Consider the following 72,089-nt stretch of genomic DNA (forward strand, 5'->3'; position numbering starts at 1 on the left):
GAGGGTATTTATATGGCATTATGTTATAATTTGTAAGGGAAGAGAAATTATAATTGAGAATAAGGATTGAGATTCTCATTTAGTGATTCGGTTGATTCTTAGACTCCCGATTGGATTGTATCTGGCTTGAATCCTGCATATAACCGATTAACTACCAGATGTTCTATGATGATTGTATTATGATAATTGGTTGGTTGCCGGTAGTTCTAAGGCAATAATATGATCCGTTTCTGTAATCTTGCTATGTTTTCTTGTTGCTTTCTTTGTGTTACTCTTTCTGCATAAGTCGGTCAATTCTCTTTTGAGGGTTTCACCGGTTATGGATGCATCAAGAGAGAAGGAGAGAGATAGATATAAGTGAGATATACAAAAGTGGAGGGGAGAGTTGGAGTGAGGGAGAGAAGGAAAGGTATTCAAAGAGAGGGAGGGAAGGAGAGGCATTAAAATATAGAGAAAGAGAGAGAGGAAGAGGGGAGATAGTGATAAGTTGAGAGGGGGGAAATATATAGAGGTGGAGAGGGAAGGATAGAGATAGAGATAGGTGAGGTATAAAAAAGTGGAGGGGGGAGTTCGAGTGAGGGGGAGAAGGAGAGGTATTCAAAGAGAGGGAGGGAAGAAGAGTTATTCAAATAGAGGTCAGGTATATAAAGATAAGTAGTTAGAGAGATAGTATGGAGATAGAAGGAGGGAGGGAGGGAGAGAAAGGGAGAGAGAGAGTGAGGTGAGATAAATACTAGTATGGAGGGAAGGAGGTAGAGAGTTAGGGGAGATAAAAGTAGAGAGGGATGGAAAGAGAGGTAGTTAGAGAGAGGGAGAGGAGAGATAAAGAGAGTAGGAGGGAAGATAGATGGATAGATAGAGAGGAGATAAATACATAAAGGGAGAGGGGAGATTGAGATTATAGATAGATGGGTAAGTATAGAGGTGGAGGAAAGGAGGGAGGGATGTCATGAATAGAGAGAGGGTGAGACAAAGATTTATTTAGAGAAATAAAGGTAGGTAGGAAAGGGGGAGATGTATGTATAACAAGAGGGAAAGGGGAGCTAGATATAAGTAGATATATAAGGGGAGAGAGAGGAGGGAAGAACATCTATGTAGAGAAATAAAGGGACTGTGAGAGAGAGAGAGAGAGAGAGAGAGAGAGAGAGAGAGAGAGAGAGAGAGAGAGAGAGAGAGAGAGAGAGAGAGAGAGAGAGAGAGAGAGAGAGAGAGAGAGAGAGAGAGAGAGAGAGAGAGAGAGAGAGAGAGAGAGAGAGAGAGAGAGAGAGGTATAAATCTTGGGGGAGACAAAGAGAGTGAGATAAAGAGAAATAGAGAGGGGGGAGTTAGAGAGAGAGATATATATGTAGAAAAAAATAGGTAGGGAGGGAGGGATGTAGAGGTATGTAGAGAGAGGGAGATGGGAGATAGAGATTAGTACAAAGGGAAAGGTTGAGAGTGAGATAAGTAGAGAGGAAGCATGAGAGGGTGAGATGACAAGAAAATGAGAGAGAGAGAGAGGTATGTAGAGAAGTAAAAGGAGTAAGGGGAGGAATGTAGGAAGAGGGAGAGAGGAGATAGAGATGAATAGAGGGAAAAAGAGAGATAGGTGGGGAGGGGGGAGAGAGGTGAGATAGAGATGAGAGAATGTACATGAAGTAGGTAGAGAAGAGAGACGAGATACAAACTATAAGGGTGAGAGACATAGGTTTAAAGATTGGGGAGAGATGAGAGAATGATATAGAAAGATAGGGGAGAGAGAGACTAGGGAGAGTGATAGGAAGAGAGATAGGTCTAGAGATTGAAGGAGACAAAGAGAATGAAATAGAGATATAAAGAGAATGATAATAGTAGCTTAGTGATTATTGAAATTTGACTAAGTGTAAGAAATTATAAGATCTAGAGCTTAGCCTGGGAGACAAAGAGCATGAGATAGAGAGATAGCAAGATAATGATGATAGACACCTACTGTTACTAAAATTTGACTACGTTTGAAAAATTATAAGATCTCCTAAAATCTAGAATCTGCATTATGACTCCTAGAGATCTGAAACCTTTCAAACATCCTGCCAATATATACATAAAATATAACAAAGTATAAGAAAGATAACTTAATAATTAAATATTATATGCTATGTATAATCGTGATGACAAAACTAAAGGAATGCTAAAGGAATTGCCGTCTAATTCCATGTTCCTTATCCAACTTAATGTAAGCATAACACGATCATGTTTTTCTTGCTAAACATAACAAGATCATGTTTTTATTTTTAAAAACACGATCACATTTTTATTTTTTAAAATCATTATTGCTTTTTATTTTAAAGAACATGACTGCGTTTTTAATTTAAAGAACCCATATGCGTTTTTCCTTGTACTTAAGCCTGGGAGCCTTATTTCCCTCCTTTTTACATGTTTTCTTCTTCCAATATGGTTTCTCAACTTCATCTTCATCAGGTTTACATGTTATCAAGTGGGTATTTGTAAAATTGCCACCACAATTTCACCCATCTTTTGAACTTTCTAACCATATATTTTTTTTAGATTTGGACAACATTAACATATTAATTCTTAATTTCTTTTACTGCTGTCTCTAGAGTTCTTAGAGACATATATGTGTACCAATTTTTTAATAAATTTTTAAATACTTGTACAAATTTGAAGCAAATTATATATTGTTCTACACTTCATTATTTACACTTAATTTTTTTTTCCGATTATTTTGGTGCAAGTTATGTGACGCACACTGTAAATAGGTACCTAATTTTTAGGATGCATCCACTTCTAGAAATCTTAAAAAAAATACTCAACAAAAAATTAAAAAAAAAACACACACAACTTCTAGTTCTCACTCTTAACTATGTTTCTACCAAAGGGTTTTTCAAAATACTAAATGCAATTATAACTTTTTTGATGCGCATGTCAGATACTATGTTATGTTTTGCTGGAAAAACAAGAACACATATGTGTGCGTGAAAGATTAGACCCCCTTAATCTTATTAAATTTTGAAAAACTTTAGTAGTTTTGAAACTATATTCAAAGTACTACAACTTTTTTTCTTTGGGTATCTTTAAATTTTGAGTGGACGAGTTTCAAATTGCTCCTCCAAGTTTAGTTCTAGCTGGTTTCAGAAAAAAAAGTGGCCACTTATACTCCTCCCCTTTTTGTCACTTTTTTGTTCACGATTTTGGTGCACTTACCCTCATCCAATTTAACATACAATTCCATAAAAACCCTTCTTCATCCATTTATTCCATTTCCTCTATTTCCTCCTTTGTAAAAATACAATTTTTAATTGGATATTACTCCCACTTCACTTCCATAATCGATTTCCACATCATTTTTTTTTTGTATTCTTCCACTTCACTTATTGATGTTTAAACCTTAAATCCCACAAACATGTAATTGAAGACCTTTTTTCTCAAGTTATTTTAAAAATAAAGAAAATATATATGTGGCTATGTGGAGGCCAATTTTTTTTTGATACTCATCATGCTTCACTTAACCAATAAATCACCACATCTTGTCCTCATGTTCAATTGCATATTGTTAAATTTTACGAGAAGCGAGAATCAAACCATGATTTTATGTCATTCATAGATCACATGCAACTCCAAGAAATAGATGATCAAAGATCAAAATAGTCGAATGAAGAGATCTAAAATGAGGGTAAATAGAGACAAAGAAGAGAATTTTGAGGAAAGTCTCACTGAGCTATCATTGGACTAGTGAAGGTGAGAGTATAGTGCTTATTATATAGAAAAATAATATATCATATACCTCCAAGAGGTGCATTAACTCCCACTCCCCATAAAAAGTGAGAGTTTTTAACTACTTGGTAAATACCAAAACATTTGGCATAACCTCCTTACATGAAAACAAAAAAGGAGTTATAAAGGTGGCACATAAAGCCAAAATAGGGCAAGAAAACCAACTACCCCATAACCCACTTAGGAAATGACAAGATAGTGATTATGTGAGGTGGCATAACAAGCCAAAAGAGGGTGTGTAACTTAACTACCCATGAGTAGGTGGGAGTTACACATGTAGTTGAAGTATTACACCATGTGTCCCCCATATTAACCACTCCTAATAACTTAAGCAAGCTTAAATAATATGTGTAGTAAACTTAATACCCCCTAACATAAGGAAAATAAAAAACTTACACTAATACCCCCCTTAAGTATAGCTTAGGTGGGTGAAAAGATGGGTCCCAACAAATAAGGCCATTTTAGGTACCCATGAACATAGATAACTCCCCCAAAAGAAGAAGCCCCCCATAAGATAAATATCCCCCCTAAATAGAGAGAGAAATTCCCGCCCCCTCCCAAAGTAGAGAGAAAATGAAGGACTAAGAAGGCCATCCTGAAGTAGATACCTATCGCATCCCTAGCAAAGCTCACAAATGAAGGAACTTGCTTTTAATGAAGGGTTTGGTGAAGATGTTTGTAGTCTGCTCTAATGTAGAATACTACTTAAGATTGATGATACCTTCTCTAATTAGCTTCCAAATGTAGTGCATATGTATCTCAATGTGTTTTTTCCTCTAGTGACGAACTAGATTTCTTGACATTCATATAACACTTTCATTATCACAAAAGATGACTATAGGATTTTTGACTAGAATACCTAACTTAGTGAAAATATTATGAAGTTAAATAGTCTTAGTGGTAGAATCGACTGCCCCTTGATACTCAACCTTTGTTGATGAAAGAGAAATTATAGACTGCTTCATGCTTGACCAACAAACTAGACCAGAACCAAGTGAGAAGCAATATCCTAAAGTAGACTTGTAATCCTGAGAATTAACTACCCAATTTGAATCTATATATCTCACCAAGTCAATATCCATTCTTGTTGTATATTGAATTCCATAATTATGAGTACCTTAAATGCAGTGGAGGATCTACTTAGCTACTTTCTAATGCAATTCATGTGGCTCATGCATGAATCAAGAGACCATTCCCACAACATATATGAAATGTTAGGTCTCCTATGAGTCAAGTAGATGAGACTCCCAACAAGTTGTCAGTATAAAGTGCCATCAACCAAGGGTGAAAGCACTTAGCCTCAAGTTTTACCCTTGACAAAAATGGAGTCAATGTAGGCTTATAGTTACCCATGAAAAATCTAGAGAGCATATCAAGTGCATACTTGGTTGTCCAAGGAAGATACATGAAGATGACCGAGTGATCTCAATCCCCAAGAGGTAATGAAAAAGACCCAAGTTTGACATAAAAAATCTATCATGTAGACTGGTTTTAACTACCTTGATGGTAGATGAATGACTCCATGCGATAAAAAAGTCATCAACATAGGAAAACAAAAATGTGAGTGTGTCATCTTGCTATAAAATGTATATGTTCAAATCATAATGGAATCAAGTGAAACCAATTGTTAGAAGGAAAGTCCATCTTGGCATATCAAGCTTGAGGAGCCTGTTTGAGGCCATAGAGAGACTTTCGAAGTCAACACACAAGTGAGGGATCCTGAACAAATCCATGTGGCTACTTTATGTAGATTTCCTTCTAAAGGTCACCATGAAGAAAGGAACTCTTCACATTGATTTGATGAACTTCCCAATGATGGGTTGCAGCTATAGCAAGGACGTCAAATGGAATTCATCCTAGAAACTAGTGCAAAAGTCTTAGAGTAGTAAATCTCAGAAAACCCAGGAGAATCCTTTTGCTACCAAGTAAGCCTTATACTTATCAACTGACCCATCTACTACAAATTTTGTTCGATAGATCCACTTGCATCGAACAAGTTATCTTCCCTTAGGAAGAGGGACTAAATCCCACGTGTGATTCCTTTCCAAGGAATTGAACTCTTCTTGCATTACAACATCCCACTTAGGAACACCCGAAGCTTCTCAAAAAGATTGTGGATCAGAAGCTAAAGCAATGAAGAGATTTGGTTCTTGGTGAAATTGTGACCTTGTTCTTCTTAGATTTGATGGATCACCTGACCAATCACCTGTTGACTCAAATATTTGTCAAGCTCAAAGAGCCATTGAGGTTTGAGAGTCTGGGGGAGAATCATCAACCTTTGAATTATGGCTATGAGAGGAATATGAATCCTCATCATTGTTGTTGCCATTAGAAGTGTAAGAAGAAGAATCCTCATCAAGATTAGGAGGATTAAGATTCTTTGAAGAAATATCACCATGAAGCAAAGTCTCCAATGTGATGGTGGATGGACAAGTGGTATGAGAATAATTGGAAGAAATCTCCTCCAAACAAACACTCCTCTCAATGAATAACTCATGAGAGGTTGGATGGAGAAATTTGTACCCTTTGACATCATTTGGATACCCAAAAAATATGCAATGCTTTCTTTTCATATCCATAGCCTTACATTTCTTTTCTTGAATGTGGGCCCATGCAAGAGAGCCAAACACTTCAAAGTGCTTAACTGTGGGTTTTCAACCAGTCCAAGATTGGAACGAAGTTACCCCCTTCATCTAGCTTTTCTGAGGAACTCTATTCTGGATGTAACACACATAGTTGATGGCCTCTACCCAATACTCGGGTGCCATAGACTTGGAGTGAATCATACAATTGACCATCTCCTTCAAGGAACCATTCTTGCATTCTACGACACTATTCTATTCAAGATTATACGAAACCGTGCACTGTATGCTATACCTTATAAAGCATAAAATTGTTCAAATTGATTGTTAACATATTCACCCCTATTATCTGTACACGAATTCTTGATGAACTTCGTAGATTGTTTCTTTGCAAAAGATTTGAAATCTAGAAAATTCTCAAAGACCTTAAAATTTTATTTGAGAAAGTAAGCTCATGTATATCTAGAAAAGTCATCAATAAATGTCAAGACATATCTGGCCCTGCTGAAAGATGATTGTGAAAATGGTCCTACCAAGTCACTATTTAACAACTCCAATAGTTGTGTAGCTCTCCATGATTTGAATTTATCATACTTATCCTCAATATGACTACCAATAATGCATCTATGGAAAAATCCATCAAAAAATTGAATAGAAGGCAACACTGAAACATTGTCTTGATGATTGAGCTGTTGCAGGTAATGGTAGTTCAAGTGGCCAAATCGTTAATGCCACAAACAACTCACCTCATCCGCATGAGTGAGTATGATTGTCGAAGGAGATTTAAGAAAAAAATGAGAAAACTGATATAGTCTAGATTGATGGTCCATTGTTTTCCCATAGAAACAATACACCCATTATGCATTTAATTGATTACCACTATTTCTGTTGTGAGCTCAACTCGCTTGCCAAAACTCTAGTGTGAGTGATCTAATAAAAAGATAGGAGATTAGTTGATAAATATGGAACACAAAGGAAATCCTCAAAATTTCCTTCACTCACATCAATAGATCCTCTCCCATGCACTTTAATATGAGTGTCATCACCCATTAGTACGAAAGGTATAAAACATGGCTCGAAAGAGGTAAATTCATCTTTTGAAGAAGCCATGTGGTGTGAAGCACTTGAGTCAATGATCCAAGAATTTGATTATGAAGAAACAACAACTAGGGTCTTACCCTTGAACTTTTCCTCTTACTTCTATCTATGTCCTTAGAAGATCCTTCTGATGCAATTTGACTAAATCAAGTACCTTGATATTGTTCTTTTCTAGAAGATGTGAAAGGTGATCAATTTGTTTCTCTAAACACTTATGTTCATCATGGCCAGACCTCTTATGATAAGAACACTTGACCTTCTCCTTCTTAGGTTGTTCAACTTTTGATGAAGCGGCTTGATTATCTGCTATTGAAGTAGCAAATTTTTTATCTTTCTTCTTCTCTCCTTGGCAGTTTTGTTTCTTATCTTGCTTACTAGACTCTTTCTATTTTTTTTTGTGCTTTGATTTTAATTTAAGGCATGTGACTTAGAGGGTTTTATTGTACCCATTTGAACCAATTTGTCCCACTCCCTAGTGAGTACTACTACAAATTCATCTAGAGAAGACATTTTGAGTGTGGTACCTAGGGAGCATTTTGTAGCATAAAATGTAGAAACAAACACTAAATAGTTAGGACCGAGCTTCTAGAAAGAATGTACTCAAAATTGCTTGTCATCTTTCTTAATTTCACATTGTTCGAACTATAATCTTACAAATTTGAGTTTTATGAAGAAGTCTTGTATAGTGTCAAAATGGGTTGGACTCAACCCCATGAGTTCATTCTCCAACCGATTACCTCTTAACTCATCCTTCTTATCAAGGAAGTAAAGTGGTCCACACTCCATTTGGTATAGTGGTAGATTCAATGTGAAAAAGAAGGTTAGGGGAGACTAACATACATAGAGTACCAAAGGCTTCATCACATTTGATAAACCATTTTATCTTTTTTGCGGTATCCTAAGGTTTAGTTTCGAGTCCCATTGTAACACGATGATATCTGGATGTCTTTTCAGATATATTATCATCTTAGATTTTCATTCAAAATAATTATATGATGTTAAAAGAAGAATTGAGATGCATCCATGATAGTAGAAAAGAAGATCACAAAGGATCAAGAAAAGTGCAAGAAAGAAGACACACAAGACACACCCCCTTTCTATTAGTATAAAAAATCACCCCCAAATATTACGAAGGTTGATACTTTATAATTAGTGCATTTACATGGTATTTTAATAGATTACAATAATTTCTAGGGCTCTAATGGCAAAAAATTGTAATTTTTGATATAAATAACTATGATTCAAAACATGAAAAAAAATCCTTATAGCTATGTAATATTCTTTAATACCTTTCCAATACTTATTCATTTTTGAAAAAGAGAGTTTCGAGGTGAAAGCTATGACATGTTGAAGAGAAAAAGATACATCTGAATTACCCTGCAATATTTGATAGACAGTGACAAAATTTTTCAATGAAAACTATGTTTATGAAAAGTACTCATTTCCAACTTTGTGTTAAGTACTTAGTTTTAAAAATCCGACACTTGAGGAAAAATTTATGCAATTTTATAAAAAAGTTATTGAATCCGCTGGCCAAAATGGCTCACACCTGTTTCAAACTCAATTTCTACAAAAAATATTGACTTTAAGCAGAAAATAAGAGCTACCCAAATGTTTTTTTGATGCTGGGAAGCAATCCTAGAAATCGATTTTCTAGCGAAAGAGTAGAAGATAGATTTTTTGTGGTCATTCTTTTATCCTCTCCAAATATGATGACCACAAAGAATTTATGAAAACATTAGATGAATATGATTATGGGAAAGTATCTCTAACGTATTCTTAGTAAAGAAATGATGGATAAAAATAGAGAGGATAAACTATAAGATTACCATCCATGATGATTAAGAAGAGTTCTCAAAAGCTTTAAATATATATATTTTTTTGGTATTCTAGCCTATAACAATCATCTCTCAAAAGCTTTAAATATATAATTTCTTTCTATACTAACCTATAAATATGGGCCTGGTCAGTGTTATGAGTGACTGAAGGAAAACATGACTTATGTATAACTGCACAATAAGTTTTACTATTTTTATCAAGATAAAAAATATAGTATAAGGAATTAGGCATGAACACATGAGAATAACTCTGGCTAATTTAGATATGAGAACATTAGTACGATTGCTCTAATCCACTAGAGGTGTTGATGTCTTAATTTAGACAATGCATTTACTAATAGCAAACTTCGGAAACCTAAACACACATGAATCATTTACCTTTGATTTGTTAGCTTTCCTATTGGAAACCAAAGACAAGTCAATCCCTCCATCAATTTACTGGAACGGTTTAATCACTATTTTCCTTATGCAATTTTCAAGCAATTCATCGTTGATCTTAATTTTAAGATCAATACTTTGGCGTGCAGTGAATGGATAAGAAAGAAAATACATATTAAACTTTGGATGGTACAGAAAAATGAATATATGACTTTTTTCATCAGACCTATATAGATTGAGCATTGCCCATTCATCATGAAAGTCATGACTTATAAATAATGGCTCGGACAAAAGTCTTTGAGCACAATTCATTAGAATTGAAACCAAATGGGAAGTAATCCATTTATTATTGATCTGCCCTATCTTGCAACGAATCAGTTATCCAGTTTCATCATCTGTCTAAGGTTAAGAGGGCTCATTACGGAAGAAGAGCCCTCAAAAAACTCGTCGACAATAATTCTGTTGGCCTTCTCAGAGGGGTGGTAATTGTCCCAGAACAAATATGAATCTCTGTTTCTACACAGATTTGAAGCCGCAGTGCAGAGGCCGACTCCATTGTATCTTCCTTGTCCGCAACATGCATTAGTTGTATCCACAAATCCTGACATTATAAACACAGTAAGATTTAGAATACCAGGCATTGTAGATGATAATGATATAAATATATTAACAATATGGTTTCATGCAGTTGTTTAGTGAATGATTCAAGGTTTACTTAAATTAATAGAGAATTAAAAAATTGGTACCGTCTATTCAGATGCTCTATGACATAGATGGGTATTCCTATCCAACATTCATAGATGATGCCCATCATCCATAAATTACAAAACTACTGTTTGCCACAAATTTGAGGAGTGTTTTCTAAAGAAAAACAGAAAAGCTGCCGTAAGTAAAATAGTAATAATGTTGGCATTACCGTATGCTGCAGGATTGTTGAACAAGCCCATATTCATAGAGTATTTATCTGCGAAGGTGAAAACCTGAGCAGAAGCCTCAGTGTTGAGTCGATTTACAACAGATCTAACCTGTGAATTAAAAAGCGAAGCAGCCCGCTGAATTTCTGCAGCGCATTCACCATTGCGAGATCTGGTGGCCTTCACTCCAGGAGCACACCCCAATGGCCCTGTTGATGTTACCAGCACCCTTCTGCCTCCCAAGTTGTACAATTGCTGCATAAAAAAAAGTAAGAAAATACATTTCATCAATGTTTCCAAATATACCCAGCAAATCAATTGCAGAAACATAAAATCTGCAAAAGTAGATACAGAGGCTATAACTGAAGAGAGGTTGTAATTTCGATTTTATTTTAAACACTTCAAAGAATGGGCGTGTTAGTAACTTCGAGATTAGGCCCAGAAATTTACCCTGAGAATTTTCTCATATTCTGAGACTATCAACCGAGTGTAATCTGGTAACCTATACTGAATGGATCTGAGTGAGACAGGAGTGAGGTAGTAGTTATTGACGTAATCATTTCCTCCAAGAGTAATCGATATAAGACCCTGTGCAACAAGTCTCTCAGTTTCATTAACTCCAAGGATCTGCGCCACCCTGTTTTTATATTGAACAAAATTCTGCAACTGTCGTGGCATTCTGATAATATTAGCCTGCAAACAAAAGTAATCGTGATTCATTGTCCCTGGTAGAAGCATAAAAACATAAAATGATTCATTAGAATGTAATAAAACGTATTCATACGAATTGCACTCCCGTGTCGTTTAGGATCCCAACGCCTGCAGAAGCAAAATTAGCACCCCTGAGGAATGCGTCCCCATTAAGCGCAGGACTCAAGTACGGTAGAACAGATTCTGCTCCCAGCTTCATGCCTGCAATTCACGCGGTAGCAAATTTAATCTAACAGGGATTAAAAAAAATAGTGAAATCTTTTAATTTAAATAATTTAACAACATGAAATCTGCCTAGAAAATTAAAAAAACTGCAGTATAGAATTTTGGAGAGCTTATTAATATTTACTTATAAAATCCGCTATATTGAGTCCATTTGAGAATCGGCCGGTGGGTCTTCCAGTGGGATAATCTATTCCATAAGGATAGCTGTTGGCTCTTGCAGTAGTGGCTATGTAATTGTTGTTGCCACTGTCCACCAGTGAATCTCCAAACACGAAGTATGCAGGCGCTGCTTTTACATCCAAAAAGCAACCTGATAACATGACAAGCAATCCAAGTAATGACCCAACAAGCACTGCCATTGTCTTCTCACTTCTCACAATGTAATTGATTTACACAGATGAGAGATATGGGCATGAAATGACAGTAGCCATTGCTGAATTTATAGTCCTCTGCTGGTCCTCCATACTGTATTTAATATTTATTTAACGCGCTTACGCATCTCTTTCTTTAAAGTGATCCAACGCGCTCACCTACACGCGCATAAGCTATAACTCATAACACCAAAAAATTTAAATTCATTTTTTCTTCATTTAGTACTTACAGTTGACGGGTATTATTTACAGAAACGCTCTTTATGGAGAATGCCCCTTAGGAATTTCAACTTGTATAAGGAACCGTGTGGGCTGTGGACTGACACAGCATTTATTCATGACTCTCCCACCATAAATATGCAGTGAACTTATTACCATTTTGACTTCCAAACTGCGGCACTTTAATTGAACCCAGCACAGTTGACATTTGAATGTGCAATCCATTGATAAGTTAAACAAGTTTGACTGCGACCAAGTCAATTTGGGTGCTTGTACAATTACTTCTTTATTTGTTTATTTATTTCTTCTTTTGGGTGATGGATCATGGGTTTGATGATAAATGTAAAAAATAGATAGTACCAGAAATAATGCACTTTCTAATAAGTCAACAACAAAAAGCTACATATTCTCTTTTAACAAGGGCCATGTAGTGGAGTCTTTTAACAAGGGCCATGTAGTGGAGTATGTATTATTGTAGTAGTAATATGTGTGTTGTGGTTGGTTGGCATTCATTTTATATTGTATCACTACTATTACAATGGAAGGAAATGAACATTATGAACAATCACATGTCTTGAGTCTTGCTTTTAGGTGAGGCCTCTTTAGTCGGTTGTTAGTTTTATGTTTTCTTGATATGAACAATACATGTGAAAAATAATATTGTGTTTAATTAATATACATATTAAATATATAATTCATCTAAATATTATAATATTATGCTAGAAATATTTTAATATAAGACATTTTATGCTATATGAGATTTTATTTTATAATATTAAGCTATTAAAGATTATATATAACAATAAAGATACATTACATTATACGTCTTAAGTGTAAAGTAATTCTAACTGAATAATAAACTCATTTTAAGTATTAAATTCCTAAAATAAGAAATACTTTTACTTTTGATTGCAATTTATGTATACAATTCAAATTCTAAATATTATTATTGTTTCTACTATATTATCTTTATATCTATATTATTTTTATATTGTATATTATATAATTTTATGCTATATGTGATTTTATTTTATAATATTAAGCTATTAAAGATTATATATAACAATAAAGATACATTACATTATACGTCTTAAGTGTAAAGTAATTCTAACTGAATAATAAACTCATTTTAAGTATTAAATTTCTAAAATAAGAAATACTTTTACTTTTGATTGCAATTTATGTATACAATTCAAATTCTAAATATTATTATTGTTTTTACTATATTATCTTTATATCTATATTATTTTTATATTGTATATTATATAATATTATAAATATATAATATAACATAATACAATATTCAAAGAATTTGAGGTGTCATGTATAGTTCTCAACCCCCCAAAGGAGAAGAAGTGTGTGACAAGGCATTAAAGAACTCTATTTTTGTGTCGTTGATTCTTTCAAAATTCATTGTCATCTCAATTTGATCTCATCATTGTGCCCTTAATAATTCTATTGATGATATTAATTCTTATGGTGCATAGAAATTAACCACCAACTCAACTACAAATATTTATGTAAGATAAACATTAATAAGTAATATTTATTTAACTAGCTAATGATGATCCCTAAGTTAACTTAAGCAATAGTAAATAATATTTATACTAACACCGCCCCTTAAGTGCAACTTAGGGAGAAAGATTATTATGCAAAATTCAATATGCATCTCTTACAAATAGAGAAAAGGAGAAAATCTCATGGGACAAAACTCCTCTTGCTTTTTTTGGAGAAATATATCAATTAATTCATCATGGAACAAAACTTAGCTAGTAGATTGATTCATCATTCAAGTGATATTTATTATAAGTATGCCACAATGATCTCTCCTATATCTATCTTTATCAGACTTGATATAGAGGAAGTTATGGTATTAATCACAACCCAAAGTTATGTGACATGATTTATTTTTTGCTGCCTTCAATGACTGCCCAAAGTGTAGACATATACATCAGGCTTCTAATATGTATTGATTAATCCATTTATGATATATGAGGTAGAGTACCTATAAAATTAGGATATTTACATCACAATTAGAAACTAGTACTACCTTCCTTCAATAAGTAACAAAAACTTGTGTTTCTTTTAAATTCATCTCCATAATGGATCCTCTCTAGTGGATCTTCACTTAAATTTTTACCTTTAATTTCCTATCAACATATCCATTGATTTCTTATGGATGCAAATGCTAGTTATTAAATATAAATCATTAATATTGATATCAAAATCATTTTTTTTTGTAATTCTTTGGTTGCATATATAGATATATTTTTGAAATTTATGTATACTTTTTTCTATTTTCCACATATGTAAGATATAAAATTTTATGTCTAGTAAAAACTTTATATTCCTTATAAAATAGAAAACAAATAATAATTTAACAAAATATTAAAAAAAAAATCTTACTTGAAAGTTGCTATCTTCCAAAAATTTCATCTTATGGTGACTTTATTAATTATTAAAATAACGCCTCATTCCTTGCTGGCTATCATCTAATATTGCATAGGGGAGAGGGACCAATAGTCATATGGGCTAACTTTGTCAACATGTAGCTATTACATGAAATATCGTGACACCTCTATTTTTTAGAAATGTAAAATGGATCTGTCTACAACTAAGGTTTGGAGGTGTGACTCATCATGCAACTCATCAAAATAGCATGTCTAGTGCAAATTTTTCTATAAATGATTTTTAAAAGGTCCGATGAAAACTTAATCTAAAAATCCCTAGTAGCTGAATAAAAAGTATCATTTGTTGATAGTATAATTTCATATTTCTATTTAAATATAACTTATATTAAACTTAAATAGACCAAATACATATTAGTAATCATTAATTTTTGTTATCTCTAACTTTTATATCCAACACAAATGGACCAATAGTTGAATACAAAAAACTATTTGTTATGAAAAAAGCTCATTTTTGTATAAAATACAACTTATATCCAACACATAGTTGGACCAATTATTGAACACATATTGTGCTCACCTTTTATATTTAGATACTTTAATGCATACACATTGTACATGCTGGAATAATATTTTTTGCTATGATAACAATACTTATTTAAATGAGCATCTTATTTTATAAGTGACATACTTATAATGGTTAGTTATAAAATATTATTATGATAACAATAATTATTTAAATGAGAATCTTATTTTATAAGTGACATACTTATAATGGCTAGTTATAATATTTTACTTGAAACGAAAAAAATAAATATTTGATTTGTTCTGATTAGATAAAATCGAGAGAGGCTCAAACCATTACATAACCATTACATAGGTGAGAAAGTGAGGAAAAAACTATGGGACTCACGTGAGAGCCTAAAACCCAAATACCAACTGCCAAAGAGGAAAAAAACCTAGCAGGAACCCAAAACCAGACACCACAAAACCCAAAGACAGATGAGACTGAGACAAATAGAGCAAAAAACACGTAGAACCGCCCCCACCAAAGGAATGAATTGATGCCCTACTTGGTGGGGGGCTTCTCAATCTTCCAGTCCTGATTCATAGCCTTCATCTTATTGGAAAAGGAGAGTCTCTTGTTAGATCCTTTACCAGACAAAATAGCGGGGGATTCCATTGTCGCTTTCACCCTAGACATTGATGCCTCTAAACCAATAGTAGGAGAAGAATGCAAATGTCACTTCTTCCTAGCTTGCCTCTTGTTGACGTCCTCTTGGATGGCCTGTAGAGTTGCCAAATTCTTTTTGAACATTTCATTGTTCTGAACAATCACATCCTCGAGTTTTCTTTTAAGGGACACTTGGCTGCTATGAAGCACTTCAATACCCTTCATCGATTCCTTCCTATCCTCTTTTTGGTCAATCTTCTTACAGAGGTCCTTCGGTTCCTCCTCCATTCCTTCCCATTTATCAAGCTTCTTGACCAAATCATTAGCTGCTTCCCAAATGAGCTTTGGTTTTTGTCCTACACTGCCCAACTAGAAGCTTTAAAGTTTGTTTTGGTGAAAGGCTTCCAATCTATCAAATTTCTATCTATTTCATTTGTTAATTATGTAATGATGTTTTTTTATATAACATTTATAAGAATTTCAATTATGAAGTCATTTTTACTAACATTTATTTATTTCGCCGAGAGGCGATCTACAATGGGATCAATGCTGTCCGTAAACAAAAATGCTTTTTAAAAAAAATTGACATGCTGACTTGGCAGTATATTAATGATGCTGGCAGAAAATTGGATAGAACTATTACACATATCACCTAAAAAATTTGTCCCTAAATTCTCATATTTAGAGTGCTCTGCTCAGCATTTAATTGGCATTCATAATTTTATCGTTCGAATTGAGGGAGGAATTTTAAATATTTGAAAATCAGAATACTGATGATCACGTCCATGCACTACATGACTCTTAGTTGGCATTAAGTATGTGAATTAGTTGGCATTAATTCTGTCAATTAATTTCTTATGTGTCATTTATAAGTAACAAATATAGACTATGCCTGTCTACCAATAAAGTAGAGGTGATAGTAGTGAATTGGCAGAGTAATGCATGTCTAACAATAAATGAAATACGCAAGGTGAGCAATGCATGTGGTGAGTAATAAGGTGAGTTGGCAGAATACAATGGCACTGGTGAAAGAGGGGAATAAAATCTGTCAAAACCATTATAGAAGAATGCACATTAATATGTTAGAAGAGTGGATGCCAAGGAAAGAGTTGTGGTATTGATCTTTAAAAGCGAACAAAATGGAGCTTACAACATTTCTCTAAAAAAAAATATATTTGATATAGTTGAGAGAAAGGCACTGCTGTACAAAATCTTCAAGCAATGTAAACTGATTCTTGTTAGAGTCTTTTTCTTTACAGTAGATTTTCAAGTTTCCATAGCAATTTCAACATATTTCTTGTTTGTATATCTCTGTTGTGTTTTGTTTCTAATGGACCAGCATTGCAAGCACATACGGTTATGATCTAATATCTCTGCCAACTTCAGATTTAATCGACTCATTACAGGTATTTTGCATGTTATTGTATTGTCTTGTACAAATGCAAAAAGAAATCGCATATGTTAATATTATATTTGCTCATTACCAGGTGCTTTGAATAGACAATTTGTTCTCCATTGCGTAATCAACACAAAAACTGAGGCAAGTAGCACAATAACTATTAGCAAAGCTGAAAAGTTTTGATGAGCTTTTAAAAATTCCATTTTCTGGAGATATGCACTCTCTCAAATGCTCTATATTGTAGAAGCTTAGAAGGGAATTTTCAGTGCATGCAAAACTAAAATCTCTATATCCAAACAATCATAATTTTAGAAATAGACTCACATTGTGGCTTCAACATATCCCTTGCAACACCGCCCCTTGCATAGTACTTGAAATTTGCATTATTTTGTTTGTAAATGCTATGTCTTTGTTCTTTGTTTATGTTTGTTTTTCAATCTGCTTGGGTACAAATCTCACGCGCCCTTAGTTCTGGTCTTGTCGAGTCTTGAACCGGTGAACTTTGGCTTTTGTTGTTCCCAGAGTCTACTGGTGTTGCTGGGTTTCAAACTAGAGACCTTTGCTAGCTTAACTGTGCCAAACCTCCCAACTGTTGTTGCTTCTTCTTCTTCTCCGACCAATAAACTGTTGTTGCTTCTTCTTCTTCTCCGACCAATAGTAAAATTGCGACGCTGATTCAATATAGGATGAAAAAATCATGATTCACAGCTACTGACCAACAGTAAAACTATGCACTCCTACATATTAACACGTTTAAAAATGCATTGAAAAAATTCGCACCCCTACAAAACTTCAAAGAAATGAAAACACACGCATTTAGTTTACAGCAATAGGAAACATTTATTTAGCAAACACAAAGGACCCCATGAAAATAACAACATATAAGAGGACTAACAAATGTTTTAGCAGACACCCTTTGTTTTGTCCACAGATTTTTGAGGATTGCGGGCATGGCGTCCCTTTCTTCGCTTGTGACTATGGCTATCACCACCATTCGACTTTGTGACAACTTCTTTTGCCTGCTACCCCTTTTTATCTTCTTGGGTGAACTCACAATACTGGTTCCCACTTTTTGACCAACTTTGACACTTAGATGAATATTTTGAAAAAAACCTTCACTTTCTGACACCTATAACTTTTAAACCGTTAAGATTTGAAGATGATATAAACTAGTGATTTTTAACATCTTGTTTGTAGATTCTAAATATATTTTTTGCAAATTTGTTTGAATAAAGTTTTATTGATTTTTCCATCTCCCTCAAAAGTAGTTGTTTACAACAAACAACATTTTTAAGAGTGATGTGTATCTTGAAACGCATAATTTTTTTTCTATAAATGATAAAAACTTAATTCTTTTGAATTTTGGTTTGTAACATCAATACCCGGGGCATGCACTTGGTTTGATAGTGATATGTTGAATATTTTTTATTTTATTAAGTTTTGAAGTTTGACTAATTATAATTTGGATATAGGTGTACATTTGAACACATAACTTGTTCTATACATATCAAAATTCAATTTTCTATTTTTTGTTAGAAAGAAAACACCAATACCTAGTGCATAGATATTTTCAGAATTTTTTTGAATTAGTTTACTATTTTTCCCAATGCATTGAACAAAGAAGTTCATGTTCGGTGAAAAACCTACATTCATAAGAAATAAAATAAAAATATATTAATGAAATTAAATATATTAAAAGTTATACTATTTGGAAAGCTTATAATAAGGACTAAATACTTAAAAAAAATAAAAATAAAAATGAATTAATTTGACCCCCCAAAAGCTAATGTAAAATTGGTTTTTTATCAGCATTAGATAAATGCAAAGGAGACTCCATTGCAAGTATGATTTAGAAGTAGAGAGGTTCTATCCAAGAAATTTTGATCTAAGAGCCTTTGATTTAACTCTCTTCAATTAATTAATTCAAATGGAACCTCTTAAAGCTTAAATCATTATATTTTTAAAAAAATGTATCATTTTAGCAAAAATCAGGACGTACCAAAAAGTGGGAACCAACTTTGTGAGTTCACCCTCTTCACAAATGGCTAACCCTTGAACTGCATGAATTATCTTAGGAGGAAGCTCTTCCAATTCCTTCGATACTCTGTCAACATCTGCCAGCGTTCGGTTGAAGTCCTCTCTCACCACAACACGCAGAAGTGTAACGTGCTGAGCATCTGGAGCCATTGTATAGGCTGGAACAATCCACCCATATTTTCTCAGATGATCAGATATTTCATATTCATCGTGCTCACTGTTGTCCTTGAGCGAGAAGGCCACTACACGCACCCCCATGTCTTTGGATAATATTTTAAATTTCCCTGTTCTTTCTAGATTTTCTATCAGAGTCTTGGCATTTGATCTACAATTCTCCATTATCATCTTCTATCCCTGTAAATAGAGTTTTGTATTAGATTTAACTTGGCCTGAATGGGGAGCTACCATACAAGACACCACTGTACAATTGCTGATAACTTAAGATTTTCCTTAAAAAACATAAATTTGAAGGGTTTTTAGGGTTGAAACCTTGAATCCCAGGCGAATGAGTTGGTAGTACTATGCAATGATCTGGCTTGCACCTTCCAATTTGTAAAAAGAAGCTTAGTTAGCAGCTAGAGTAAAAAATGTGAGTCGCAAATAAAAGAAATCTGTGAATGAGCAACAAATTGATAAGAAAGTGCTGTCTGTTTGCCCAAAATTTAATAATAATTTGAGTTTTCTTGAACCTCATAACATCACTGATTAAATAAAGGAGAGTTAGATCTACAAGACCAGTGCCTTTTAATATGATGTAGTCAACATGTCGGTAATTTATAATAAAATAGTTGTCATTGTTCATATGTCAACTCATTATACTCTTTTGTCTGGAAGCTAAGAATAATATTTGAAAATTATCTGAATGCATAAAAATAAATAAATATATGAGTTACCTTTAGAGAAGTTGAGAGTGAAGGTGGGTTGATCAACACCCAAATAGTTGATGTGGAAAATAAGTTCCTCACGCAGATCTTGTTTGCTTTGCCAAACAACCCATCCCACACCAGCATATACAAGCCCATATTTGTGGCCACTCACATTAATGCTTTTTACTAAGGGTAAGCGAAAGTCCCATTGTAAATCTGGATATAAAAATCATGAATCAGATAATATCCATTCAATATAGGATGAAAAAATCATGATATCTATATTTCAATTAAATATTGGAACTCATTACTATTTATTACCCTATCATCAACAGTACTTGGAACGGGCACATTAAGCAATTTAGATGCCAGTGACAATTGCATAAAAAAGTTTATTTCTTACAAATCATCATTGTCAGCAATTTAGAAGAATGCCAGCTTTGACAATCACATTAAAAAGTTTGTTTCTTACAAATCATCATTGTGAATTTTAAGGAATTGAAATCTTACAAAGCAAAGTGCAAATTAAATGGGAACGGTATTAAAGTCATCATTATTCAAAGTTCCAGTATATTCTAACATCTCATTTTGAATTATCAGCTACAGAAGCCTTAAAACATATGCTCCTTGGCTGCAGAATAAATAAATAAATTACTGTCATGGGTTGTATATTGAAATACAATAAATAGTTCAGGATAGTAATTTATTTAAAATTTGATAATTGTCACCAGCCCATGAGATTTTGAAAATTTTAACAATTCTGATGAGCTTCTCAGAATAATTTATTAAATTGTTAAATTCCAGTCATAATTGGCCATTAGAGATCCACTATATAACTAAGAAAAAAATTGAATTTAAGAAAATATTTGTTAAGAACATTATCAGCACAGTGCAGAATGAGAATTTAATTTTCAATGCTTTTTAGGTAGAATCCATATTATATATGCTTTTTTAATAAATTATGGACCATTGTTTGAAAGTTAATTTTTTTTTTCCTTTATAACTTGTTACTACAGCTGTGGATGAGAAGCACTCATTCTTCTTACATTTTCTTACAGAGGTGTAATTTATAGGAAATATAATATTTTTCAAATTAGAAAGTTGCATATCATAGAATATAATTTCAATTTTTTGTTTGAAATGTTAATTTAGATAGAATCTATTCAAAATAGAAACTTTTCATTTTGTTTCATATTTTACACTCTAAATTTACTATTACTTGACACCTTTTTCTTTCAAATTTGAAGATGAATATTATATTTCAAATAAAAAGATAGAACATTATTCTAATATGAAACTCTAAAACTATAGGGTGCACTTAATTAAATGTATATTGATATAGATTTGTTAATTTAATGTTGTGTAGGTATTAAAATTTTTGTTCACCAATCAAACACTTTCACATTTTGAGGAGAATTTGTCTTCTAGGTTAGTATGCTATTTTTTACAATAATTTTTTCTTTTGTGAAATAGTTTTTAAAATATATTGTAAATTCTAATTTATAACAATAATTTATTTTATTTTTAGAAATTTTTTTTTTTAATTAATTCTAATTTATTACATTCTCATCTTTCTTTTAAGGTTTTAATAAAATTTAGTAGAGGTAAATTTAAAAGAATATTTTTTTTATCTATATAGTTGAAAAACTTATGAGAATAATTAATTTTATTTATATATAGTATATAAATAATCAAGAAAAATATAATGAAAACAATTTTAAAAATATAAAAGAGATTCTTTATTTTACTTTTAAGCTATTTATATATGATATTAGGATCTTTATATTCATTTAGTCTATACTTGGTACCAATTTTAAATTATTTGTATATTCCATACCACCATATGCATTTAACAACAATTGTGTATGAAATTTGTTAATAATGTATCTATCACCATACACTCTCATAACGAGTTCAATCATTCTCTCTATACATAGATAATTCCAATATTCAATTGTTACAAATAATTCTACTTTTCTTCACAGTTTTTTTAAACTTCATTTTTACTCTGATCCTATCACATTATATAAATTAGAAATATAATTTATTGTGTAGCTATGGATCAACCAATATTGAATTTTGAATCAGAAGAGGAGAGGAGGCAATATAAAAGAGCACAAAGAAGAGAGTATCAGAGAGAATATCAAAGAGAATATAGGAGACGACAATGGGAACGTTTGACAGATGATCAAAGGGAAGAAGAAAGAAGAAGACAAAGTGAAGCTCAAAGACAAAGAAATGCTAGATGTAGAGCAGAAGTAACAATACAGGAGTTGGAATTTTTAAATAGAGAGGAAGCTAATATTATCACAAATAGTCGTCAAAGAGCATCTCAACAAGTCTCTCATATTGAAAGAGACCAAAGGCAACAGGTTGATTCACATTCAAGTGGGCAGTACAATCAACCATCAAATCAAAATATTGAGTTGCATCTTCAGAATGAAAGCTCAAGGTCAATAGAACGAGTTGCAGAGACACCTCGACCTAGAAGTCAATTTGAGAATAATTTGGGTGCAAAAGGTGATGCACAAAATAGACAAAATACAAATGGAATGATTCGAGCTGATTTTCAAAGATTTCGAATGCAATTTTGATACCAATTAGATCGCTTTAGAATGCCAAGCATGTGCTATATTTGTCAAGAGTGTTATCTGGGAATTAAAGTAAATCGCATCTCACAAGGTCCTATATGCACTAGATGTAGACAAGAGAGAGGAAACAATAGATTTTTGGCTTCAAACAATATGGATCCCGGGCCACAACCAGAAGAGATTGAAAGTTTGACTCAAGTAGAAGAAATGTTGATTGCACGTGTCAACCCAATATTACAAGTTACACATGCAACAGGTGGTCAATACAAATACAAAGGACACACAATAAGTTTTCCACAAAATGTGGAACATATTTCAAACATTTTGCCACATACAATAGATCATTTGCCAATCATTATTGTTCAAAGAAGGGACCAACGTGGCACAAATTATAACTTTACAGTGAATAGGGATCGTGTGTACAAAGCACTTAAATACAAAATTGAGCATGATAAATATTACTCTGATGTCATAGTTAATGACAATTCTCTCAATGATCTATCTAGCAATTTTGATGAAAATATTTTCAACAGATTGAAGACAGTGCATATGGAATTTGATTCTGATGCAAATGAAATCATATTTGTGGGTCCAATCATGGAAACAGATGAAGCTAATACAATTGACCACACAAATTCAATGGCTTCTAAACTACCTAATGTTAAAAAAGAAATGGAATTAATACATGGATGGATTAATAATCTTGATACAAATCAAACAACATTGATCGATTGAACAACAATTGGTACATCTCTTATCAGTGAGTATGTCACATCAGGATTACTTGATATGGCATTTACAACATTGTTTCTTGATGGTAGATGTGACTGGTTAGAGCCACAAATGAGGAGAGTGCATTTGCATGAATTTGTGAAACATCTACTGCAGTATAGAGATCATCGATTTGGTCAACATCCAAGATTCAAATATTTTATGATGAACATGATTATGAGACATCGTGCACAAAATTCATCTGCAGTCTTCGTAAAATGAGGTTTTCATGACATGCTAATCACTATCAATGAATTGCGTTATCATATGGAAAATATGCCACAATCCCATTTGGCAGATAGGTTGATGCGGTTTAGAACATCATTGAGGGGTACAAGGTCATATTGGGCCAAATGTTGTGCAGAATTAATAGACATGCTTCATCAAATAGGCTCCCCTACGATATTCTTCACATTAAGTGCAACAGATATGTATTGGCCTGATTTGCATGCACTAATGCTGGGAACATCACCAACTACTCCACGAGAAGCTCAAAATTGGAGAAAGCAAAATGTTATCAACTACCCCCATATAGTTGCACATTACATGCACTTAAGACATTCAATATTTAGAAAAGAAATCCTAGAAAAAGGAATGAATGTTGAAGATTTTTGGTCTAGGTATGAGTGGCAACATAGGGGGTCACCACATGTGCATGGATTCATATGGATGAATGGAGCACCCAATATGGAAAATATTGACTGGTCAAATGAAGAGCAACGAAAACATGCGGAAAAATACTTTCATTCGATTGTTCATGCATGGAATCCTAGAGAAGATCCACATCAGCGAAATATACAGGCAAGTCTATGAAAATTTCAACATATATATGGTTTGTTGTTTGACATAAAGTATTTTATAGCTTATGATGTAGCTAACATATTTGTTTTTATTTTAAATTGTAGGCATTTCAAAATTTTCCTCTACATCCATGTCTAAAAAATACAAGACAACTTGCAGAGACAGATATTGATAAGGACTATGAAGAGATCCTTAACTGTGTAGAATGGCATACATTGTGTAGGGAGGGTGCATGCCTACGAAAAAAAAGAGGAAGGATGGTTTGTAGGTAAATATTTTATCGAATCAAATATTTACATAAGAATTAAATACTATACAAAAGAAAAGTAACCAAATATTTATCACGTCTTGATATTTTTTATAGGTATAATGCTCCTTGGCCTTTGAATCTGAGGGGGTCCAAATTATATGAAGATATAGAAACAGGTGAAATTTTTTTTGAACCTGCAAGAAATGATGATAGGGTGAATTCACATAATCATCACATATTGCAATTATGGAGAGAAAATATAGATTGGCAACCTATTCTTTCTAAACATGCAGTAATCAAATATATTGCCAAGTATGCAGCGAAAGTAGAGAAAAGCTCTGAAACATATCACCAGATGTTGATGCGCCTCTCCAACATGGAAGACCCTAATGGTTTGGCTGCTCGAGCATATAGAAGGCTTCTGACTAAAACAATTATTGAAAGGGACATTGGTGCTCAAGAAACATGTCACATGTTGTTAGAACTTCCATTAGTAGAGAGTAGTAGAATATATGTTAATCTAAATGTCTCATGTGAGGTGTTCAAACCTGTAACTATAAATGATGAAGATAATAATGAAGAGCAGACAAAATCTTTCATTAATGGATATAAAACAAGGCCTCTTTGTACGGAAGGTGTCACATTAATTGATGCAGCTAGATCATGGATATATAATCCTAAAAGAAAACGAGACAACAAATGGGAACCAAGGGAAAGAGCAGCAATTGTTAGAGTTTTTCCTCGGTTTGTATCTCTTCCTCCACGTGAGTCAAATAAATGGATTGACTTCTGTTTATCAGAGTTATTACTCTACAAACCATTTCGTGACATAGAAAGGGATATTGGTCATGATGATGACTCTATAATAGAAAATTGGGAGTCATTTACCTACAATCCTTGGCATGTCGAATGAACAACAAGTATAGAAAATGCAGAGGCTAATAGTGATTCATAAATTGAAGAGAATGAAGTTATTCAGAGAAATACCACAGAGCATGAATGGGAAATTATATCTAGGCTACATCATGGTCAAAATATACAATTTTCAGAAATAGATATGTTGGGGAGAAGAGACATTGATAGACATACAAATTGGTCTGCTGATTATCAAGGTGAAGAGTACACAACTACAACAATCAGTTTCATAACTAACATGAAGGATCATGGATGTCTTATATATGATGATATACCCCAATGCATCAACTACACGACCCTCAGTGATAAGCAAAAAAAGGCAGTTGATATAATTATGACACACTATCAGAGGAATCAAAATAAAGTGCCATTGTTCATGATAATTCAGGGAACAACAGGTACAGGAAAGTCATATTTAATTGGTGCCATCAGTCAAGCTCTTGAAAATGCTGCAATGCCATCTCATTCTTCCCTTCTATTACTTGAACCAACATGAGTTACAACATTCAATATAGGGGCCTCTACAGTTCATTCAAAATTGAGAATCCCAATACGAGATTTCACTCAGCTACAAGGAACAAGACTTGCCATTTTTCAAGAAGAAATGAAACATATCAAGTACATTTTGATTGATGAAATGAGCTTCATTGGTCAAAACATGTTGGAAAACATAGATTCTCGACTTCAACAAGCATACCCACAAAGTGCACACCTAAGTTTTGCAGGTATGCATTTAATTTTGACTAATGAGGAAAAATAAATTTCAATAACAATACTATATATTTAAAAATAATTATTTTGAATTATCTTTCAGGTATATCTATGATTTTAGTAGGAGATTTGGGTCAATTGCCTCTAGTTAATGATAGACCTGCATATGCTAGTAATAGACGGGCAAAGCTACTATGGGAGGAATTCAAAATTGTGGTTACTTTAGATAAAATATTCAGACAAGATGGAGAAAATATTCAACAACAAAGATTTCATCAACTTTTGACAAATCTAAGAGATGTAAACCCACAAATTGATGATTGGAAGCTGCTAATGATGAGAACCCCTACTAACATAGATGTTGCAAGTAATTCTGAATTTGAAAATACCGTCCATTTGTTCTCCACAAATGACAATGTTCATAGTCATAATAAAAAAATGTTATATTCGTTGAGGCATCCCGTTGCATGAAGTGTTGCAATAAAAGGAGGAAGTGTTAATATAGCAGAAGATTTCTCAACTGGTGAACTTGATCTAGAGTTATTGATCAGTAAGAATTCAAGGGTCATGCTAACTTCAAACCTTTGGATACAAGCAGGTCTTGTAAATGGAGCTTTGGGATATGTTCGAAAGATTGTCTACAAGCCAGGAAGTGCTCCACCTGACCCACCGACATATGTGATGGTTGAATTTGATAATTACTCAGGATTACCATTTGAAGATCATCATCCAAATACAATTCCAATAACAACAAATCAAAAGGGCAGAACACTTCAGCTACCATTGAGATTGGCATGGGCATTGACTATACATAAATCTCAAGGATTGACTCTTCCAAAAGTAACTATCGATATAGGACCAAGAGAAAGAACTAGATTGACATTTGTTGCATTATCTCGTGTAAAATCTCTAGAGGGTTTGAGAATAATGCCACCATTTACATATGATCGTTATGAGAAAATGAAAAAGGGTAGACAACTTGCGAAGCGCAAGGCTGAGGAAAATAGGCTCAAACTTTTGGAAGATAATTGATGTAATATATTTTTTGTTGAATTTTTTTTTATTGTCTTTCACACTTGTGTTCTTTATTGCCACTATAATTATTTCTAATATTTAATATATCATATATGCTTTCACAATGTCTATTCAATAATTATAAATGATAAGAAATATTACATGAATTTAATCAATGAAAGGTTTTTTATTTCCATACAAATCTCTAGAGGGCTTTAAAATAATATTACCATTCATTATGAGAAAATAAAAAAGGGTAGACAACTTTCCAAAAATAAGGATAAATAAAATAAACTCAAATTTGTAGAAGATTAAATTTGTGTATATATTTTTTTGATCAAATTTTCTTCCATGGCTCTAATACTCGTGTTATGCATGCCCACCACAAATAATTGTTATCATTTTATACACCACTAAATGCTTCCACAATATCTATTAAATAAACAAATATAAATTATTATTTAATGTTACATAAATTTAAACAAGCCATTTTTTTTTGTTTAATTCCATATCCAGTATAAATTTCATTTGAAATGTGAAGGAGATTTCCTTTTGACAGCCATATTTCTTAGATGCACCTAATATAATCTTGCATCATTTTTTATATGATCATGGTAAAGAAAATTCGTACATGTATGAATTGTTATGGTCCTCCTTGTGTTTAATATACTAACCTAGAAAACAATGTATGTATGTATATCTCTTTGATTAAAAATGTATGAATATATATTTTAGGTACTTTGATAACATTCATTTGCTTAATGTTTATTACCCTTTATGTGATTTTCTATTTAAATTGGAAAGTATATTCCTTAAGCAATTTAATAGTAATTTAAGAGCTAATAATAATTTGCATGCATGTCAAGAAGATGTCAGATAATATACGTACAAAATGGGTGTCCACTTGGATGTCAATGTATCACCCTTATCTTCCACGCAATGTCCTCCTTCATATAGAGGAATTGAGTGTCTGCTATTGGGTCAGAGATAGGATGGTCAAGAAAATTAACAACAATGGATTAAGGACCACTCAATTCAAATTTGACAATTATGCTCTATATTTTAACTTCTTATATGAATCGAAGATCAAAATGAACTTAGATGTCAGATTTTATAATCCTCAAATTGAGATTGTAGATTTGTGTGGTTGGTCGATTGCTCTATACCACGAGATTCGAGATCTTTACCTTGCTAGATGCATTTGGAGGATCGTTATTAGACCAACAATAAAAATTGAGAAGCACACTCTATTCGATCAACTTAGTATGAAGTTTATGAGATTTCTTAAGGGACAATCACGGATCAGTTCACACAGGCCCACCTGAGGAATGGTTTCTTACTTCTCTTAAGCTCGGGTACTCTATAAGATTACCAGTGCATCAAGTTATGCCATCATTCAGGTTGTTGCATGCATACTATGGGATACCTGCCTTGTATGTAGTGAAGTCCAATGTGACAATTAAAGTTCGGACTATTCTTGACGATACTGAAGATCAACAGATATTACCTATGCATCCATGGTTAAGAAAGTGAAAGTAATCTACAGATATTATTTGATAAATGTGTGCAAACTATTTAAACATTGCATTTATGACTATATTCAATTATGTTATTTTTATATTATTATTTGATGCAATTAAGCCTAAATTCTATTTTCATAATATTTTGTAACTATTGTTGTAAAATTGCTAAGAATGTGATCTTTTATGGTTTATGTATTCTTTCTTGCATCAAACAAAACTAATGAATTTGGTGACTACAAAAAAATTGTCAATGTTTGTTATGTTGTTAATTATATTTTATTGGTTATTTAATAATCAAATAGAAAGATTAATTTTTTTATTGTCACGTCATTTGCTTTTGATTTTATATTTTTTGTGGTATTTCATATGATTTTGGTGACATCTCAACATAGTAAGCCAGTTAATATCATATTTTAATGGTTGAATTTTTTCAATGACTATTAGGTATTTTCATTATTTATTTCATATACAATCTGTATTACTTAATATTAACTTTTTATAATTTTATTTTATTTCAAAATATGAATTATTTTATTCTCGGTGTACCTTAATACTAATCTTAGTTTTATTGTTTTTTATTTTTAGCAAAAAGTTGAAACTATGGATGCTTCATAGAATGAATCAGAAATCATTGTTGAGAGCCCTCATGCTTCTGTAAACTCTAATAATTTTGTTGAAACCCCTATCGACAAATGTGCAAGAACCATTTTAGAGTATTGCAACAAAATCGTTAGAGAAATTGAAAACATTGCCTTAATGATAGATGATGTCGAAGAACTCGAAATATTGGAAATGGAAGATGTTGCAAGGAAAACTCATGAGGCATATACAATAGTGGCTGGATTTCCAGCTATGTTGAAAGAAGTATATCGTGATCACTATGAAAATAAAGGTCGTAATACTATTCTCATCACTGAAGAATTTGCAATGGGTTTACACCATTACAATGAAGTGTTATTACTATAGTTACTTTGTATTTGATTTTCAATACTTTTTATTTTTACAAACATTTTACACATTTTAAAAATATTTATCAATTTTGTTTGACTTATATTATGATATAAGAGAAATAATATTTTTTTGGTGGGATTAGTCTGGGATATTATGTGAGGTTTCCATTAAAATTGTTATATGTAAATACATTTTCTTCTATCAATTTGATGATTTATAATGCATGTGTTGAATTGTTCTTATCTTCTTGCAACATACCTATAATAATATATTTATATTGATTCTATAAATTGTTGCAATTGTTTTCTTGCATAGTTCTCACTTGTCAAATAGAAGGTATGGTGATTTATTCATTGTTTATGAATTCTGGGATACTATGTGAGATTTCTATTCGAAAATGCTATATGTAAAAATATTTTTTTCTATCAATATGATGATTTATAAAGCATTTGGTTGGTTATTTTGATCTTCTTGCATAGCTCCTCTAATAACATATTTATAGTGAATCTTTTGATTGATGCAAGTATTTTTCTTGCATAGCTCTCATTTGTCACATAAAAGGTAAAATGATTTATTCATTTTTATGAATCTTAAATATTTTGAAATTAGATATCTCTCGGCAAATTTTACATAGATTTTTTAAAATATAAATATACTAGTTTTATATTTATATGAAAATTTATTTATTTACACAATTTAATATAATTATGACTGAATATTATAAGCTCGTATAGATGTGTCACAAATTAACCATGTACGAATACTGACCCCTCTCCCCTCCAAATTGACTTGGCCATATGCAAACTTGTTCAACATAGCAATGGTATCTCTAGATTGCGCATTGAAATGTCAACTGTGCTGTTCTCATGGAACTTGAAGGTTGGTGGACCCTCCAATTGGAACCAAACCTATTGGCTGCAAATTAAATGTCACACTTTTGAAGTCGAGAGTTAGATCACCGCATACCAATAAAAAAGAGATATGAAAACGGCTGGTGATCGGGATATTTATGGTGTGAAAGTGATCAATAAATGCTATGACAGTTCAGAGTCAACACGATTACTTATACGGTGGAGAGTGCATTATCCGTAAAGATCCTGAAAGAATCAACACCTGATCAGTACTAAATGTAGAAAAAATCAATCTAAAATATAGGTGCTATGAGTTATAGCTTATTCCCGTGTAGGTGAGTCTGTTGGATCACTTCTTTAAACGGATGCGTAAGCGCGTTAAATAAATATACTACGGAGAAGCGTGTGAGGACTATATATTCAGCAACGGCTACTGTCATTGCATGCCCATATCTTCCATCTGTGTAAATCAATTACATGGTGAGAGGTGAGAAGATAATGGCAATGCCTGTTGGGTCATTACTTGCATTTTTTGTCATGTTATCATGTTGCTTTTTGGATGTAAAAGCAGCGCCTGCGTACTTCGTGTTTGGAGATTCACTGGTGGACAGTGGCAACAACAATTACATTGCTACTACTGCTAGAGCCAACAGTTACCCTTACGGAATAGATTATCCAACTGGTAGACCCACCGGCCGATTCTCAAATGGACTCAATATAGCGGATTTTATAAGTACGTATCAAGTTATTAGTAGGTTTAAGTCCAAGTTCTAGTGTTTTTAATATATAATTGTAGATTGAATTTGCTACCGCGTGAATTGCAGGCATGAAGCTGGGGGCAGAATCTGTGCTACCGTATTTGAGTCCTGCGCTTAATGGGGACGCATTGCTCAGGGGTGCTAATTTTGCTTCTGCTGGCGTTGGGATCCTAAACGACACTGGAGTGCAATTCGTATGAATACGTTTTATTACATTCTAATGAATCGTTTTATGTTTTTTTGCTTCTACCAGGGAGAATGAATTAGGATTACTTTTGTTTGCAGGCTAATATTATCAGGATGCCACGACAGTTCCAGAATTTTGTTCAATATAAAAACAAGGTTGTGCAAATCGTTGGAGTTGCTGAAACTGACAGACTTGTCGATTACTCTGGGAGGAAATGATTACGTCAATAACTACTACCTCCTCCCTGTCACAGCGAGATCCATTCAATATACATTACCGGCTTACACTCAGTTAATAGTCTCAGAATATGAGAAAATTCTCAGGGTAAATTTCTTGAAATTACAACACATCCATTCAGTTACAGCCTCTGTACCTATAGTTGCAGATTTTATGTTTCTGCAATTGATTTGCTTGGCATCTTTGAAAGAATTGATGAAATATCTGCTGTTACATTTTATGCAGCAAATGTACAATTTGGGAGGAAGAAGGGTGCTAGTAACATCAACAGGGCCATTGGGTTGTGCTCCTGGAGTGAAGGCCACCAGATCTCGCAATGGCGAATGCGCTGCACAACTTCAGCAGGCTGCTTCGCTTTTTAACTCACAGTTGAGATCTGTTGTAGATCGACTCAACAATGAGGCTTCTGCTCAGGTTTTCACCTTCGCCGACAAATACTCAATGAACATGGGCTTGTTCAACAATCCTGCAGCATACGGTAATGCCAACTTTATTGATCTTTTACTTACAGTAGGTTCCATACAGCTTTTCTGTTTTTCTTTCACAAACACTACTCAAATTTCTGACAAACAGTAGTTTTGTAATTTATGGATGATGGGCATCATCTATGAATGCTGGGTAGGTATGCCCATCTATGTCATAAAGCATCTGAATGGACGATACCAAATTTTTTTAATTCTAAATTATTTAAGTAAACCTTAAATCATTCGCTAAACAACTATATGAAAGCATATCGTTTAATATATTAAGAGCATTCTAAATCTCATTGTGTTTATAATTGTAGGATTTGTGGATACAACTAATGCATGTTGCGGACAAGGAAGATACAATGGAGCCGGCCTCTGCACTGCGGCTTCAAATCTGTGTAGTAACAGAGATACATATTTGTTCTGGGACGATTACCACCCCTCTGAGAAGGCCAATAGAATCATCGTCGACGAGTTTTTTGAGGGCTCTTCTTCTGTTATGAGCCCTCTTAACCTTAGACAGATGATGAAACTAGACGACTGATTCGTTGCATGATGCGGCAGCTAAATAATACATGGACCACTTCTCATTTAATTTCGATTCTAGCGAGTTGTGCTCAAAGGCTTTTCTCTCCCATTATTTATAAGTGACTTTAATGAATAAAAGTTCTGTAACTGTTGATGAATGGACAATGCTCAACCTATATAACTCTGATGAAAAGAGTCATATTCATTGTTCTGTACCATCCAAAGTAATATTACTTTCTTTGATATCCATTCACTGCACGCCAAACTATTCATTTAAAATAAAGTTTCAACGATGAAAAACTTGAATATTGCAACAATAGTGTTTTCAGCAGTTCCAGTAAATTCTTTCGATGGATGGACTAGTCTTTGGTTTCCAATACGAAATCCAACAAATCAAAGAAAATTACTTCATACATGTTTAGGTTTGGAAGTAAGAAAGATAGAAGTTTTTCCATTTCCCATTCTAAAGCTAGGGTACTCGAATACCTATAATAATTAATCTTAAAAAATACAACAGTATATTAAATTATATATTTAATTTAATTATTCAATAAAATTGGTTTTTTTTGAATGAATAAAAATTAGAGGAGAAATTGTAGTTAAAAATTGTAATAATACAATTACTAACAACAACAAAAGACTATACGAAAGATATCTGATCAACATAGACCAGCAACATAACAATTCAAACGGAATCTATCTTTGAACAATTAATATTTCTTCCATTAGTTAAAGATCTTTGATCCTTTAGGAAGAAATAAGACTAAGTATAGATGTCGGAATACTTCCCATTTTGGATAGAAATTAGTATAAGGAATATTGTATGATTTGATGCTATCTTTGTTCAATCTGCTTATGTGTCATCATGTCTATGGAAGATGACCATGTCATAATCAAATCAAGTACATGCTCAATTGAAGAAGATGGTGACAAACTAGGAGCAAGTGGTAATTGATGTTGAACTAGATTCAAATATAAAAATGATGTGATAATAGCTACGACATGGGGATGTCATCAAAGAGGAGAAATAACCCCTCAAATTTGTCCTCCAAATTTGAATTGTGAGATTCCACAACAAGTTTGAATACTTGTTAAGTAATCATCCTAGAAAGATGAATATGAAAGAATATGATTTACCTACTACAAAGAATCATTGGAATATTTCAAATAATTATTTTTTAACTTTAATGAAACAATAGAAGATGGATTTGCGATCTTAATTAGAGCAATGCAAACAATAAGAGAGGTCTCATGATTATTAAGACACTCGATCTCTTCTTCATATTCAAGCTCCTCTAATGTATCATAATCAAAAGATAGATTATCAACATCATCAAGTCGAATGGGGAAATTTGATATAGGATCTAAGAAAAGAGGATTATGTGAATCTCCATAGATCTCCCAAATATTTGTCTAAAGTGTGCATGGGCACAAGTTATTCTATATCTAATAATACTTATCCTAAAATATTTTAGTACCAATTATTATACCAATTGATCCCATATAATGATCATGTTTATCATTCCAAACTAGTTTATTACTAGGTGTATCTAGCTTAGGGATGAGTCCATAAAGATGAGGTAAAAGATTGAGCTATTTGTAATGTGTTAGGATGATTATTTTAAAGGCTCGTAAATATCCTTAGAGTAATTACAAAAGGATAAATCGCCTTACCCATGATCATCACATTGATACACTCCTTGAATCATAAAATCAAAGAGCAAAACATATTAAGTAGCTAAAATGATTTGATTTGATAATTTTTTTCAAAGTTCTAAATAATGTCTAAGTATTCCTTTAAAATGTTAGTATGGATAAATATGAATAAAATACATACCTAGGTATAAATCTAAAAAAAATACATGGATGGATTGATAGAGCTCATTAATTCCTTTTCAACACCACAATAATTATGAAATCAAAGATCTAAGAACAAAAAATGAGCCTAGAGGCCAAAAAAGAAGATCTAACTTCAATAAACAATTAATTGCACGTACAAAATTTTTTGGCAACATGACCTACACCATTGAAAAAGTTCTCAAAAGTATAGTTCTATCAATATAATATTTGCAAAAAATTGACATATTGGTGAAAAGTTATGACAAATTGAAAAAAGTTACCCAATTAGGGCACACAGAGGGAAAAATTAGGCTCGTAGCAGCTATAGCACTTCATCACCCCATATGACAAAGGTCTCTACCAATATTAAAAATAAACATCATCTGGAGTGATAGTGGTGTCACTCAGCAGTGACTCTTGCATATTACTAATGGTGATGGTTGACGATTAACCCCCCTTAATGGACAATAGTACCAAGAGCAACCGCTAAATTGGAACAAATGTTAAACATTTTTTATTAATAAAAAAAACATAAATTTAAAAAATTGGTGGTTGTACATATTGACATACTAATGACATTAGAAGTGACACAAACATTTCAAAGAATATATACTTAAAGTATGTCAATGCTTTAGAGTACTCCATCAAGAGATTCTACCTATGCAGATCGATGAATCATAACACTTGCAGATGATATTTTTGTATATATTTGTATGACCATATGGATTTGTATGGTTATATAGGTATGCACAGGATCATGGTAGGCCAAAAAGTGGCAATAGAGAAAAAACATGTTTTTTGCTTTGCCAAATAGGCCAAACTCTGCTTTGAATTTGGGCAAATTTTTAAATTTGGTTTGTTAATACTAAAACAAAATGGATATCCATTATTAATTGTAATGGAAGAAAATTAGGGATTTAGGGTTTCACCAAGTAATTCCACTAAATAACCCAATTAACACCACTACATTGAAAGAGGATTGAACCCAATAGATCTAGGCTCAATCCAAGTGAGAAAAAGACCAAGATTCTGATTGGATTCAATTGGTGGGAGATTTATTATCCTCTTTCTTAGTTGAATTTGTAATTTAATTATGAAATTAGGATAAAATGAGGGATAATTGAGGTAAATTGACAGAAATAGTAAGCTACAGATGTCCCATGGAGCCACCAATTGAGATATGGGCAAAACAAGATGTTTAGAACCTATTCTCAGAGGTCCAGTCTATTTTTTCGAGACTAGGTAGCAAAAATTTGCCTTGTTCCTCTAAATTTTCCACCATCGAAAGATGAACCTATTCGTCACTGTCAAAATTCTTGAGTACAACTCCTGCACTTGTTTCTTATGCATAGAAAGAAAGGAAAAGATGTTGGGGATAGGGATTTTCCTAAGTAAAACCTCAGTTTTAGAATTAAATATGAATGAAATAAAACAAAAACTGAAATAAATGTTAAGGAGATATACCTCAGATCTGTAATTGTTGATGATGATGCAATGCTCTTTGAATGTAATCACAAATGTTGAATGTAATGGCCCATGACAAACACATGAATATGAAAAACCCTAATCAAACACAAATGCTTGCATGAATATTGATGTAACTTTGCTCCACAATGCTTGAATGATGAATATGTAGCCTTGAATCTCTAAAAATTCTTCATAATAAATTCTTCATGGATGCATGAATACTTTAGGTAGCTCATGGATTGGTTCTCTAGGTGAAAATGAATTGATAGGATGTCTTTATATAGGGTTCCCTAGGTAAATTACTGATTAGGCCAATCTCCAATGGTCATGTGTAGCCTCGAGAATCAAATGCTATTGAGGAGATATAGAACCTACCCCATTTTTAATTGGGGCCCGTTTGAGAGGGACCAGAGAATTTTTGGGCACCCTTATTGAGACTAGGGTGTCCCATGCCCTTGTCCTTCTACAAACAGGACAAAAATAAATAGCCAGGGGGGAAGGTATTCCATGATATGACCAACCAAAGGGTGTTCATGAAATCAAAGTTGGAGAATCGAGTCAAATTAGACCTAAAGAGGGGATGGAGATAGGACATGCTAATGTGGTTGTGTGCAAACATGAGATGTAAATTGGACTGGTTACAATTTACGATGTTATATTTAGCCCCCACTTTAACGAGAGTATGAGCCTATGCAAATACTCATGGTAAAGTAAAAATATGTGAGAGAGAATCAATTAGGAGTGAGATCACAAGGAGACAAGACATTACTTATTTTGAGGAACTAAGCCCCCAATCTTAGGATCTTAACTCACACAACCATATGCAAGGACGCACAAGACAAGACAAAGAAAAAAAGGTAAACAAAGAAAAACAATGAAAAAAGACACACAACACAAAACACAAAAGGCTCCAAGTCGACTAGTTGAAGAGATCTCAATAATCAAAATGTCTCAACCACTAATATCATTCTCGGAATGCTATCACATGAACAAAAGCGATCACCTAAAAAGAGCAAGAGCAAGAGCATGCATCAAATGAAGAACCATGATCCACCAATAGAAAAGATATGAGCTCATGGGGAAGAGAAAAGAGAGAGGATATGGGTGCTACTAGTCAATAAGCTATGTTATACTTGGTGAGCCATGTTGGGGAGGGGAGTCAAAATAGTCTAGTTGTGTTTTGCTAGTTCCACTCATCCTGCTGCATATGTTGTTGTCTAGTTTCAAGAATTGAGCATCTTGTATAAGACTTTGTTTTGTCTGGTTTCAAGCATACAACAACCTGTATAAGACATGAAATGAAAATCCAAATGTCTAATTCCGGGAACATCTCGTATAAGACTTTGTTTTGTCTAGTTTTGAGAATGTGTACCCCGTATAAGACAAATATATGCCTGGTTTCAGGAACATCTTGTATAAGAATTTATTGTCTAGTTTCAAGAATGTGTACCTCGTATAAGACATATATAAAAAATTAGGTTTGGTTTCAGACATGAAGCATCTCATAGAAGACTTTGATTTGTCTGGTTTCAAGTCTGAACACCCCATATAAGACATGCAAAAATATAGTACAAAGAGGGTGATATAATTATATGCCCCCTTCAAGATGTCAACATAGTCCTATGTTGATGTCTTAAGTAAGCTAGAAACAGAAATACACACCTTCAACACCAAGGAGATATCCTTTTAGGCAACAATGTTCATAAGTCCAAGCTAAAATCCCGCATAACTCTTACAACAAGAACACCATAATTGAAAAAGAGATATCTTGAAACAAGTGTAAAGGGAATCCCTGGAGGAGAAGAGATCTTTTCTCAAAGGCATCTACCTCGAAGAGGAGTTTTTAAAAAAAAAATAATATCATTGTCCAAAAGAGAGGAAATAGAGTTCAAGAATGCATATCTTCCCCCCATTGCTAGGAAAAAGGGATTATTGATGAAGGATGATACACTTTTGACCTAGAGTGAAGGGTTTGTTTATAATAGATAGAAATTTCCAATTGTAGAAGAGGTTGTAGATAAGGATACACGCCTTTTTAATAAGAGAGAATCCTTGAGCAAACAAACAATTTCACATAAGGAATGCCATCATATCGTAAGCAAACACCACTCAACAAAGGAAAAGTAGATACTTATAATGGATAGGAAATATCAATGCCCCCCAAGCATAGGGACAATGACAAGGATTACAAAACCCCCAAGTAGCTCGATTTATTCATCAGAGACGTACAGTTTCAAACAAGGAATAGGTCCTACCCAAGGAACACACATGTTCTCACATGAAGGATAATTATATGCAAGAAAGGACATCATGCTATGAAAAATGAAACATAAAAGAAGAGGTAATATTCAAAGAGAAAGAGAGAGTTGAATATACTATCCTTTTCCCCCAAGTGAGGAAACAAAGAAGAATTATGTTGCTGCCCAAAGATGATTGTTATTGAAAAAGCATCACCACTCATGACAAAGAGCCCTCAATGATATTAACTACTAGTGTCATAGGGTGAGGAGTAACATGATAGGGTGAATGGAGTGCTAAGGCACTACCTCCTTACCAAGAAAAAGTGCCATCTCAGTTGTAAGAGCTATGCGAGCTTGATCATATTGGTCTTGAACAAATGCTTGAAAGGTCTTACAATTTACAAGAGAATGAGAATAACTATGATGAAAAAGACAATGTTGACCACCTTCCTTATTCTTATAATTGTAAGTAAGTCTAATAAAGGGAAAAACAACATTCTTATCATACTTCAATCTCCAAAATATTCTTGTATCTAATTTCTCTTGATCATCAATATGAGTAGGTCTTGTCTCTTGTGATGTAGAAAAAGGATTGCTAGAAGAACTTGGATGATTGTCTTCTATAATTTAATAGTTCCATTATCAATGAGTGCCTGTATTCCTGTTTGAAAATCAAGACAATCATTGACTGATGATCATGGGTTTGATAATATGAGCAAAAAGGATTATTTGAGGAAGACACACCTTTAGATGGACTATAATTTTTTATGTCTTGCAAGATGCTCCATAAAACTTTTCACCCTAATGAGATCATCCATAGGTGAATGATGAGGATGTCCTTAACCTTAGGTACTAGCTTGTGAATGAGGTTTTATAGGGACTTTGATTCCTTGTTCATATTTTCTAAGTCCTTGTCCATTATAACCTTGTTTTGAGATTGTGTTATAACCACTCCTATAAGAGCTTTTTAATTGTGAAGAAGGACTATTATCACGAATCTGTTTAAAATTTGTAGTGTAAGGGCACATGGAAGGATAAAAGGGAGAATTAGATGAAGAAGGAATATCCTTTGAAGGATAACTCCTTTCTATCACCATTATTCATATCCTCTTTGAAAGATTGGGAGGGAAGGTCCTTATCATCCATGGATTCATCTTCGCTTAATGTTATGTGAGGAGATAGATCATGAATAAAATGCATATTATAATGTTCTCTACAAATATTTTGATGACTAAGATAAGATCTAGGAGAATAAGGGATCTAAAGGGATTGATAAAGCAACATTTTGATCTTACCCCCCTTCCACTAGAGTATTCCTATGAGAAGAGGATGGTGTCATGTTGCTCTTCAATGATTTCTCTCCATGAGAGGGGCCATTGATAGGAGTATTGAATATTTCTTCATTCACATTAGATACCCTAGGAGAGGTACACGTATTAACACTGTCAATGTCATCTCTAGTATTATCATTGTCTATAAAAGCCTTTATGTGATCTACACATGTGATGCATGTTCTTAAAAATTTCTTCATGAAATAACATATAACATGGATAAAATATTTGAGATATGATTTGCAAGTAGGAAATATTTTTGAAACCCTAAAAATACAATATGGAAGAGTACTATAAATGTAAAGAAGCAATGCAAAATCAAAGAAACCATTACCTAACACATGATTGTGATAAATGTAACTAAGAAGCAATGTAGTCATATGTGAAATAGGAAACAAATCAGATTTAGTAAATTCCATTATGAGTACCGAAAATCAAATCTGAAAATATAAGTGAAAAATTATGCAACCCACAAGCCAAAATTAGTAAAATAAATTTGGGTTTTTATGTTATTAACTGCTAAACTTATGTTTTTATGATTTATGAGTGAAATATTTATTTTTCAAATGCCTACTAATCTGATCGAAGACCAAAAATTATAAATAAGCATGAAAGAAGTTGGGTTCACCAATATGTAAAGGAGGAAAATTAAGGATTTAGGGTTTCACCAAATAAATCCACTAAATAACCCAATTAACACCACTACATTGAAAGAGGATTGAACCCAATAGATATAGGCTCAATCTAAGTGGGAAAGAGATTAAGATTCTAATTGGATTCAATTGGTTGGAGATTTATTATCCTCTTTCTTAGTTGAATTTGTAATGTAGTTGTGAAATTAGGATAAAATGAGGGATAATTGAGGTATATTGATAGAAGCGGTAAGCTACAGATGTCCAACAGAGCCACCAACTGAGATCTAGGAAACATAAGATTTTTATAATTGAGGTAAAATGATTGAAACAATAAGCTACATATGTAAATTTTCTCCACAATGCTTGAATGATGAATATACAGCCTTGAATCTCTGAAAAATACTTGATGATGAATGCTGCATAGATTTACAAATAATTTAGGTAGCTCATGGATTGATTCTCTAGGTGAAAATGAATTGATAGGATGTCTTTATATAGGGTTCCCTAGGTAAACTACTAAATAGGTTGACCTCCAATAGTCATGTGTAGCCTCGAGAATCAAATGATATTAGGGAGATATAGAACCTACCCCATTTCAAATTGGGGCCCGTTTGAGAGGGACAAGGGAATTTTGGGGTACCCTAGTACAAACTAGGGCATCCCATGCCTTGGTACTTCTACAAACAAGACCAAAATAAATAGCCACAGGGAGGGGATCCCATGATAGGACCACCACAGGGTGTTCATAATATTAAAGTTGGCGAATTGGGTCAAATTGGACATAGAGAGGGGATGGAGATAGTCCACACGCTAAAGTGGGAGCAAAAATATGAGGTATAAATTGGACCAGTTATAATTTATGGTACTATATTAATAAAACCTCTTTCTTGATTCCATTGTTGTGATGTCATGTTTTCCAAAATAAATATTTGTTTTGTTTCACCTAAAAAACATACTTTAGTAAAATGGGCATAACTTTTGAATTTTGAATCAAAATTTTATTCTTTTACAAGCATTGGAAAGGTGATTCAGAGACCTATAATATAAGAAAGTTAATTTTATTAGACTATACACTAAAAATTAATTATAATTATTTGAAGTTAATCCTTAATTTTTAAAACTTTAAACATTCACAAATTTTGCATACAAAGTCTTTTGTTTTCATTTTTTGGCTCCAAAAAGGATTGAAACATCTAAAAGGTAGTAAATAATGATAAATTTTTATATTGCATAATAATGAGACTAAAAATTACATAAATTATCATAGAATGTTGTCTTGTTGTTTTTGATCCTATGCACACCTTTGTCAAAGTTGACCTAGGAGAAAATGGCCTATACCTCTTTGTCCTTCTCTCTATTTACTTAGGCATATCTCACTGTCTCCCCCTCTCCTTCTATCTCGCTTTCCCTTACTCTACTTCTATCTATATATTTCTTCTCTCTCTTCCTTCTGTACTAATCTCACCCCTTTTCTCATCCCATCTAGATCTTTCCCAAGTTATATCTATCTCTACATATATCTCCTTCTTTCAATCCCTATCACTCCCTATTTTTGTACATCTCTACTAATATCTCTTCTCTCTATTTATCTCCCTCCATATACCTTCATCTACATATATCTATTTATTACTTGTTGAGCTATCACCTCCTTTCTCTCCACTATTGTCCTCTCTATCTATATCTTCCTATAGATCTATCTTCATCTCTATCTATAGCTCACTATCTCTAAATATCTCTTATTCACTCCATATCTCCCTCCATATGTACTACCATATCTATCTCTTTATATACATATATATCTCTACCTCCATATTCACATCTCTATCTCTCTCCACATCCATCTCTCTTTCTATATATCCTCTCTCTCTCTCTCTCTCTCTCTCTCTCTCTCTCTCTCTCTCTCTCTCTCTCTCTCTCTCTCTCTCTCTCTCTCTCTCTCTCTCTCTCTCTCTCTCTCTCTCTCTCTCACCCTCACCCTCTCCATGTATCTCTCCCTTTCTCTACCTTTATCTTTTTATTTACCCCCTCTCTATATATCTCTGGCTCTCTCCCTCCATCCTTCTCTATACCCCCTCTATATCTCTCTATCTCTCCCTCTCCCTCTCTCCCTCTTTCCCTCTCTATCTATCCCTATTTATCTCTATTTCACTCTTTATCATGCTATCACACTATCTACATCTCTCTATCTATCCATATTCCTCTTCCTTTATATCTCTCTATTTATTCCTTTTTTTATACCCCTCTATGTCCCCCTTTCTTTTCCTACCTCCCTATCTCCATATTTTTATCTTTGTCTTTACCTCTTTTTTTTGTCTATATCTATTCATCTCCCTCTCCCTTTATATTCATTTCTATCTCTATCTTCCTCTCTCCTTTTCTATATCTAGAAATGTCTCCTTCTTTCTATCCATGCTTGTCTTTTTTTCTTTCTCCCTCTCTCTTCCTAGACCTTAATATCTATATCTATATTTGTGTCTCTATCTCTTTTCCTAGGTATGTATATATTTCTATATTTCTCCTTCTATCTCTCCATCTCTCTTCACCCTTATCTCTTCTTATATTTATGTTTATACATCTCTATCTCTCGCTCTCACATTATCTCCCTCTCTATATATTTATCTCTTCTACCTCTCTCTCTCTCTCTCTCTCTCTCTCTCTCTCTCTCTCTCTCTCTCTCTCTCTCTCTCTCTCTCTCTCTCTCTCTCTCTCTCTCTCTCTCTTTCATCTATATCTAGATCTCTCTCCATATGATAATGTACTGCTTAAAGTAGCGTCTCCAATGCCGGATTCAGTACCGGTTAAGCTCTGATAATCACCTTCAAACCTTCCTTGAACCTTCTCTATGGTCCGCTCATATGATCTTCAATATTCACACATACCATATTACAATACCATAACCTTACATACCATATACCATCTCTTCCATACCATCTCACAAATGAGATCTTACATATATACCAAAACCTAAGACCAAATGTGTAGGTCGTTTACTAAGAATATTACAATAAAATCAATTACAAATAAGTCAAGATGCGATGCATCATGTCGACTCAATACACTTAAAATAATATCCAATTAATAAACCATCTCCATAACGTGTCGTGCTGATCTAGAATAGATAATGCATACTAGTCCATAACCTATACCAATTTGCCGGTAACAACAAATATGTCAACCCGATTAGAACATTAACCAAAATACCAAAACCAAGTATCCAAACCATGCCTTCGACATAATCAAGTGATCTCCAGATGATAACAAGTCATCCTCAGTGTCGGTGAACAATATAACCTATCGATGAACAATATACCAGGGACTGTGCATAAGTCACTAAACATGCTGGTGAACACAATGTGTCGGTTCAACATAACCAAAGATCTCCAGAAGGATAAGTGTTGACATCAATGACAAAACTAATGCAACACATCCATAATACCAACAATCTCCCCCTTTGGCATTGATGGCAACACAATATGGAAAACATCTAAGTGCCAAAACAGAATGCCAAAAACCAAAAACCAATAATCTCCAGAATCGATCAATATCAGAAATCAAAATCAAAATCACTCTCTCTAGGATAATGTTTTCTACATAAAATTTTTTTCCATAGATATCTCTCCCCCTTTGACATCAAATGTCAAAGAAATATAAATACCACAACATACAACTAATTCATATAACCAATTACCCCCCTGATAAGTAGCTCTCCTCCATCAAAGCCGGAAAAATGTTTCTCTATTATTTCTATCGGTTTGATGCCAATATTCAACTGTCCAAGTCTCTACTGGTGATGGTATTACCCCAAGCTGCTCTCTGAGATATTCAAAAGTTTCCTTAAGCAAAGGCTTAATAAAGATATCTGCAATATACTCTTTAGTATTCACATAAACCAATCTTACTTCTTTTGCTTCAACATTCTCTTTTATAAAATTATATTTGATAGAAACATGTTTAGTCTTAGAGTGGAATACCAGATTCTTTGATATATCAATTGCTGCTAAATTATTACAATAAATGATTATAGGTGTGTGAGGGAAAAAGTGAAACTAAGCAAACATGCCCTAATCTCACTTTCAATCACACATTTGTGGAATACGAAAGAGCCTGGAGGTATCACACAATTGGCTACTTCTTTTTGTGGAAGAGAGAGCCACGGGCTACCTATTAGGATTTCTATTCCTTTGTTGCAATTGAAAGATAAAATGATGCAAGTTCAATCCCTAACCCCAAAGTGCAAGTATGAACTAATAACAAGATTGCATAATTGAACTTAAACAATGGAAAGCTGTAAACACAAGGATAAGATAAGAATGTAAATGCGTACCCGGTGTTAAAATATGAATGAAAATGTTTAGGACGGGGGCGCGGGCGCCACTATCCTGTTTCTGCCCCTGAAACTGCTCTGGAAACTGCTGTTTTGCAACCTGAAAAGCTGTCAAAAATGCTGAAAATTGCTGTCTGACAGAAGGACCAGGGCACCCAGCGCCCCTGTCCCGGGGACTAGGGTGCCCAGCGCTCCTGTCCTGGCAGGACCAGCGCGCCCCACACCCCTGTCCTGGCAGGACCAGGGCGCCCCACGCCCCTGTCCTAGCTTTCTGGGCTGGAATTTGGTGTGAAGTTAGTCTTCATCTGCTTCCGTCGGATCTACAACTTGCGACGTCGTCCGAATCCCGAAACCTGCACTTATATCTGAAAAAGGTGTTGTGGGCGGCTATATAGGGTTTTGCCTTGGTCAAACCCCCGCTTTGGTGATTTCCACCTCCACGAATAGCCAAGTTGTATAGTAAAAGTTGTGTGTGCAGACCTTGTGTGTGTGCAAGATCCTAAAATGCAAGTAAGCAAACTAGAGCAACCTAGAAAGTAAACCCTAGTTGCTTGTAAATGATAATGTAAATGCTCCAAATCAAGATGCAAAGAGATCTAAAGCATGAATACAAGTGATATAATGAGGCCTATGCAAAGACATGAAAACAACATGAAATCATACCCAACCCCAAGGGAGGGGTACAAGCCAATCTTCAGTCGGTGATCCCTTATTGCTCTTCAATGACTTCAAAGCCCTAAATGAATGAAATTGATGAATGCTTGATGGATGGATGTTGAATGTTGTTGAAGTCTTCAAAGATTTGCCCTTTCGCTGCATAGAAGGTCCTTGAAACCAAAATTCGTCCTCCCTCAAATGAAGAAAGAGAGCTCTTATATATGAAACCCTAGGTCTTAGTTTCAACTTTAGGCCGACTTAGAGATTGAATCTCCCACCAATTTCTTGGGGTTAAGCTTTATTTTATGATTAGATCGCGCTCCTAAAATTTTGGGAAAAATGTCCGGGACCATGTGCACTCCGGGCGCCATTGTCCCGACAACTTTTCACCAAATTTTCAGGGCCATCGGATATGATGATTTTAGAGCGAATCCTGAAGTTACAGCTGATTTCGAGATGTTTTGACCCCCGAAATCAAGCCCCCCAGTTCAAAATAGGACCTAATTAGGGTTTTTGACTAAATGATGTATTGGATAAATAAAATGAAAGGGGCACACTTTAATGAAAAGGGCCCAACTTTATGATATGGGAGATGATAAAATAGAACCTTAGACCTAATTAATTTAATTAATTAAGTGCTAAAGGGGAAATGCAATGCAAAATGCAAGATGCGCCAAGGCGGGTGCTAAACTAGGTGTGAAATTGTACCACCCTAGCAAGTGCGTACAATTTACGACGCTACATTTAGCCCCCACTTTAGCGGTCATATGAACACTACGTGCATATGCAAGCTAAAGTACAGAAAAGTAAACATTATTTGAAAAATGATATATGCATAAGTCATCGGACGAAGCCCCCAGCGGTATCTGCAGTACACAGTTAGGAACCGCACCCTACAAAACACACGTTAGATCACAAAATCACCTAATGCTTACTAAGGAAGGTGATGAAAATTCAAGGGTAGCTATATGCCCCCCCCTGTTTCGGCTTGTTAATTTTAGTGAGTTGAAACAGGGTATCATGTTTACCACTTCGAATTGTTAAAGAATATTGATGACAAATGCTCACAAGAAGATTTGATATGAGATCAAAAATTAATGGAGAATCATTTGGCAAGAAAGAGGACTAAATCTCAATTCCAACACAACAAAGAGTGTGAGGATTTGAGAGTTCTCTAACACAAGATGAAGGATGTAAATGGAAACAAAATGCAAAGAGAAGAAAAGAAAGCATGAATACACACATTGGGGATCCATGAGAAGAATAGTGAGAGAGAAAACATGGACTTCTTGCCCCTAGATCTTGTCTAGGTGATCCATGGAAAAAAGGACATGGAAAACTAGCCCCTAGAGTCTGTCTAGGTGATCCATGTAAGGGAGGAGAGTGAGAAAGTCTAGCCTTATGCCGCTAGTTCCACTCAACCTCGTGCATGTGAGTGTAAGGGAGGTTAGAAGCACCTCATAGGAGTCTATGCCCAAGTATGCTACAACCTGTATATGTATGGTACAAAAGCGTGACATCTCGCTCTAAGAGTCTGTGCTCTGGTTCCGAGAATAATCACCTTGCATAAAACAAAAATGGAGACATCTTGCTCTAAGAGTCTGTGCTCTGGTTCCGAGAATGACCCATTGCTCAAAAAGTGTAATGTTTATGTCATAAGAAAAGTAGAACAAGGATACCTACCTTCATCACAAAAGAAGATACCCCAAAAATGCAACAATGTCATAGATCCAAGCAAGAGAGTTTTGCACTCTTTAAGCAAGGATAAGATAGTTGAAAAGGGATATCTTGTAGTATGTGTAAAGGAGTTCCTTAGAGGAGAAGAGATCTTTGTACAAAAGACACCTATCCTCGAGAGGAATTGTCTTAGACAAATATAACATCTTCTAGAATAAGACAAAGAAGAGAATAAGAATGCAATACTTCCTTCTTTTGCAAGGTGAAAGTGATTCTTAATGAAGGATGATGCTCTTTTTAACCCAATTGAGAGAGTGAATTCATTATGGATGTATTTTACCAAGTGCAAAAGAGGTTGTAGTCAAGGACTTACACCTCTTGTAAGAGAGAATCCTTGAACAAACAACAACAAATGCATACAAGGAATAACATCAAGTAATAAAGTTCTCACCATCCACGAAATAGGAAAAAGTGGATCCTTAGATAAAAATAAGGAAAGATCATTGCCTCCCAAGGATAAGGACAATGAGAAGGACTTACACAATCTTCTAGGGAGGGATTTAAACATAAGCAAAATGTACTACATACTCACATGAGTTCATGCAAGCAAGACATTAGTGTATGTAAAATGCTCCTTACAAGAAGTGGGTAAGGTAAGAAAGAGAATACACATCTTCTCCCATATCTAGGAAAAGAGGATTCTAAAGAAAAGATGATCAATATTTCCACACTATTACCCCATAGGAACAAGAGATAACATAGAAAAATTAGGCTATTATGTTGCTTCAAAAATATGATTGCACTTGAAATTGTACCATCATGAATGACAATGAGCCCCCAGTAAATGAGCTACCAATGTCACATAATGATGAGCAACATAATAGCCATTAATGTTATTTAAAGACATGATAGACTAAATGAGGTATTTGAATATGACATGCTAAATGCTCAACTATAAGTGAGATAAAAAAAATGATAAAAATTGAAGAAGAAAAGTCACAAGAAATCTTAGAAGAAGGATGAGTGTAATTTATTAGAGCCTTATCCCTGGAGGAAAGGACTTTATGATGAATAAGAGATAAAGATTCATAAGTGGATTTAGAAATTTGAGGGGATTCATAAAGAGATTTGCTCATCGCCAAGATTTCCATATGAGGGGAATGAGAGTTGATAGAAGTAGAAGATGATTTAGTTGAAGTGAGATCATCATCACTACTAAATATAGCATTCACATTGAGAGATGGTCTTTTAGATGCTTTGGTGGGCTTAGAAAGATTATATCCAAGTCCAAATGAATATTCATGCATGTTATGTTCTAAAGGAACTTTAATTCCTTGTTCATTTGCGCCACAACCATTTCCACTATAGCCACTCTTAGCCAAAATGTGAAAACCACGACCATAACGATTAGCCATTTCAGAAAGAAAAGGTGGTTTTTCATAAGACAAAGAATCAAATTCTTCAGAATTAGAGGTGTGAGGAGAAGAAGTTTGAGAAGCGGCCACAAAATTATTGCTCATAGGTTTAGGTAAGACTGATTGATCTCTAGTTTCTTCCTTCTTTTTAACTTCAAGCTCTCTAGGAGGAACCCTATACTCACCTACAAAGGTGGGATTAAAATCAAGAGATCCCGAATCGTCTTCTGCGAGAACCTTCTTAGGATCAAAAGCCTTTTCATGTGTAGATTCAAGTTGAGAAGAATCTTCTTCAGGAACTTCAGACTCATCCAAAGAATTTTGATTATCAGAGGGTGATGATTCATCCATAGGTATCTTGTTTAACGAGTCATCACTAGAAGAGGAAGGCTTAGAAGGACTCCCTTTGGAAGTAGATGTTTGCAAACAAGCTTGAAAATTAGTATCACCTATCAAGGTATATGTCTTATTATTATAAATAAATTTAACTTGTCATGCAATGTAGAGGGGACAGCTTGCATACTGTGAATCCAAGGTCTCCCTAATAACAAGTTGTATGCTAGATTTCCCGACATAACATGGATAGGAGTAGGCAAAGTAACAGGTCCCACTGTGATGGGTAAGGTGATAATACCTAATGAAGACTTAGCCACATTATCAAAGCCTCGAATGGGACGAGAGTCAAGCTCAATAAGGGATGTATCCACATTCATCTTATGCAATAGATTAATGCTACACACATTAAGGCCAGAACCATTATCTATCAGTGTTCGTCTTATAGCAGTGTCATTTATGATAACCACAATCATCAAGGGATCATATTGATGTTGAATTTCACTAGTAGGCAACTCATCTTGAGTAAACACAATTTGAGCTTTAGGATTCATCACAGAGTTAACCAAAGACACTATATTACTAGATGTATTAGGTGGAGGAACATTTAAATCTTTCAAGGCATCTTGTAACATTCCATGATGAGCGGAAGAAGTTTGGATCAAATCCCAAAGGGATATCTTAGCAGGAGTAGCTTTAAGTTGTTCTATGAGATCATATTCCTTACCAAGAACTTGTGAAATACGAGGAGCTTGAGGAAGAATAGGTTGAGGATTAGGAAGAGAAACTGGAGTAACAGGAGGAGGATGAGGCTGCCTATTATTTCTAGTATTATAAGTATGGGCAACCGCATGATAACTCTCTCTAGTCAGTTGCTTAGCATACTCATAAGGGCTCTTAGTATAACCTCCTTGCACAGTAATAATAGGTTTCTTAGGAGTGCAAAAAGCATAACCGCCTTGAACCACTAAGATAGGCTTATTTAAAGGTTGAGAATTTTGAGAAGGACAAGTACCTTGGATAGTGAAGAGAGGTTTGTTAGGTGTTTCATTCACATGTATCAAATTGATTGAGGATGGTTTAGAGGAATGAACAAAAGTGTTGGAAGAATTATTGATAGTCTTCTCTTGCACTAAAATCTTATCACGGATTAAATCAATTTTAGGAGAGAGACAAGGGGTAGGCATTGATGTTCCAGTAGGAAGAGTAATACTAGGAAAGGTCATATCATCCTCTATCATCAAAGGATCTACATGGGGGATAAACTCTCTAGGAGAAGGATCAACATTACTCTCTAAAGTCTTACTTTTGAGATGGAGATCTTTGAAAGAGATGTTAACCATCTTGTTTTGAACTAGGGTTTCCTTATGAGTAGAACCAAGTTGAGGAGAGGGAGAATAATTGAGATTCAAGGAAGGTGAGAAACTATCAAGGGAGTTTTCAATCTTTATTTCATCCCCTTTGGCTAGGGGTAGAGAATAATCTATACCTTCTTCTAATGGTTCATCCCAAATAGTGAAGTTGTTGAAAGGAATGTTTGAAGTATTGTCAATTTCGGGAGAGGAGATAACATTGTTTATTAATTCCTCATCCTTAGGAGGGAGAGCATCAATAGATGTGTTAAACTCATCCTCTTTCCTCAAAATATGTTCAATATGATATTTAGGGGAGAGAGAATTAAGGAAATTGCTTATTATTTCATCTTCTTTCTCTAAGGGATGCTTATGGGTAAGACAAACTTTAGGAGAAGGGTAAGCATTTATCATTAATTCATCATCTCTAGTGGGAATTTTGTTGGAAAAGGAAATGCCATCACTAGAAAATGTAGGGATAATGTCATCTTCTTGCACAAAAGGATCCTCATGAGGGGAGTGTTTTTTAGGAGGAACATGGACATATTTCTCCAAAGATTCATGCTTAGGAAGGAGATCTTTGAAAGAAGTGTTCATAACCTCTTGTTGCACTAACATGCCCCCATTGGAAGGACCAACTTTAGGAGAAAATAAGTCAATATCCATCAATACCTTTTCACTTAGAGAGGCATCATGTAGGGAAGGTAAAGTAACATTAAGAAATGTGTTTATGATATCATTCTCTTCCTCTAGGATAGATAAATAGGAAGGGCACATTTTAGGAGAATTGTCAAGATCACTCTTAAAGTCTTCATCCTTAGAGCATGAGAGAGTCTCAAAGGGATTGGTAGCAACTCTTTTAGGCACTAAAATGTTGTTATAGATGGGGGGAGATTCTTTAGGAGAAGGAAAAATTGAAACAAGGGAAGCTAACCCATTATCACATCTATGAAATGAATGCATCATGACAACAATTTTCCTCTTTCAAATGATAACACATGCAAAACAGAAGGAAATGTTCAATGCAAGCACTTAGAATGTAGATTTAGAAAATGAAATTTACGATTCAAATGAGTTCCTAAATCAGATTTGAAATTAATGATCCCAATTAAGCTATCCACAAGTTCCACTTTAGGGTTGAAAAATTAGGATTTTAGCAAAAATTTCCTCTAAATTTTTGAATCTTGCAAAAAAAAACTTGTAAATGCAAATTTGAATTTGAAATAGGATAAACACTCAAATTTGAAAACATAAATTAGAATTAGAGAAGATTGGAGTTCACGTCGGGTTCACCAAAATGTGTGGGCGAAAAAGTGAAACTAAGCAAACATGCCCTAATCTCACTTTCAATCACACATTTGTGGAATACGAAATAGCCTGGAGGTATCACACAATTGGCTACTTCGTTTTGTGGAAGAGAGAGCCACGGGCTACCTATTAGGATTTCTATTCCTTTGTTGCAATTGAAAGATAAAATGATGCAAGTTCAATCCCTAACCCCAAAGTGCAAGTATGAACTAATAACAAGATTGCAGAATTGAACTTAAACAATGGAAAGCTGTAAACACAAGGACAAGATAAGAATGTAAATGCATACCCGATGTTAAAATATGAATGAAAATGTTCAGGACGGGGGCGTGGGCGCCACTGTCCTGTTTCTGCCCCTGAAACTGCTCTGGAAACTGCTGTTTTGCAACCTGAAAAGCTGTCAAAAATGCTGAAAATTGCTGTCTGACAGAAGGACCAGGGTGCCCAGCGCCCCTATCCCAGGGACGAGGGAGCCCAACGCCCCTATCTTGGCAGGACCAGGGCGCCCCATGCCCCTGTCCTAGCTTTCTGGGCTGGAATTTGGTGTGAATTTCAGTCTTCGTCTGCTTCCATCGGATCTACAACTTGCGGCGTCGTCCAAATCCTGAAACCTACACTTATATCTGAAAAAGGTGTTGTGGGCAGCTATATAGGGTTTTGCCTTAGTGAAACCCCCGCTTTGGTGATTTCCACCTCCACGAATAGCCAAGTTGTATAGTAAAAGTTGTGTGTGCAGACCTTGTGTGTGTGCAAGATCCTAAAATGCAAGTAAGCAAACTAGAGCAACCTAGAAAGTAAACCCTAATTGCTTGTAAATGATAATGTAAATGCTCCAAATCAAGATGCAAAGAGATCTAAAGCATGAATACAAGTGATATAATGAGGCCTATGCAAAGACATGAAAACAACATGAAATCATACCCAACCCCAAGGGAGGGGTACAAGCCAATCTTCAGTCGGTGATCCCTTATTGCTCTTCAATGCCTTCAAAGCCCTAAATGAATGAAATTGATGAATGCTTGATGGATGGATGTTGAATGTTGTTGAAGTCTTCAAAGATCTGCTCTTTCATTGCATAGAAGGTCCTTGAAACCAAAATTCGTCCTCCCTCAAATGAAGAAAGAGAGCTCTTATATATGAAACCCTAGGTCTTAATTTCAACTTTAGGCCGACTTAGAGATTGAATCTCCCGCCAATTTCTTGGGGTTAAGCTTTATTTTATGATTAGATCGCGCTCCTAAAATTTTAGGAAAAATGTCCGGGACCATGTGCACTCTGGGCGCCATGGTCCCGACAAATTTTCACCAAATTTTCAGGGCCATCGGATATGATGATTTTAGAGCGAATCTTGAAGTTACAGCTGATTTCGAGATGTTTTGACCCCCGAAATCAAGCCCCCAAGTTCAAAATAGGACCTAATTAGGGTTTTTGATTAAATGATGTATTGGATAAATAAAATGAAAGGGGCACACTTTAATGAAAAGGGCCCAACTTTATGATATGGGAGATGATAAAATAGAACCTTAGACCTAATTAATTTAATTAATTAAGTGCTAAAGGGGAAATGCAATGCAAAATGCAAGATGCGCCAAGGCGGGTGCTAAACTAGGTGTGAAATTGTACCACCCTAGCAAGTGCGTACAATTTACGACGCTACAATAGGTTCTTTGCATTTTACCTTGATGTCCTTCAACATTTGCTTAAGCCATAATACCTGAGTACAATTAGTTGCTGCTGCAACGTATTCTGATTCTGCTGTTGATAATGATATACAACTCCATTTCTTGCTCAACCATGAAATCAATTTGCTACCAAGAAAGAATGCTCCGCCAATGGTGCTCTTTCTATCATCTACATCTCTTGCCCAATTTGCATTGGTGTATGAACATAAATCAAAATTTTCATCTTTAGGATACCATAAACCAAGATTTGTTGTGCCTTGTAGATACCGAAAAATCCTTTTTATTGTCGATTCATGATTTTCTTTAGGATTACTCTGAAATCTTGAAACAATACATACGACATTCATTATATCAGGTCTTGTTTGTGTCAAATACAGTAACCCTCCAATCATAGATTTGTATCTTGTCAGATTAACTGGAGCTGAATCATCCTTCAATGTCAATTTGTGAGTTGTAGTCATAGGAGTACTTACCGGTTTGGAGTTTTTCATACCAAATTTCTTCAATAGTCCCTTCAAGTATTTTGTTTGACATATGAATATACCTTTATCAGTCTGTGAAATCTACAATCCTAAAAAGAATTTTATCTCTCCAATCATAGACATTTCAAATTCTTCCTGCATCTTATTAGCAAAGTCTTTACACAATCCATCTTCTCCTCCAAAAATGATATCATCAACAAAAACTTCAATAACCAAGATGCCATCATTAGTCACTTTGAAATATAAGTTGTTGTCAGCATTACCTTTAGTGTATCCAAGCTTCAAAAGATATTTGTCTAATGTAGCATACCAAGCTCTAGGAGCTTGCTTCAATCCATACAAAGTTTTCCTTAATTTGCAAACCATATCTTCATTATTTGTCAATGAAAATCCATTAGGTTGTTCAATGCAAACTTCCTCTTCAAGATCACCATTCATAAATTCACATTTTACATCCATCTGATATACTTTATAGTTCTTGTGAGAAGTAAATGCAAGAAATAATTTGAATGCCTCAATTCTAGCTACTGGTGCAAAGGTTTCATTATAATCAATTCCCTCTTTCTGTGAATATCCTTTACACACTAATTTTGCTTTGTTCCTGATTACCTTACCATCTTCATTAAGTTTATTTTTGAATACCCATTTAGTTCCAATTACATTTTTGTCTTTAGGCCGGGGAACTGATGTCCATGTATTGTTCTTTTCAATTTGTTCTAATTCATCTTCCATTGCTTTAATCCAATGTTCATCTTGACAAGCTTCAATAACAGATGTCGGTTCAATTTGAGAAATTAAACATACCTCTTCATTTGCTAGTCTTCCTCTTGTCATAACTCCTTGATACTTATTCCCAATTATCTGATTTTATGAGTGATTCAGTCTTACATACCTGGGTTTATTCATATGTTGCTGTTCTTTAGTCACTGCGAAATTCTCTGATGATGCCAGTGTGACTGGATCCACACTCTATAGCGGTGCACTCTATATTGGCTCATTTATGATCATTTCAACTGCCGGTTCAGAATCTATAGACCTTGAATTTCCTTTAAATTGTTCATCTATCTTCACATTAGCACTCTCAATGATTTTCTGCAATCTTTTATTAAAACATCTATATGCCTTTCTCTTAGATGAATAACCAAGAAATATTCTTTCATCACTTCTAGGATCAAATTTACCAATATACTCATCTATCCTAATATAACATTTGCTTCCAAATATTCTGAAATATTTAAGAGTAGGAGTATTACCAAACCATAGTTCATAAGGGGTCTTACCAATTTCACCTTTGATGTGAACTCTGTTAAAAGTGTAAACTGTTGTATTCACTGCTTCTCTCCAGTACACATGAGGTAGATTTGCTTCCAATATCATGCTTCTAGCGGCATCCAGAATAGTTTTGTTCTTCCTTTCCATAATTCCATTTTGCTGAGGTGTCAGGGGTGCTGATAGTTGTCTTCTGATTCCATTCACTTCACAAAATGTATTAAACTCCTTAGATGTAAATTATCCTCCTTAATCTAATCTCAAACATTTGATTTTCTTACTGGTTTCATTTTCTACCATTGCCTTGAATAGTTTGAATTTTCCAAAAGCTTCTGATTTCTCCCTGAGAAAAGTAACCCAACACATTCTAGAATAATCATCAATGATTAGCATAAAATATCTATCTCCCTGTAGACTTCTTGTTCTTGTTGGACCACACAAGTCAGTCTGCATTAAATCAAGAACATTATTGGATTTCTCAAAAATACTCTTAAAGTTGTTCTAACTTGCTTTCCCATTTGACATTCCTTACATATCAGATTATGAGGTTTCACAATCTTAGGTAAATCCCTTACTGCCTTAGTTGAACTAATCTTTACAATGCAATCAAAATTTACATGACAAAGTCTCTTATGCCATAACCAACTTTCATCAATATGTGCAATCAAACATGTCTTTTCACTGTTATTCAAATGAAAGATATTACCTTTAGTCTGATTACCGATTGCAATCTCCAATCCAGTTCTGTTCATGATTTTGCATTTACCATTATTGAATTGTAACTGAAAATCCTTTTCAACCAATTTACCAACACTCACAATATTATGCTTCAAACCTTCAACATAATAAACATTGTCAGTATTGTACTTACCATCCAAAGATATAGTGCCTTTTCCTTTGATCAAACAAGCTTTATCATCCCCAAATCTGACTAGACCACCACTATATTCCTGAAAAGATAAGAATTTACTTTTATCACTAGTCATATGATGTGAACATCAGGAATCTATGATCCATTCATATTTTTCTTCAATTTTAGCTACCAGGGCCTCCTCTATCGGTGGAATAGTAGGTGCCAGTTGATCTTCTTTTATTGCAACAAAATCGCATCCATTGTCTGCCAGTTCTTCATCAGAATCATCAATAACTCATTCATCAGCATAGTAACATGATTTGTCTCTATTCTTCTTGAATCTGTATCTCTGATATTCAGGGTTAGGCTTATATGTTCTTTTAGCTTCCTCTCTCAATCTTGCATGTCTGTCAGGACATCTAGATGCCATATGACCAACTTTATTGCAGTTAAAAAATTTGAATGGTGCTTTACCTTCATAATTACTTCCAACTAGACCTTTAGGCATTTTCCTTGCAAATAGTGCTTCAAGTTCTTCCAGTTCTTCATTTTCTCTTCTGATAACTTCAAGTTCTCTTTCATAAAGTGCTTTCCAATTAGATTTATCAGATGATGATGATGATGATGCAGGTGATGATTCTTTGAAGGCCAAATCTGTTTTAATTGTAGCAACAAGACCAAATTCCTCAAGCTCAAATCTTGAAAGTTTTCTAACCAAGGTATCTCTAGATACTGATGTATTAGGCATTGTTCTCAACTCATTAATAGCAGTTAATTTTAGTTTGTATGTTGGTGCCAATGCTCTTAAAACTTTAGAAATAATTTCATCTTCACTTAAGGATCCTCCATAACATTGTATTCCTAAAACAATTTCATTAACTCTTTCCATGAAAGCATAAATTCTTTCATCTTCTTCCATTTTCAAATTTTCATACCTTACCCGGAAGCATTCCAGCTTTGCAATTTTGATAGTGGTATCACCTTCATTCAATGTCTCGAATTTATCCCAAATAGCTTTAGCAGTAGACCAGTCTAATAATCCCATGATTTGCTGATCTGATAATGTGCTCAAAAGTGCTTCTCTTGCTTTGCAATCATTTTCTTGATCTTTACCCAGTGTTGGTGGATTAGGTTAATTTGATGTAGGACCAACATAGCCATTCTTTGTAACTTCCCATATGTCTCTTCCAATGCAATTCAAATGTGTCTCCATTCTGATCTTCCATATACCATAGTTGGTTCCATCATGTTTCAGACCATCCTTCCTGAAAATGTTAGTTGCCATAGGATCTCCTCAAGGTGTTAGGCTTCTGCAAAAAGAGAACTATGCTCTGATACCAATTGTTAGGACCCAAGAGGTAACTGAGAGGGGGGGTGAATCAGTTGACCCTGAATTACAACCCAAATATAACTTTATCAAACTTGATACTTAATACCGGTAAACCAAACTTAATGTCTGTTGACAGATTAGTAGTTAATATTAATACCGATGAAACTTAATGCATAAAACAGAAAGAGAAACAACATCCACAACACATAACACAGAGATTTGTATGTGGAAACCCTGTAAGGGAAAAAACCATGGTAGGAAACCTTACCCATAATCCGATGATACTACTTCAGATAGTTTGTGTATACAAATGGGGTCTGCACATGCAGAAAGGCCAACCGCTTAGCGCTCACTGCTCAATGACAAAATAGGAGTCACACTGACTACAATTGGATGGTTAAATCCAATGATAATGTATTGCTCAAAGTAGCATCTCCAATGCTAGATTCAATACCGATTAAGCTCTGATAATCACCTTCAAACCTTCCTTGAACCTTCTCTATGGTCTGCTCATATGATCTTCAATATTCACACATGCCATGTTACAATACCATAACCTTACATACCATATACCATCTTTTTCATACCATCTCACAAATGAGATCTTACATATATACCAAAACCTAAGACCAAATGTGTAGGTCGGCTTACTAAGAATATTACAATAAAATCAATTACAAATAATTCAAGATGTGATGCATCATGTCGGCTCAATACACTTAAAACAATATCCAATTACTAAATCATCTCCATAACGTGTCGTGCTGATCTGGAATAGATAATGCATATTGGTCCATAACCTAGACCAATTTGTCACTAACAACAAATATGTCAACCCGGTTGGACCATTAACCAGAATACCAAAACCAAGTATGCAAACCATGTCTTTGATATAACCAAGTGATCTCCAGATGATAACAAGTCATCCTCAATACCGGTGAACAATATATCGGTGACTGTGCATAAGTCACTGAACATGCCGGTGAGCACAATGTGCCGGTTCAACATAACCAAAGATCTCCAGAAGGATAAGTGTTGACATCAATGACAAAACTAATGCAGCACATCCATAATACCAATAATAGGGTTGGGAATAATTTTGAATTGTTTCTATTTTAACGATTCAAAAAGGCTACAAGGAATAAGCCTCAAATAAGCCTAAATGAACCAAACCACTATCAACCTTAGAATTGGTAAAGGGAGGATGTCTTGGAGAGTGTGCAAGGATGGATTTAGGTTATGGGACAACCATCCAAAATGCCAGGTTGTGAAAGTGGAACAAAGATCCTAGGTGGAGGGTTTGTACCCACGGTGTGAGTGAGTAGGTTGACTTTACTCAAGGTGAGTCCAAGAGAGTTTGGAACTCCCATCAAGGATTAAAAATTTCCATAGTCCAAGGACCTAAGGAGAAGGTTAGGGTGGAGTTGTAGAAGATCCTAGGAGGGTGAGATAGTGTTGAGCCATTGGTTGGTTCAAGAGAAGCCTTGGGAAGAAGCCAGTTGGCACCAGTTGGAGAAGTGAGTACAAGATCTCTACATCAGAGTGGTATTTGAGCCATCCGGTTTGAACAAGTGGTGTATGTCAGACCCAGAAATAGAGTTAGAAGCCAACAAAATGCCTCCTAAGGAAATGAGTAGAGATGCCATCAGAGATATGGCACAAGACATGTTGGCAGAAGCCCGGTTGTAAGAAACCAGGAAAGGAAAGAGCAAGATCACTGAATGGGGTGATGAATATGATAATGAGGATGTGATAGGAGTGGTAATTGAGAAGAAAGAGTTAGACAAGGATAAACAAATATTTATTGATGCCTTCAAATCACTCAACAAGGATAATTCTGATGGTTTACCCATCTATAGTGGAAGATTGAATGGAGAAGAATTGTTGGATTGGATAGAAGCTCTAAACAATCACTTTGAGTACAAGGAGATTGCAAAAGAGAAGAGAGTCAATTTGGCCAAGACCAGATTGAAGGGATCAACCTTAGTATGGTGGAATATGATGCAAGAGAAAAGAGAGCAATCAGAAAAAAGAAAGATCATCTCTTGGGAGAGGATAAAGATTAGAATAAAGACTCACTTCTTGCCCATTGATTATGAGGTGCAAATGCATAAGAAGTTGCAGAATCTGAAACAAAGAGAGATGGATGTGAGCACCTACATAGAGGAGTTCAAAAAACTTACCTTGAGGGCTAGAAAGCAAGAAGAAGAGGTGGAAAAAGTTGCGAGGTACTTGAATGGGCTTAGACAAAACATCCAAGATGAGATAAGCATGTTGGCACCTGATATAGTTCATAAGTGCTTCCAGTTGGATTTGAGAGAAGAAGGCAAGATTAAGAGAAAGGATGAGCACAATCAAAAGAACAGAGGTGGTAGGAGTTTTAGAGGAAGAGGAACCTTTGGATGGGGTTACAAATCCAATAGAAGTGATGAAAGCAATAAGCCTGAGAACAATGGTGATAATTTCAGCAGAGGAGGTCAGTTCATAGGCAATTCTAGAGGAAGAAACAAATTTAGGGGTAGATTTGGAAATCAAGGAAGAGGACCCACAGTCTTCATTGGTAAATGTTTTCATTGTCATCAAGTGGGGCACACTTTGAACCGGTGTCCTGAGAAGACCTCAAGTTCTCACATGGAAGAAAGAAGGACACAACTTGTGCAAGAGGAGGATTGTTAGAGTGTCACCTAACCAATCAACAAGGTCAGACCTATTCTTGATGGAAAAAATCTGATGTTGAGAAGAACTTTACTGAAAGTGCCTCAATCAAAAGAACCTGCACAGAGAAAGACACTTTTTAGAACCACTTGTAAATCACATGGAAAGATTTGTAAAGTGATATTGGATTCAGGATCTATTGAAAACATAGTAGCAGTTGAGATGGTGGGCAAATTGAAGGTGAAAAGGTTGCCACATACTACACCCTACAAGGTATCTTGGTTGAGAAAGGGTTAGCATGTGCTTGTGGATGAGCAAGCTTGGATAGATTTTGAGATTGGAGACTACAAGGATATAGCTCTTTGTGAAATCTTGCCCATGGATGTATGTCATTTGTTGCTAGGATGCCCTTGGCAATTTGATGTCAAAGCTATACATGATGGTGAAAAATTCCTATCTCATCACCAAAGGAGGTAAGAAATCTCAAATGGATCCCTTGGTTGAACAAGGTGAAGAAAGGCATGTTGGTTTAAGTGTTATGTTGCTTGGTGGAAAGGAGGTCTTGAAGCTGTTGAAGCATGAAGGGAGTCAAGGTTGTGCAATCATAATGAAACCCAAGGAAGAGGTAAAGGCTGCAAACAAACCAGTTGTACCTCAAGAAGTACAAACATTTCTAGACTGGTATAAGAAAATAGTGGTCAATGAGATACCAGATGTGCTACCTCCTTATAGAGATGTCAACCATCAGATAGACCTCATACCTAGTGAAACTCTACCAAATAAGGCCAGTTATAAGATGAGCCCGGTTCAAAATGAGGAGATAGCCAAGCAAGTGCAAGAGCTATTGGATAAGGGGTTGATAAAGAAGAGTTTGAGTCCATGTGCAGTACCCATAGTGTTGGCACCTAAAAAGGATGGAAAGTGGAGGATGTGCATCGACTCAAGATCCATTAACAAGATTACCATAAGGTACCAGTTTCCAATGCCAATGATTGAAGACTTGATGGACTACCTAGGTGGGGCTTGCTACTTTTCCAAGGTAGATTTGAAATCAGGCTATCACCAAATAAGAATCAGACCTGGAGACAAATGGAAGACAAAATTTAAGACAAATGAAGGCCTATATGAATGGTCAAAGGAAGAGCATATTAAGAATTTGCACCAAGTCTTGAGGAAGCTACACCAAGAGAAGTTGATGATCAACCTAGACAAGTGTGAGTTTTTCAAAACTAAATTGGTATATCTTGGTTTTATAGTTTCTCAAGGTTGTTTGAAAACGGATCCATCAAAGGTAGAGGCAATAGTGAATTGGCCCACTCCTAAACCTATAGGAGATGTAAGAAGCTTTCATGGTTTGGCCTCTTTCTATAGGAAATTTATTAGAGGTTTTAGCTATGTATGTGCACAAATTTTGAACACCATCAAGGGAGGGGTCAAATGTCAGTTTAATTGGACTAGTGCAGTAGAGAAGGGGTTTGAGGTGTTGAAACATTTGCTGAGCTTCCTTACCTTAGGCTACCTGATTTCAATCAGCCTTTTACCGTGAAGTGTGATGCAAGGAAATTGGCCATTGGGGTAGCATTGAGCCAAGAGAATCACCCAGTTGCATTCTTCTCTGAGAAGCTCAATGAGGAAAAACAAAAGTACTCTACTTATGATCTAGAATTGTATGCTATGGTGCAAACACTAAAGAAATGGAGGCAATATCTCTTGCCTAAAGAGTTTATTGTTTACACTAATAATCGTGCTCTTAGTTTTTTGAATGGACAGGAAAAGTTGAACCAAAGACACCTCAAGTGGGTTGAGTATTTACAAGCCTATACTTTCTCAATCAAGCACAAGAAAGGAACCACCAAAAAAGTGGCTGATGCTCTAAGTAGGAGAGCACTTACCATAAAAGAAGTGCAGCTCCAAAGGTTAGGCCTAAATGGTCTCAAATATCTCTACCAAGGTGATAAAGATTTCAATGAAGCATATGAAGTTTGCTCTAAATTTGTCAATGCTTGTCATATTGCATATTTAGATTATATGTTGTAGGAAGGATTGGTGTTTAAGGGGCATTTTCTTTTCATTCCACAATGTTCCATGAGGGACAATATTATCCAAGAGAAACACCAAGGCAACCTAGGTGGACACTTTGGTCTTGCAAAACCTTGGAGCAAATAGGTAGATTATACTATTGGCCTAGACTACCATCAGATATTAGGAGGTTTGTTGAGAAATGTGCCATTTTTCAAAGGGGAAAAGGAACCTCAAGTAATGCAGGTCTCTATCAGCCATTGGCCATACCAACAAGGCCTTGGGAATGCTTAAGCATGGACTTTGTCCTTGGCTTGCCTAGAAAGCCAAGAGGGTAATGATAGTGTTTATGTTATTGTGGATAGATTCAGCAAGATGGCACACTTTGTGCCTTGAAAATATACAAATTATGCCACCCACATAGCTAGTTTTTTCATCAAAGAGGTTGTGAGAATTCATGGTTTGGCACTTAGCACAGTGAGTGATAGAGATACAAAGTTTGTGAGTCACTTTTGGAGAAAACTATGGAAGAAACTTGGCACTAACCTCTCTTTTTCTTCAGCATACCATCCACAATCTGATGGTCAAAGTGAAGTGGTCTATAGGTCTTTGGGAAACTTGCTGAGATGTCTCACCAAACAACATGGTCAAGCTTGGGATCTTGTGTTAGGACAAGCAGAATATGCCTATAATGATTCAGTCAATAGGAGCACATGCAAGAGTCCTTTTGAGTTTGTGTATCTATTTCATCCAAGGGGTGTTATAGAAATTAGAGATATCAGTACCATGAAACATAGGATTTCTCAAGGAGAAACCTTTGCTGAAAACATGAAGGAGATACAAGGAAAGAAGACATTGCAGTAGTCTAATGAGAAATACAAGGAAAAGGAAAACAAGTCAAGGAGAAAGGTGCACTACAAAGTTGGAGACCTAGTTATGGCATATTTGAGGAAGGAAAGCCTTCCTAAGGGTCAGCCAAACAAACTTTTCATGAAGAAGATAGGACCACTCAAGGTTGTTCACAAGTTTGGGAACAATGCTTATGAGGTGGAGTTGCCACAAGATTTAACACTCTCACCTATTTTAAATGTTTGTGACCTGTATCCTTACAAAGGATCTCAGACTGATGCAAATCAAGACTCTACAACACCTAAAGAAGTGGATTAGGTTCAAGACTTACCACCTAGTCAATAGGTTGCATTGGAATGCATATTAGATACAAAAGTTGTCAAGAAGACTAGGAAGGGTGTCTACAAGGATTACTTGGTCAAATGGAAAGGTTTACCTAATTTTGAGGCAACATGGATGTCTGAGATAGAAATATTGTAGCATGGTACCACCATCCAAGCTCTTTCCACTCATGGGACATGAGTTTTACCACACCACGGGAGCATGGTGCAGGAGCACCAAAGACAATTTTGGATGTTTTTGTATATATTTTGGCTTGATATGTTAGTATCATGTTGGGGATGTTTTAATAAGGCCTTGGAGCCTTTTTTTATGTGATCAAATTATGTAAGGCCCCTAAGAGTCTCAATTTGTCCATTGTTGGCAAATGAGCTCATCAGGGTGCCAAGTAGAGCACTTTCCAAGAAAGTTGATTTTTTCTTAGGAAATGGTTGTTTGGGGTTGGTTAAATTTTTTTAAGTTTTTTTGAGTCATTTTGGAGTGGCCAAAGTTGGGTTGGAGCCAAGTTGCTCACCCAAACCAAAAATTGTCAAAAGTACAAAAGTTGCTATGAGCAATTTTTTAAGTTTTCAAATGTTGAAGAAAAGCAATGTACCAAAGTTGGTTAGAGACTTGTAACCACTCCCAAATATAGTATAAGGCTTGGGAAGAATTATTTTTATTGGCTTCTTTTAATTTTGGCAAGAAGAAGATTTTGGTTTTCCTCATTTCTTTGTTTTTCAACGCATTTTGCTGCTCTAACTTACTTCTACGGCTTGTACGTATTGGAAGACTCAATACGATGGAATGAAAAGTTAGATAATTGTTTTATCTTTTATTTTCTTCAAGTCTGAGGTTTTGAAGTTTTATTATTTGAAAGTTATTGCATTTTTACTGCAAGTGGCTTGTAAATCTCTATAAACTAGGGTTTTGTACAAAAATGGCATTTTCCCTAACATTCCACAGTTGAAACTTGTTGAGACTTGTTGGAATATTAGGAGGGATTGTAAATATGGTTTGTTTTTTTGTTCTGAAGTAGGGGAAGCCATGTTGTGGATTTGCCACCATACCCTAGCTTGGCTTGTGTGCTTGGCAAGCATGGGAAATAGTGAAAATGAGCCCTAGATGAGATTGGGCATTTTAAAGAATTGGAAGAAGGGTGGAGAAGGGTGGATTAGGTGTTTACAAACCCTAAACAACCAAAAAATTCCATGTTTGATCAGATTGAAGAGGTTTAAAACTGCTGCTCTAAGTTTGTGGTGTAGAAGGGGCAATTAGGCCTCTTTAGCCCTATAAGGGTTAGATACCTTAAATACAAAACATAGATGCAATTTCTTGATATTGTGTATAATATCCAAAAGGGTATCCAAAAATCCAATTAAGTCATGGGGTTTTTGGGAATAATTTTAAATTGTTTCCGTTTTACCGGTTCAGAAGGGCTACAAGGAATACGCCTCAAATAAGCCTAAATGAACCAAACCACTATCAACCTTAACATAATTAAAGGGAATATGTATTGGAGAGTGTGAAAGGATGGATTTAGGGTCTGAGACAACCATCCAAAATGACAGGTTGTGAAAGTGGAGCAAAGATCCTAGGTGGAGGGTTTTTACCCTAGGTGTGAGTGCGTAGGTTGAGTTTACTCAAGGTGAGTCCAAGAGAGTTTGGACTTCTCATCAAGGATTAGAACTTTCCATATTCCAAGGACCTAAGGAGAATTTTAGGGAGGAGCTCTAGCAAACCTTAGGAGGGTGAGATAGTATTGAGCCATTGGTTGGTTCAGGAGAAGCCTTGAGAAGAAGCCAGTTGGCACCGATTGGAGAAGTGAGTACAAGAAATCTACATCAGTACCACCTTCAGATGTTAAACACAAGAAGAAAATTCAAGAATTAAGCTCATAAGGACTGGGATCACAGGTTACTACGGGCCCCTTTACTATAACAAGTAGCAGGAACCAGGAGAGGCTTTTAACAAGATTTGTCATGGAAGAGCCCGAGGAGATCAACAAGAATATGATCAAGAAGAACTCTGAGCTTATGGAGTCTCTGGTTTAGTTGTTTCTTTTTTCTTTTAGTTTAGGTATTTTCGTTGGTTGTAGTGTTGTGTGGGCTATGCCCTTGTTTCAGTGGTTGCTTTGCTATTGGTTTTGGACTGGTTAGAGATTGTTCACTCCTTTAATTTTTTGTATGGATTTGGGTCCCTGTAAAACCTGTTTATCTTAATCAAAAACATTAATGTAGACAAACAAGAGCAAGAAGAAATTTTAACCATTCAAATTGGAAAATTGCTTAGGGACAGACAAATTTGGGTAGGGTGGACTGTCATGCCCCATCCTTGATCATCATATTTTTTCGTAATCAAAAAATATAACCTAAATACAATAATTAAAATATTGTTAATTTTTTATTTAATATCTAATTTATTATTATGTACAAATGAAATAAATATAACAACTACTATTAATTAATTAGTATTTATGTTTTGATATTATTTTAATTAATTAATATTTATTAAATATATTTTGATGAAATAAATTAATAATAAAACAAAAGTCATGGATGACTTATCTCCAAAGGAGCCCCATGTAATCCTAAAGAAAACTCAACAAAAGTAACATTACATTATTTTAAAAATCAAGAAACTATAAAAATTGACTATGTGGAACTACTATTAATTAATTAGTATTTATATTTTGATGTTATTTTAATTAATTAATATTTATTAAATATATTTTGATGAAATAAATTAATAATAAAATAAAAATCATGGGTGACTTATCTCCAAAGGAACCCCATGTAATCTTAAAGAAAACTCAATGAAAGGAACATTACATTATTTTAAAAATCAAGAAACTATAAAAATTGACTATATGGAAGCCTGATTTTTTTCAATCTTCATCATGCTTCACTTAACCAATAAATCCTCACATCTTCTCCTCATGTTCAGTTGCATATGTATCTTTTACAAATCATTTAAATGCTTCTCTTACCTCTTGAACTACTAAATATTACTAGTAGTTCTTGATTGGACACTAAAATAACCTAATATGATTTATTTAATGCCCATAATACATATTTTAATCAAATAAGGATATATTTAAGCAGTGAATTAAATTATGGTACTCCACCATTTCCTATATTGATTTCTTGTGCTACACCATGCTATTTCACTCTAGATCTAGAGGTTTCATTACGCAAAAACATCTTGTGAATTTGGGTCATAATCTTCCATTTTTCTTATATTGTTTTTAATGTTTTTCAAATAGATTTAATAAATTTTCTTTCTCAACATCATGAGTTATGGTAGCTTCAATTGATTACATACCTTCTTAATTTTATTCTATATTATTATGATTTCTCATATGAAATTTTATCATTTGGTTAGGAAGTTGAATTTAATTAGTGTTTCAATTAATTCTTTTTAAATAACTTACATTAAGCTTTAACTAATATTTCTCTTGTCAATGAATCTACTAAAGGATTATTTTCTCCTTTTATCCATTCTATATCAAAATCATATTCAAGGAATTCAACATACTAGTGTGTAGACATTAATAACTAATTCAAAATAGATAATTGGGATGTGAAATGGAGAATACGGTCATACAACTAGGAATACTTATTGCAAAGGGGAGAATATTAAACTTTGGATGGTACAGAACAATGAATATATGACTTTGTTCATCAGAGCTATATAGATTGAGGATTGCCCATTCATCAATAGTCACAAAGCTTCTATTCATGAAAGTCACTTATAAATAATGGCCCGGACAAAAGTCTTAGCATTAGAATTGAAAACAAATGGGAAGTAATCCGTTTATTATTGATCTTCCCTGTCTTGCAATGAATCAGTTGTCTAGTTTCATCATCTGTCTGAGGTTAAGAGGGCTCATTACCGAAGAAGATCCCTCAAAAAATTTGCCGACAATAATTCTGTTGGCCTACTCAGAGGGGTGGTAATTGTCCCAGAACAAATATGCATCTCTATTTCTACACAGTCCTGAAGCCGCAGTACAGAGATCGGCTCCATTGTATCTTCCTTGTCCGCAACATGCATTAGTTGTATCCACAAATCCTGACATTATAAACACAGTAAGATTTAGAATGCCAGGCATTTTAGATGATAATATCTAAATATATTAAGAGTATGGTTTCATGCAGTTGTTTAGTGAATAATTTAAGTTTTACATGCAGTTGTTTGGTGAATGATTTAAGGTTTACTTAAATTAATTTAGAATTAAAAAAATTGGTACCGTCCATTCAAATGCTTTATGACATAGGTGAGCATGCCTATCTAGCATAGATGATGCCCATCATCCATAAATTGGAAAACTACTAGTTTCCAAATATTCAAGGAGTGCTTGCTAAAAAATAAACAAAACACCTGATGTAAGGAAAAGAGCACATAATGTTGGCATTGCCGTATGCTACAGGATTATTGAACAAGCCCATATTCATTGAGTATTTGTCGGTGAAGGTGAAAACCTGAGTAGAAGCCTCATTGTTGAGTCCATTTACAACAGATCTAACCTGTGAATTAAAAAGCGAAGCAGCCTGCTGAAGTTCTACCAGAGAGAATGAATCATATTTGTTTTGCTTCTACCAGAGAGAATGAATCAGGTTTTCTTTTGTTTGCAAGCTAATATTATCAGAATGCCACGATAGTTGCAGAATTTTGTTCAATATAAAAACAGGGTGGCACAGATCCTTGGAGTTAATGAAACTGACAGACTTGTTGCAGAGGGTCTTATGTCGATTACCCTTGGAGGAAATGATTACGTCGATTTCACTCAGATCCATTCAGTATAGATTACCAGATTACACTCGGTTAATAGTCTCAGAATATGAGAAAATTCTCAGGGTAAATTTCTGGGCCTAATGTCAAAGTTACTAACACACCCATTTTTTGAAGCATTTAAAATGAAATCGAAATCAAAACATCTCTTCGGTTATAGCCTCTTTATCTACTTTTGCAGATATCATGTTTATGTAATCGACTTGCACGGTATATTTAGAAGCATTGATGAAATGTATGTTTTTATGTTTTTTATGCAGCAAATGTACAATTTGGGAGGAAGAAGGGTGCTGGTAACATCAACAAGGCCACTGGGTTGTGCTCCAGGAGTGAAGGCCACCAGATCTCGCAATGGCGAATGCGCTGCACAACTTCAGCAGGCTGCTTCGCTTTTTAACTCACAGCTGAGATCTGTTGTAGAGCGAGTCAACAGTGAGGCTTCCACTCATATTTTCACCTTTGCCGATAAATACTCAATGAACATGGGCTTGTTCAACAATCCTGCAACATACGGTAATGCCAACTTTATTGGTCTTTTACTTACAGTAGGTTCCATGCAGCTTTTCTATTTTTCTTTAGCAAACACTCCTCAAATTTCTGACAAACAGTAGTTTTGTAATTTAAGGATGATGAGCATCATCTATGAATACTGGATAGGCATGCTCATCTATGTGATAGAGTATCTGACAATACCAATTTTTTTAAATTCTAAATTAATTAAGAAAACCTTAAATCATTTGCTAAACAACTGCATGAAACCATATCGTTTAATATATTAAGAGCATTCTAAATCTCATTGTGTTTATAATTGTAGGATTTGTGGATACAACTAAGGCATGTTGCGGACAAGGAAGATACAACGGAGCCGGCCTCTGCACTGCAGCTTCAAGTGTTGGAAGTTGAAGTCCAACGGACTCGTTCCTTGTTTGCCGCCAAAACTCTTGGCTATTCACATTCTCTTTGCAAGCTCTTTAAGAGCTGATTGTAATTCATTTCTAAAGGTTAATTGCTGTAGCTGAATGCAGTTGTATATGTGTAAACCAGATTGGTGAATAATAGAGTGATTCCCCTGCTTCAAGTGTGGATGTAGGCAATTGCCGAACCAGGATAAATCTGTGTGTCTCATTGTTTGTGTTGTGTATTGTTAATTCTATTTATCTACTGTTTTCAATTCAATTTCTTCATCCTAACAATTGGTATCAGAGCGAGGTTAGATCGCTGTTTAGATTTTGGTGTTTGAATTTCCAGAATCATGGAAAAATCAAAGATAGAGAAGTTCTCCGATCAGAGCTTCGGGTTGTGGAAAGTGTAGATGGAGTCTTTGCTGATAAAGCAAGACCTTTCACTTGTGCTTGAAGGGAAAGCAAAGAAACCAGCTGGGATGGCTGATGAAGATTGGGAAAAATTGGACAAGAAGGCGAGAGTGACAATTTTTCTCTTGCTGTCCAATAATGTTCTCTTCAGTGTCACGGGTGATGCAACAACAAAAGAAGTATGGGATAGACTCTCAGCCATGTATGAAATGGCATCGACTGCAAATAAAGTTTTTATTATGAAGCGCTTGTACAAACTGAAAATGAAGGAAGGTTGTGCTATGGAAAACCACATCAATGAATTCAATACATTGATTAGTCAAGCAACTTCGGTGGGGATGACACAAGATGATTAAAGCAAGGCTGTTTTGTTATTATGTTCTTTACCAAGAAGCTAGGATGGTGTTGTAATAGCAATTAGCACATCTATATCCAGTAAAAATAAGTTAGTTTTTAATGATGTAGCAGCTATTCTTCTCAGCGAGGATTTGAGAAGAAAGAATGATGAACCTTCATTCGGTGAAGCCTTAATGGTGGTCAGCACCGATAATAGAGGTAGAAGTCATAATAGAGGCAAAAATAATTACCATAGACGTTCGAAATCAGCAAAGAGATCAAAGTCTAGAAACATAAATGGTGAATGTTGGTTTTGTGGCAAAGCTGGTCATGTGAAAAAGGATTGCAAAAATTTCAAAGGAGCACAAGAGAGAGTGCGGGATAGCAAAGCAAATACAGTTTATGATAAAGATGATAGTGTTTTAATCCTTTCAACAACTGACACTACTCCAGATTCATGGGTGCTTGATTCTGGTGCCTCCTATCATGCTACCTCATGTCTCGAAGCGTTCATTAAGTACCATGAAGGTCATTTTGGCAATGTTTTCTTAGGAGATAACAAAGCTTGTGAAATTACAAGCAAAGGGGATGTATTGCTTCCATTAGAAGGTGGTAAAACATGGCTGCTCAAAGATGTTCGCCATGTCCCAAAATTGAAGTGGAATTTGATATCCATTGGACAGCTCTTTGGTGAAGGTCTTAATGTTAATTTTCTCCCGGATACATGGAAAGTAACACATGGTACCATGCTAATTGCAAATGGTAACAAAGTGGGAAGCCTATACATTTTTAAGACTCATGGTGAAGTGGGAGCTGCAATGGTGATTGAGGACAGCAAAGCAGATCTTTGACATCAAAGACTTGGGCACATTAGCAAGAAAGGTCTCCATGTTATGCATACAAGAAATCAGCTACTGGGCCTCAAGCTTATGGACTTAGCCTTTTGTGAACATTGCCTCTATGGAAAACAAAAGAGAGTCAATTTTTTGAAAGGTGGGCATGACACAAAGACAACACCGCTAGAGCTTGTATACTCAGATGTTTTTGGACCAACCGAGGTAACCTCCATTGGAAAAGATAACTATTTTGTAACATTTCTTGATGATTGTACAAGAAAAGTATGGATTTATATGCTTTCTAGGAAATCTGAAGTGTTTTCAAAATTTAAAATTTTCAAGGCTTTAGTAGAAAATCAGATTGGGCATAGGATTAAATGCTTACAAACCGATAATGGTGGGGAATTTTGTTCACATGAATTTGATAATTTTTGTGCTGATAATGGAATTAGAAGAATCAAGGTTGTTCCTTTCACTCCTTAAGAAAACGGTGCAGCCGAGAGGATGAATAGAACAATCCTTGAGAAGACACGATGTATTTTGTCTAATGCAGGTTTAGGCGAAGAATTTTGGGCAGAAGCGTGTAACACAATAGCATATTTAATTAACCAAAGTCCATCATCTAAATTGGATTTTGGTATTCCGGAAGAGGAATGGCAAGGGAAGAGGATTTCATATTCACATCTTCATGTGTTTGGATGCGAAGCCTTCTCACATATACCCAAGGAAAAGTGAACGAAATTGGATCCAAAGTCACTGAAATGTATCTTTGTGGGGTATGGAGAAGAGCAGTTTGGTTTCAGATTGTGGGATTCAGTAGAGATGTAGTCTTTCATGAAACCTCCTTTCCCGCACTACAAGATGCAAATAAATTAGAGACATAATATGTCCCTATGTCTCTATTTCAGAATTTGACTACCAGCGCTCTGCCTCCGGTCTCTCATTCAGTGGGAGCTCCTATGACATCTACATCTGATGAATACAATTCTCAGTTTGAGAATGAAGAAGGGAGTGATGCAAATGTTTGGTCTTCTTGTAATTTTGAAATTGGGGGTCTGTAAAACAGAGCAAGGTCTCGCCAAAATCCCATTGATGTCGCAAGAAATTTGGAGGAACCATGGTGGTCTAAAATTCTGCCAGTTACTGCACAACATTCTACACTCCACCCACCGCAATCATCATCTTCCCCTCTCCGCAGGCCCTCTCCCACGAGCTTCCTGTAGCTTTTGCACCCCCCAGTCTCCTCTCCTTCTCCCCGTGGATTCCCTGCAGCCTCCCCTCACTCCTCACGGGATCTACCAATGCTGCAGGCTCCCCGCGAACCCCCCACAACATCCTTCCCCAGTGCGCAAGCTCCCTCCCGTGAACTTCCCACCACCTCCACGCACACTCCTTGCTGTCCCTCCCGTGAGCTCCACGCAGGCCCTCACTCCATGGGCCCCCCACGCCAGCCTGCCCTGCGCTCACTACCTTCGCAAGCTCTCTGCCACCATCGTGCATCCAAACTGCCGATGATGATGTGGTAGCCCCCTCACGTAGACCCAACTCTTTGCCAGTAAATCCAACGCAGGCAGAGTAATATGCTTCTGCAGGTCCACATTCCCGCAACTTGTCTGTAGCCAATGTGGACAAATTTCCACAGGTCAATAAAACTACCAGGCGAATTAAATATGGGAGAAATATGAGTGTGCATAAACAGGGATCAAAAAAATTGAATGACTCTACTACTAAAACAGAGAGTCAATTGAGGAAATCAATGAGACAGAAGCGACCTCCTGCAAAATTTTCTGATTATGACTTATTGTTTTGTGAAGAGGCTGAACCTTCTTTGCTCATCTCTGATCAAATAGAGCCTGCTACATACAAAGAGGCTTGTAAAAATGTAGACCATGATAACTGGCACGCTGCAATGTGCGAAGAAATGGACACACTAGTGAGAAATCAGACATGGGATTTGGTGCCACTTCCGCCTGACAGAAAGGCATTAAGAAATAAATGGGTATACAAACTAAAAGATGAAGACAATGGTCACAAAAGATTTCGAGCAAGACTGGTTGTAAAGGGATATGCTCAGTAGCAAGACCTCGACTTCAAAGAAATTTTCTTGCTAGTAGTTAAAATGACTACCATCCGAGCAGTATTGGGCTTAGTTGCAGCATGGGATCTTGAACTTGAATAGCTGGATTTGAAGACGACATTTCTACATGGCGATCTTGATGAGGAACTATTTATGCATCAGCCGGAAGGGTT

General features: G+C 35.0%; 4 protein-coding genes and 1 pseudogene across 4 annotated transcripts; 3 read left to right on the top strand and 2 right to left on the bottom strand.

Annotated features, from left to right (window-relative positions):
* Positions 1 to 9,976: 9,976 nt before the first annotated feature.
* On the bottom strand, positions 9,977 to 11,890 carry LOC131053415 (GDSL esterase/lipase At5g33370-like). The gene is made up of 5 exons (XM_059217900.1): positions 11,621 to 11,890; positions 11,345 to 11,472; positions 11,011 to 11,253; positions 10,563 to 10,815; positions 9,977 to 10,247 (listed from the first exon to the last, which is right to left on the bottom strand). Exons 1-5 carry the CDS (start codon positions 11,853 to 11,855, stop codon positions 10,021 to 10,023), a joined length of 1,086 nt encoding a protein of 361 aa, XP_059073883.1. The 5' UTR covers positions 11,856 to 11,890; the 3' UTR covers positions 9,977 to 10,020.
* Positions 11,891 to 17,629: 5,739 nt separating this feature from the next.
* Positions 17,630 to 19,362, bottom strand: LOC131874121 (glutamate decarboxylase 1-like). Its single transcript, XM_059217361.1, has 2 exons — positions 19,118 to 19,362; positions 17,630 to 17,738 (listed from the first exon to the last, which is right to left on the bottom strand). The coding sequence occupies exons 1-2, from the start codon at positions 19,360 to 19,362 to the stop codon at positions 17,630 to 17,632; spliced, it is 354 nt and encodes a 117-aa protein (XP_059073344.1).
* Positions 19,363 to 22,027: 2,665 nt separating this feature from the next.
* Positions 22,028 to 22,564, top strand: LOC131874122 (small ribosomal subunit protein bS18c-like). The gene has a single exon (XM_059217362.1). It carries the CDS (start codon positions 22,028 to 22,030, stop codon positions 22,562 to 22,564), a length of 537 nt encoding a protein of 178 aa, XP_059073345.1.
* Positions 22,565 to 25,935: 3,371 nt separating this feature from the next.
* Positions 25,936 to 27,041, top strand: LOC131053423 (uncharacterized). Its single transcript, XM_059217363.1, has 3 exons — positions 25,936 to 26,023; positions 26,113 to 26,376; positions 26,497 to 27,041. Exons 1-3 carry the CDS (start codon positions 25,936 to 25,938, stop codon positions 27,039 to 27,041), a joined length of 897 nt encoding a protein of 298 aa, XP_059073346.1.
* Positions 27,042 to 30,820: 3,779 nt separating this feature from the next.
* Positions 30,821 to 32,683, top strand: LOC131874494 (GDSL esterase/lipase At5g33370-like; annotated as a pseudogene).
* Positions 32,684 to 72,089: the final 39,406 nt, after the last annotated feature.

Source organism: Cryptomeria japonica, chromosome 3, assembly GCF_030272615.1.
Source record: "Cryptomeria japonica chromosome 3, Sugi_1.0, whole genome shotgun sequence".
In the NCBI taxonomy this organism is placed as follows: Eukaryota; Viridiplantae; Streptophyta; class Pinopsida; order Cupressales; family Cupressaceae; genus Cryptomeria; species Cryptomeria japonica.

Excerpts from the sequence above, each read along its gene's own strand:
- LOC131053423 (XM_059217363.1), top strand. The coding sequence starts at position 25,936 with ATGAGCTTCATTGGTCAAAACATGTTGGAAAACATAGATTCTCGACTT. Across the intron at positions 26,024-26,112 it reads TGCACACCTAAGTTTTGCAG|GTATATCTATGATTTTAGTA; the intron begins GTATGCATTTAA and ends ATTATCTTTCAG. Across the intron at positions 26,377-26,496 it reads TACTAACATAGATGTTGCAA|GAGGAAGTGTTAATATAGCA; the intron begins GTAATTCTGAAT and ends TTGCAATAAAAG.
- LOC131053415 (XM_059217900.1), bottom strand. The coding sequence starts at position 11,855 with ATGGCAGTGCTTGTTGGGTCATTACTTGGATTGCTTGTCATGTTATCA. Across the intron at positions 11,473-11,620 it reads CAATATAGCGGATTTTATAA|GCATGAAGCTGGGAGCAGAA; the intron begins GTAAATATTAAT and ends CGTGAATTGCAG. Across the intron at positions 10,248-10,562 it reads CAACAATCCTGCAGCATACG|GATTTGTGGATACAACTAAT; the intron begins GTAATGCCAACA and ends TTATAATGTCAG.
- LOC131874122 (XM_059217362.1), top strand. The coding sequence starts at position 22,028 with ATGGATCAACCAATATTGAATTTTGAATCAGAAGAGGAGAGGAGGCAA.
- LOC131874121 (XM_059217361.1), bottom strand. The coding sequence starts at position 19,362 with ATGGGGGTGCGTGTAGTGGCCTTCTCGCTCAAGGACAACAGTGAGCAC. Across the intron at positions 17,739-19,117 it reads ATAATTCATGCAGTTCAAGG|CGTCGCAATTTTACTATTGG; the intron begins GTTAGCCATTTG and ends ATATTGAATCAG.